This window comes from Sylvia atricapilla, chromosome Z (genome assembly GCF_009819655.1).
Source record: "Sylvia atricapilla isolate bSylAtr1 chromosome Z, bSylAtr1.pri, whole genome shotgun sequence".
NCBI lineage: Eukaryota > Metazoa > Chordata > Aves > Passeriformes > Sylviidae > Sylvia > Sylvia atricapilla.
The window spans coordinates 10685984-10756956 of NC_089174.1; the positions used below are offsets into that span (position 1 = coordinate 10685984).

The following is a 70973-nucleotide window of genomic DNA, read 5'->3' on the forward strand; positions in this document are numbered from 1 at the left end:
TCTGCAGAGGCTGTGTTTTGAATTTTTGTTCCTATCTCGTGTGTGAAAGCTGCACCTTCTCCCCCAAATGCACATGGCAGAACTTGGCTTGTGCAGCGCCCTGCTCAGCCTTTACTGTAAATTAATAGAGCAGCTTTGCCTTGACCCTCAAACTAGCACCAGCTGAAGGATTTGTGGATATAATTAAGTGCCTGTTTTGACGAAGTTATTTGGTTTTAGCCACAATAATGAATTCTTTTCAGCAATATCTCAAGGTTCAGAGACTACACAACAGTAAAACAGAACAGGCACTGTGATAATTTCCCATGGGAAGTTCAGTCCAGAAAGGGAAAATAAAGCTAAATACTAAGTGAACATGTTGCTAGTAATCCAGCACTGATACTTCACACTGAATTAAAACTACTTACTGCTCTGAATAGTAGCAAGCAATCTATTCCATATAATTTCAGATGCAATTTACTTGCACGCTAGCCCTCTCTGCAAAGTCATAGTGACTAAGCTTTGCAAAGAAGCATAGGAGCCTTTGAGCCCTGCAAAGGCCTGGGCAGTGACCCTCTGCATTCCTTAATTGCATAACACATCCAAATGCTGGATCTACTGGAAAGCACTTACTGCACTTCCTTGTTACTGCAAATATCATTAGATGGAACAGAATCTGTAGACTTACTTTTTTGAAAAGACAAAATTTCCTAACAACTTACTCAGGCATTTTAACACACAACTACCTAGTGACATCCCTGTTTTCCTCCAGCTCTAAAATACAGGTGTTGCAAGCGGGCAAAGAACTGATTGTTTGAATGAGTAAGATAAAGAGTTATAGAGAAAATTAGGTTACTTGTGTTCTCTGAATAGTCTCCTTAGGCTGCAAAAGCTGACCAAACTTTTAATCTAACAAATGTAACAATGCTGGAAAAAAAAAAAAGAACTCTTGAAATTCAGCAGACACAAGCAGAAGGGACATTATAAGGATCAAGGAGACAATTCCAAGAGAAAAAGGTACGTGAGAAGGTGTCCAGCCCAGCAACAATGGAACCCAGCAAGAAATCAAAAGCACACCAACCAGAATTTTGTGTTTGACTTGGATTGGGTGATGAGTATCAGGGGTATAACTGAGACGTGTGAAGTGGGGTGGGGGTCCCTCTCCAGAGGCACCAGTTTGAGCTGTAGCCAAAGAATTAACAGAACATTGATTGGGAACATTCACTGGACTTGGCATTCTTAGTGGGGTCCTAGGGTCAGACACAATTACTGTGGCCGGTCTGTGTAAATCTCCAGCAATTGATAAAAATTTAGTATTTGCTGGATGTGAACTACTTTTCCTCAGTTTAAGAGGTTTATTCGCAGTGCTGCTATGTCCTACTGATTTCATAAAATTCACTTTCAAAGTTACTTTTTTTGTTTAATTTATATCCTAATGCTAATTTTGAAAGGTGACCTTGTACCAGGAAACAATTACTTAACCAGGACAAAAATCTGCTCCTTTGTAGGTTAACCAACATCCATTGTTTCTCTTCCCAGTTAACTCCATGTATAAGATATCCTTTGCACAAAGTTCAATGTCTCTCAACTACTCCAGTAAGTTTTGAGGTGGTTCATTGTTTAAAGGCCACAGTATGTCCACAGGCCCTAGCTTCTTTAAGTGGGAACAAAAAAGGCAACTCCTAAAGCTATCCTCTTAAATGTGATTTGTCATCAGTTTTTCTTAATCAGGAGAAAGTACAGTAGCACTTCGCGCAGAAATCAAAGAATTTACTGTGGTGGTTTTTTATGGTTGTTTGTTTTTTTTTGTTTGTTGGGTTTTTTGTTTGTTTTCTGTAAAGAATGTAGGAAATACTCTGTTTAAGAAGTGTTGGTGGAAAAACCATCCCATGCATTTAGATGCCTCCAAACCATCAGACAGGAAAGAAGCACCTGGGCAGGACTGGTGGCAATGCTTCCCAAACCTGTGTAAGCCTACCTGCCCTAAGACCCTTGTGTGGCAGTGCAGGGTCAGCGCCCCTGCAGCCCATGCCAGCCTTCCACAGAACAGCTCACAGGATCAGCATCTGCTCTGCTACAGCTATCCCACTTGCCAGAATTCAAAAAGGAAATTCAAAACACTCGATCTTCCCCCTCCACCAAGTCCTCAGTACTCATGAACTGGGAAGAGCCAAGTTGGACAGTCCTTCTGCTCAGATTTAACCCAGCTGTTCAGGGTGAAGAAGAAAAATCAAGAAGAAAAATGGCCAATCGGCCATTCTCAATAAGAGAAGGAAACTCCCTATACAGCTCTGTCTTCCATACTTCAATAATCTTTCCAGAGTCCTTAACATAATAATAAAATGGGAGACAAAGAATATTCACACAGCAGGAGAGGTGCCTTCTTCAGGAGCAACGAGCCACCACCTCTGGTATTTTTGTGTACTTCTGTCACTTGTACACATTCTAATCCCAATTCAGAGTCTATGAGGATGCTTATTTCCTTCCCCTCCAAGAATTGTAGAAGACTTAGCAAAAAAACCACCAAAATAATAAAAATTCAGGAATAGAAGCCACTTAGAAAACTCAAGGGATTTTAATGACTGAATGAATAAGGAACTACTTATTATATTTAAGTAGCAAACAAGTATTTTGCTATCAAAGCACAAGCTAAAGAATTTAAAGAAGCCATAAACATTAGTAAGCCCAACATACAGAACCTGGAGTAAGAAGGCATTTTACACACAAGAGTTTATCAACACAAAAACTGTTTAATATTTATTAAATGACACAAAATACCTAGATAACAGACTCACTCTCTGAAAGGACATGTATTTACATTATTTACCAACTTAAGAAAGACTCTCTGTACCCATATCAGACTTATGAAACATAAAAAAGGTTTTGCTGCTTTTTGCATCAAAGGATGCAAAGGTGATACATGCCCTGTTTGCAAGTCTGCATAAACTATAAGTTTTTGATGCTGTGAAAAAACACAATTTCATATTCTGGTAGCTGAGGGAAGAGGCTTCTGAAAAGTAACAGGGTTAGTTTTTCCCCCCACTCCAGACACACTCTCAAGACTGTTATACAAAAAGTATATTACATTTTTGAATGCTGCTGTACTCTTACAATTTTAGTGTAATGTTTCAAAGAAAATGTTCTTCTTACTATATGAGAGCACTAAAAAAGGTGGTATTAAAACATTTTTCAGATGCACTTATTTTTTTGTTTTAAAAGAAAGCATTAGGGCAAATGATATGTTTAGGAAAAAATGAAAAGCCGACAAAGAAAAACAAAGAGGAAAAAAAAAAGGCTGAGACCAAAATAGGAAGAATAGCTAAAGCAACTTAACAAATTGTTAGGGTTTGTTTTTTTAATTAACTATTTACTTTGGCACCTTTGTGTAAACTATAGAAGAAAACGTTTACAACACATTTGCAATTACAGCATTTAAACAAAAATGGTCACTTTTGAAACCAGCCAAGACAAAAAAATAGTCCATTTATGGGTATAAAGATTAGAAAACCTAAAATATATATTTCTAAGAATAAACTGCAATTTCTTATGAACAAGGTGCTATAAACTGCATGCAAGAGTCAAGATTAAAAACATGTGGCCAAAAAGACAAGCTGTGTTCTAGCCAGATGAGTTGTGGTACAAGCCCATTTCAGTTTTTTCTTACAGAGATATATATGGCTCAATAAGCAGGCACATGATCCCAGCAAGAATTTGTGGAGTTGTATGACGACAAATCTTGGCTGCAGCTTTGTCATTAACCAGGAATGAGCGAGACCTTAGCAGAAGAGATGAACAACTTCTTGGGGAAAACCCATGAAGCTAGAAGGAGAAGCCTTCTCCCCTCCCCTCACTCACCCTCTCCTGGTCTAGCCAGGGTTCTCAAAGTCTGTTCTTTGGGTTGCTTTAACTGGATTGCGCTTAGGGTCTGCCTCAGATTGTGAATTCTGGTGAGATTTGAGGACGTTTTCTGTATCTGTATTATAATTTTTTCATTAAAATTACTAAAATAGACAGGACAAAAATGAAATAAACCTACAGTCCTTTGCAGTTTGTTTGACTGAATGTGACGCTTGTGTAATGTGTAATGAGGAAGGGTTTTACCACAACAGGTGTTCACACATATAGTGGTGTCAGATTTATATGCTACAACAGTCTGAATGCAACCAGCTCAATACATCAGCTCCTGTCTGCCAGAGAGTTAAGTCTTATGCCTCTTCTCCAATTCTCTTTAAAAGTAATCTTTTATTGACTGAAGATACAAAACACATAGAAGAAAAGGAACACTGAATGCAAAACAAAGAAGGCTTTTTTTATGGTGGGGGGCATTCTATCCTCTCCAGTGGATCTCTGTTTGAACTAATACTTGAAGATTTGCAGGAGTCTTCAAGGTTCTTACCATATAACTCTAGTGTCAGTATTTGTCTCATAGAGGCAGGGGTGGCCCTGGATGTCTACCAGTGGTTAGATACTGCAATAGATCAAGGGGCAAGGTAGATTTTCTGCAGATCACAAAGAGCTGTAAGATGGTTAGTTGAGGGTGACTGCAAATAATCTAGCAGGAAAAAAAAAACAAACATATTTGTTTCATCTGTGAGCTGAGGACTGCATACAAAAGAGCCTGAGAGAAAACATGGCTGGAGAATAAATGGAGTTAAACAGCAGATAAAAAAAACCACTAAGGATGGGATGTGTCAGATAGAAAACACACACATACTCACACATGCGCACCCCTGAATGTGGGATCACAGTGATAGAAGTTATAGGTCATAGAGAGCTAAGTTACACTGCCATTAAACAAAAGTAATATCCTGCTTTCAAGAGATATCTGGTATTCCTCAGGACTGTCAGTGCCTGAAAGAGGATGAGGTTTTTCATTGTGCTCTGCAACACAGCTGATCATAGGTGTAAAGCCTAGCTGGGTAAGGAAAAACTAGTAGGTGGAGGAGTTCCTTTTCTGCTGATGCCTTTTTTTCCCCATATATTCCTGACACATGCTGCTATAAGCAATTAAAAAAATGTATTTTGTTAAAACAAAGCTCTACATTCAAGTGACTTACTCTCCCATGTCTTATAAAGATGCAAAGAATGCTCTCTGGCCATCTAAGAAAATATATTTTAGATGCCTTGTAGCAATACTTAACTTACTATATGAGAGGTAGGCTTCTGGGTTCTAGGAGGCCTGCTAGGCTCTAGGGCTGAGTTCTTAAAGCTTTAAGTTAAAGCAATCCAAAGCAGGGCAGTCATAAATGAGCTGCCCTGTCTAAACCTTGAGGTTAGTTCAAGTTTAGAATGTTGCAAAGCAAAACAAGTATTAAAATCCTTTTGTAATTTTTGTTCTTACAGCTTTACCACAATAACAGTGTGGCTTTTCATCTGTTAAAAGATTCTCTTTATTCTAGAGTATTGCTGCCAAGAGGTGAAGGCCTCCTACCCATAACTTGTAAAAACTGTCACTTCTTCCATTATGGCTGTTTTATGCTTAAAATTCCCAAAGGTGAACACCAATTCTCACAGGCAAGCCATACAAATCTAATCTGAACTTGTTTTGTTGTAGCAGTTATTTAAGAATGGTGTTTGTATGTACAGTATATATGCCCACACTGCAAACTTTATACATTGTTTTATATTGGCACCATTTTGTCTTAATTGCAACCAAGAATATTTTCCATTACATCAGCAATAAGCGTAAGTTGGCTTACTCCCTATTTTACCTCCTTAAAAGAAAAAAAAAAAAAAACCAAGTGTGGGCATCAACCAAACCAATGGTATGTATAACTGAAATGCATTCTGTACAGTAAATTAAAAGTTTGCATGCAGTTTAAGCATTTAAAAGGCTATTTTCTTATATTAATGAACCTTCTGTTTCCATTTAAAGATGTGAAAGATATCTGTCATATATCAAGGGACTTCTCTTCAGACCCAGAGACAAATGGAATCAGAAAGACCAGGTCCTTTCTTTCAGCTTTCTGCACATCTTACTAAATAACATGCAAAGAGTTCAACAGCATTCTTCTTAAAATGTAAATAGTACTCTTTAAATGGGCATGTTAACCACTGAAAGAAGTCCACTCTACTATACTTTTCCATTACACTGCTTTCATTCAATCATCGGTAGTATAAAAAGTCAATTAACAGGATCAACAGGCTAGTTTATCCACTGGCAACTGTGTAGGACACCAAGTGTGCAGTAAAACAAAGGCCAACATATGTTTATGCAATATAGTTGTACTGATTCGGGTTTTCTTTATCTCTTTCCATGTAGTCCCTGTCAATCAAGGATTCTATTCTCTTCTTAAGGTCAGCAGGCTGTAAAATAAAGCACATGTTAGCATTATTATTTTGCAGTCAATGCTTCTTGGTTCTTTCTTTCCACTTGAAAGAATACAAATATCTGTATTGTTCCAGATGGCTGAGGAAGCAGAAATCTCAGTTTAAAAAAATCCTTTAATGTATCAGAACTTCCAAAGTCTGCAATGTATAACTGATAAAAGAAAAAGTTACAAAGTTAGCTCATCACCTGCAGCTAAACAGATTTTTACAGAGAGGAAAGATACTTGCTGCTGTTTGAACTGAACTCTAAAGAAGTGTAGTTTGTACATCATGTACCAAAGCGTTTCTATTTCTGACTTTTGGCCAGTAAAAGACGGTACAAGTCTCATTTCCTCTTGAAGCAAATGAGTTTTGCAATAGTTTGGGTGCCCCATGATTTTGTTGGCTGAGCAACTTTATAAAAATGCCTCATGATAACAAGTGAGGAAGATTATTTAAATAATCTGCTATAATCTTACAAAGCCCAACTGCAGTTTATGCAACGCTTACAGACCTGCAGGCACTCAACATGGTAATATGATGGAATGAAATACCAGGACCTTTTATTTTACATTTCCAATGATAGAAGGCACCATATATTTGAATTACAACAATGCATCACTGTCAGTTTGAAAACCCATTTCCATTTGTACACAGTAAGCCAGTCATTTTATATTGCAACTGTGGGCTTCTGTAGCTTTGAGACATCCACCAGTATTTTATTTTTATTCCTATATATGTGTGTATATATATTAACCAGTATAATCCATCTAGAAAAACGACTGTACTTCAAAAGTATCAACCAAGTTAAGACTGTAATGCAGAATTGGTTTTGAGATCTGAAGTATTTTCTCCTTTCTCCTTGGCCCAAGAATGCCTTGTCAGAACACTGCAAATAGTGGAACAGCAGCATACAAGGAAAGCCAGATGCCTCCTTACTGCTAACAAACTCCAGGGCTGAAATCCTTTGAAAATACATTTTAATAACAACTGACACTTAAAAAATTCCTAAAAGTGAGTATTTGCCCTAATACTACAAAGATGTGTATTTTAGACAGAAGCACTGTTCAACTGAGGGCAGGCCAGTAAAGATGAAAAAGAACTAATAAAGTTTTAGAAGCAGGAAAATGAGTACACCACCTTGACTGGGAATTTCAGCTGGTTGTAGACCTCTGACACAAGCAGGTTATGACTCAGTGTCTTGCGCATCTTCATGATCCGCACAATGGCGGCATCGATCTGGTACTGCCGGTCCTGGAACACTCTCTCTGTAGTGCTTGCCTGTTCCTCCACCTGAAGGACCCAATTAGAAAAGTTTTAATGAGAATACCAGCACTGTCAAAACAATTCTTTGTGTCTCCATGACAATTCTCTGAGTAAGACAGTTGTCAAATACTTGACATAAAACCTTTACAAATACGAAGACTGATTATCTATTGAAAAAAACACTTGTACAAAGAATTAAAACCTTCACACAGATTTTACATTGGATGGCTGTCAGAGAAACAAGTCCACAAGTGAATTTGCCATGTTCACAAACAGTCTATAAAACTCCATGGAATGATAAAGGACAAAAAGAGCATTTAATAATTGGAACGTCTCTTAACCTTACTTAGAGACATCCAGCATCACTGGTGTCTTAGTAGAGAGGCACACATTTAAATCACCACTGTTAGGTATGTGCTGTCATCCAAACTGTATGTGTAACTCTGACAGAGATAGCAGTATGCACGTGACAACCAGGAAGAAAGAAGTTTATAAAAGGTCAGGCAACAAGGTTCTTAACCCAAGCATCTCAACCCCAGAGGATTAAAAAAAAATATACCGTTTCTTTCATCTGAATTTGGTTGATTTTTATCCTGAAGAGCTTATGTCGGAAATCATCATTACATGTGAATTTATCACCATCTTCCACATCTTTGCCTTTGGGGCTTTTAGTCAGTACTCTGGCCTTGCCACAAGCCAGAGATTGAAGTGTTCTTCTCAGCTCTCCATCCTCTAAAGCAGAAACAACGTGTTTAGGTTTTTTAGTAAGAACAGTTGGAAGTACTCAGTGTATTGTTTTTGATACCAACCTATCCCAGTGGCTTGCTTTATCTCCTCTAAACTGAATTCCTCTCCTTCATTGAACATAAGCAGCACCAATGTCTGGAACAAGGAGACCTGAAGTTCTTTTTTGCCCTGGGGAAAAAGGGAAATAAACTGGCATCACCAGGCTTTTTTTTTCTCGGGGGTGGAGGGAAAGCAGTGAGGGTAACATGGGAAACAAGTCATTCTTGCATGTTAGTTATTTCACTAACAGTTATTTTATTCACTTGAGAATATGGAAGAACAGAAGTTACTGGTCACTTGTGTTTGCTATGAAATGCAGCACAAGCTTGAGGCCACAAGGCTGGACTACTCCATTCAGTCACAAAAGTCATCCAAGGTATGCATCACATGATTCCAGAAAAGTCTCAAAACACCGAGTCTTAAAATTACAATTTGGAAGACCTTTAAGTCAAAATCTAACACCAAGATTAGTTTAAGCAACACAGTATAAGGAACCATAAAATCTTTGAAACAATCAAGTTTGATAATACTTGTTTTAACATTAACTTTTTCTGAAAATGGAAGTTGTAAGCATTCCTATTTCATGAGAAAAATCTGTGTCCCTGAAGAAATGCTGAAGGGGAATAATTGGAAACCCTTTTAAAACAGTTATGCTCTTGTACAATCCAGAATTTTTCATTATTTCAGTAGTGAAAAGCTTACTATGAAGATGCTTAATGCTACCAGATGAAGTAATGCCATCAAAGAAACATGGCTCCTTTTTTTTCCCCCCACTATAAAAATGAGGGCCATTTTTAATCTGGAGTTAATGCCACTGGATATTTTCCCCAACAGGCTTTTTTCCCCTACCAATACAGAAATTGGGTGTATGTTCTTAGACATTAACACATCTGTTTCAGAAACCATCAACTCTAGAAAAGATAGCAGGAGGTTAAAAGTAATTGCAAAAACAATGTTAAATTTTCCCTTACAGCACAAAAAAGCTTCCCCATATAACCCTAAGATACAGATTTGTAATCAACAAAACAACAGGAGTAACAGAAACAATAGACTCACCTCTTTAAATTCTGCTTTTAGTACACAGTGTCCTAGTGTTGACTGCCACTGAAGTTTTCTACCACTGTGTTTTCCTAAATAAAATGTCTTGAAAATCTCCTGCAGTTTTACCATCTAAAGAAAGAAAAATCCCAAAACACTAAAACACAGTTTCTATTTAAAAGCATTCTTCCCTCCTCCACAATCAATTATGCCTTAAATCAAGACTTAGAATGATAAAGGGAATTCAACGAAAATAAATTTCATTAAAAAGATAGTTCTGCATTTCCTTCTCCATGCATATTGAAAACCAAGTGTCAGTAGACCCCAAGATGCATTTCTGACAGTCCAATACTTGTATAACCCATGATGTTCATTACCTCTGGGGGCAGGTGGACCTCCATAGGCACGTAGGTTGGCCAATAACCCATAGTCAGAATATTCACTGTTAGTTCAATGTTCCCAGGGACATTCTGATTTTGCATATACTGCAAAGACAAACAATAAAAATTGAAATAGGGCTATGTTTATTATACATGTTTGAGGTAGAACTGAAAAGTTAGAACAGGCATTGTGAGAGCCGAGAAGACAAGTGACCACATGATGTATTTGTTGTATAAACTTACATAACAAGAAAATTAACAACAAGCACTTTTCTGAAGTTCAAAAGGCACTTCCATACAGGAAGAAAACAGCAAATGTAGTGTTTTAGCAGGCTGAAGTGAGGATCTATCTAATTAAATGTGACTGGAGGAAAGAATACTAAAAAATCGTTTGTAATCAAAACAATACAAAATCACCAGAACTAAATGTGCAGAAACTTCGAAGCCAGGCATCAGAATACAGTGGTGTTAGAAATGACTTAGAGCTGATGTTAAAATGTTTCTTAGGTTTACAATTTTCTTATTGTAAACCATGGGTCATGACTTGTTTGTTTGAAGAAGCTTATCTCAGTTTTTTTGCTGTGTTCCTCAAGAAAAAACGTTTAATAAATTCAGTAAAATTTTCAAAAGCACAGACAGGACAGGCAGCAGGCTTTCCTTCAGTACCTGTTTGAATTGTATCATTATATCTTTTGAAAGCTCCATATCTTTAAACATTCCTTCAAGTTTGCTGGTAAAAGCAGCTCCACATTCTATAAAAGAGAAAATTTAAATATTAGAAATATTTATTTTCAACACCTCAGAGGAGTTATTCTAAGCACCAGAATGTACTTCTAAGCAAGACAACTTTTTTCAGCAGATTTTCTTACATAAAGACCTGGATTCTAATTAAGGTACAGAATAATGTTACAAACAAGAAAGAGGAAAACGTTTTAATGTGGTAGCTATCTTGAAACCCAGTTGTTCTTCCACATGGACCTGACTGTTCATCCTTTGACTATGGTGGCCACTGGCCACTCAGATGACAATTCTAATCCCTATCAGCTGCCTTACAAACTGTCTCCTGACGACAGAACAAGATCGAGCTCTAAACATCTTACCCTTACCACCCAAAGGCTCCATCCAATGAAACAATGAAGACCAGACTAGAGAACAGCTAGATGGCAGTGAGTAACAACTGGAAGTAATTTTTAACAATTTAACAACTGGAAGTCATGTGTTCTCTGAACACATCACTGATTTACTCAGCAGAGAACCTCAACTCTATCCCACAGGCCAAGATATACAATGCACTTTGGCTTACCCTGTTATAATTACAAAACTAAAAAATAATGAACCTCCTCAAAACCCACCAGTCCTTCAGAACCTGCACAGAGGCTTTTGCCCTCATGGAAAGGGGAAATACCAATAATGCTTCTGTGAAGGCCCATTAAAAAATACTTTTAAAAGAAAGCTGATGGATAGAAATGATAGGTAGAAATGACGGGTAGACAGATAGATTAGATAAACAGATTAGATATTTACCATGTTTGAGTTTGGAAAGCATAGATTTTTCAGCATCTACTGATGCACTCTTCCCAACTAATAGTCTCTTTGCTAGATCTTTTTTATAAAAGGCCTCAAAGACATCTTTTCCTGTAAAAGATGAGATTTGAAAGTGACCACAAAGCACTGCTGGTTTTAAACGAACATTACCTACAAGAGACCCAATTCAAAGCTCAGAAAAGCAGGTTTCCACAGGTTTTGTTATTTGTAATTTGACAGGTAAAGTAGTTAAACAGCACCACACCAACAAACCACATCCACAGAGAGCAAACACCTGAAAAGTAACCAGAATGCAAAAATAATTTCAAAGTACCTTTATGTTACTGGTTAAACAACTGTATCCCCACAAAAACACCCCAATACTTACCATATATGAATCTAAATATGATCATAATTTTATCCAGCATTTTTTCAAGTTCTTCATCAGTAGCTTCTTTGTTGCCTGCACGAAGCTTTGAATCTACATATTTAGCTATAAGAGTGTCGAAGAACAGAGTTTAGCACATGTTTAGTATCACAGTGAAACAAAACCCTCTAAATCTAATATTATGAAATCTTAAAAATGTAAAGGATCCTGTAATCACTTTCTATCCTTCTCATAACAGCTACCTGGATACATTTTTTTAGAGGCTATAAAGTTATAAAAAGATTATAGTCTAGTGTCTTTTTTCAGATAAGCAATGACTGCATCTTAACTTTATTATCATATACAATGTTAGAAACATTTTGCCTATGAAAAAAAGTCTTGGTTTATGTTGTGATCGCAAAGTAAAGCCATTGCTGTTGCATACTGACATCATTGTAATAGAAGCAAAAAGATCAGAAGAAAAATATGTAAGTCAGTTATTTAAATGTGTTGACTATACTGCTGAATTTCTCTAGCATATCATTATTATGTTTTTATTTCCAGCTTCAATCAAACTAGATTGCTTGCTTTAATTTCAAATGGGCTGGTAAGCACATTACAGTTAGGTAACTAATACAAAAAAAGGAGGGCAGAAAATATCACTCCACAAGCCTAACAGGATAACCAATTGCAAAGCAGGTATTATTCACTGTGTGGGGAAATGATTCAAAAGTGCAGAATATCAGGCATGTAATGCACATGCATGTAAATAATGCTCTTTCAAACCAGAGACTGTCCCCACAGGATGAGAGGTTCAGTGTATTCTTAGCTCTCTTCCCTTTCACATATTAAACCCCTAACAGCTCTGTGCTGGTGGCACAGTTATGTAAGCTTCTGAAAAAATCTAATTATTAGCAGTATTCTCATGTCTGGACACCAGCCAATTGCTGGAATGCCCAAATTCTGATGTTCTGCACTTTTCTACAGCCTAGCCAGTGAAGTGATGAACAGTTTGCTTTTAATGCTTGATGCTACCCTCCCAGACAATTCCCCTGCATCGGGTGGTACAGCAGATCCCCAGTCTGATGTATGTGCATGTATTAACACACGATTCCAGCATATCCTGCCTCTAAGTGCATTATCAACTCAGCACCCAAATTCTCATATGGAAGAAACTGAAGAAAAATACCTATGAGTTCAGCTGGCTTATTTGGTCTTTTGTTAATGAATGTTTCAAAGGCTTCTTTCATGGCATTTACAAACTTCTCATTCTTGAGAAAGCAAACATCAATAATATGGTCAACTTTGTCTTTAAAATCAAGAAGTTCTTGGACCATGGTTTTGTCTTTTTCAGGATTAATTACTATGGTGCTACCAAATGCCTGCAAAATAAAACACATCTTTCAATTAGCCTGAATAATTAACTTAAATGACAAGACTTCCAAAATTTTCAGTTACCTTTATAATGTGCTGTTTCTGGTACTCATATTAGTTCCAGTAACAACAGAAGTATTACTTTACCATCTATTACTGTACTATATTTGAAGTACATTACTGTACTATATATTAAGTATTTACTACATAATCACCCCTATGCATATTGATTCAAAACCAACTAATGAAAAAGTGAGTGGATTCAGAACTTCTGTCTAAAGAAATAAAATTTTGCATAACAAAATTAACACACTCTTTTAAATTATCTATATCCTTAGGTCTTACAAAGGCAATGCTCCCACTAAATTCAGTTTTATTTAATAGTACTTCTATGCCATTCCAAAGCCTTCCTTCACAACAACCATATTTTCTGTGATAGTTTCACTGAGAAATAAAATGAATCATCCTAAGTGATATTCAAGTGGTTTTTGAACTTCAACTTGTTGGTAACTTAAACTACCACTCATTCACACAAGAAATTTTATTAGGGAGAAGACAAACATTCTGCCATTACCAAAGTAAGTGCTGATGAAACACAGTTGTCGCACAAACTAACTATAAGCAAGGTTATAAAATCTAAATTTATTTGGAATTCAGTAATTCAACTGAATGTTCAATGTTTTCTTCAATAGGGATAGAACAGTTACTCTGCCTTTCCTGTGATGTTTCAAAACCTATTAAATACATGTTTATAAGCAAATATCTTCAATTTTTAGAAAAAAATACAATCGTTAACAGGGATGACTCAAGTATTTGTGTATACTAGGAACAGTACCTTTATGTACTCAATCCAGTGCTGCAAGAGAACCTGTACTCCACCTCTCACACGACTGAATAACTGATACAGAAGAGACAGGTCTTGAATTCGGTTTTCATCAAGAAGGTGATTTAGACCTGCAAATGTGAGAATTTCAATAGAAATTAAAACCAGAGTAACTCAAAGAAAGCATAGTTTATTACTACAGTGAGGCCTCTTCAAAACTAGTATTTTTAAAATCAAACCATTAGTGGTGGTGTTTGTTGGGTTTTTATTTTAAAGTATCTAATTTAACAGTGAAACACAGTAGGTGGCTGAACCCTTAAAAATCTTATTGCACATGATTTTATTGCACTTAGGCTACATGTACTTTACACAACAACCTTATCACAACATCTTTGCTTTACTATTCCCTAAAGATTTGAAAGGTTTACACTGTATTGATCCATACGAAAAATTCCTTATGAGTCTCAACTCCAGCTGTAAAATAAATTTTAGAGACGCTTGAAGGCAAGCAGCTTCAAGAAGTACCTTCACCATTCACTTTTTAACTTTTTGGAGAAGGCCTGATGCTCTACAGCAAGGTTCTAAGAAAGTAGATGGGTAAAGATCAATACTCCTCTCAATGAAGAGTTTGTTACAGATGTGCAGGAAGATGCTCATATACCTGTTTCATTAAGAATTTGGCTACTAAGGACTTGATTGTTTTATTATTCATCTCTTGCTGCACCCTGCATTTCCAAATTATCTCTGAGATCAACAAAGGGTCACTTGACTCCACAGAGACTACTGTAGAACCGAGGCAATGTATTCCATAGCTCAAATTATACTACATTTTTCAAACAAGCTGCTTTTTGTCAGCAGCAAGTACTCAGTATCTCCCTTTTCTGTTACATCGACCATAATTCCAAGTGTACTCCTTTCTTTACCTCCAAGTCTTCAACTAAAGAATGATGTAGCTTATCCTCCCTTATCATTATGATTTGGGACGGCTCAGACAATGACACGCAGAACTCCGGCTCTTTGGAGGACACTATAGCCAAGATTTATTGAGAGACAGATTGTTTTTATACACTGTCTAGGTACAATCAGTATGATTGGTCATTTAGAGCAACACTCTCGACTGTCTTCTTACAAGTAAACAAGTGAGAAAAACACCATGTGTCAGGAGGAGGATATCTACAAGGACTGTTTTGGGTTCCTCCTCATGATTTCTCAGGCCAGACAGAGAGTTCTGTGCTTGGCTTTCCCACAGGCTGCAAGCCACTGCCTGAGCCTAAGAATCCATGTTCTGACCACTGTCAGTTCCCCCACTCCCCCAGCACCTGAATCCATCACTTTCTTTCAGCACAGGAACTGAAAGTCCTGAAGCAGTAATTAGAAACATTTCTATCAAGAAGAAATATTACCTTTCTGAAGAATGGCTGTTAAATGTTCACCTAGAAGTTGCTTTTCTACTGTAGCAATTAATGGCTTCCTGCAGAAGAAATGTTTAGAATTATTTTTCCTTTTTCTATTACTGACAGTTTTAAATCCTTCTTTTGAGATTATGTTTATTACACTATCATTGGGAGTGCTCTAATTATCTGTGGCCCAAAATGCGTATACACATATTTATCCTTTTTCTCCCCAGTAAACAATCTTTTTTTTTTCTGTTTGCTGACTGATGATTTTAATTCACACAATAAGCCTGTTGTACATGACCTGTAGGCAGCTGGACAATGATTCCAACAGCGAAGAAGCTGGGGAGAATTCATCAAATAATATGCCTAACCCCATGTTGTGAGAGGACATTCATGTCTTGGGAGACAAACCAAGGAGAAATAAAAACAGACCTCAAGTCAAGAGGCATTGAAACAACACAGGGAATTGGCCACTAATACTGACATGGAAGAAGGAAGCCACTAAACAAGCTAAATGCTTTTAATGCTGAAAGAAAAAGAAAATCAAAACATATGACAGTAGCAATAAAACACCTCTCTCTCAGAAAGGTCCTAATATCAGTGACCTACATTTTCTCTCAAATGCAACAGCTGTAGCTTTATGTTAGAAGACCTCCACCTGACTGTCTTGGAGTAGAATCCTGCCTTGAAGTAGAAAAGACTGAAGGATGACATTATTCAGTAATTTTCCAGACTCCATATGCAAGTATTTTTTTTGCAAATATTCAGAGGCTTTAGCTTCAGAATTTTCTATGCTGAGTCGTATCTTTTTCGGGTAGGACAACAGTTGATTAACTACATTTCAGCAGGAAAGAGACATCTGGTATGGGAGTGGCAGCCTATTTTTCTTCGAGCAAATACTTAACAACATCTATGCCAAAGTAACAGTGACTTAGGAGAAAAGGCTATTAGCTGTGTGAGCCAAGACAGTGCTTCATTGTAAACATGGAACTGTGGGAAGTGAAAAGCATTTGATGGTCAGTCAATAATAGAAATAAATTGCAGCTACTTAAATGGCCCTCAACAGAAGAGGAGCCAAACAGAGTTTTCCACAGGCAAAGGGAGATTGCACTTACTGTGTGCTCTGATCTAAATAAGTGATTATTCTGTCTGCTTCTTCTTCCAAGCGCTTGTTGACATGGTGAAGGTATTCTGGAACCTGAAAATGCCAGAGTAGTTTTGTATGTTAAGAAAACAAACCACAAGAAGGGAAAAAGAGACAGTACTGGTCTGACAGAAGTAGCAGCTCCAGTTTTAAGCAGAAATCATTAGTGCTGTGACTGAAGGCAACTGCATGTGCATTTCCTTTTTCAGAATACTATAAAACAAAGGTCACATCACCACCTTGTACACTATCTAACACAGCAGAATATTTCTACTCCCTGACACATGCTTTGACATTAGACACAACAAACATTGTTAAACACCCAAAATACCTCTCGTTCCTGCATAAGCCTCTGTCCCTCTGCTGCATACAGACGATTAGTCTCTTCCAAGAATCTATGTTCAAAAGAGTCCTGATAAATCTGGGGAAACAACATGACAGCAATCCAAGTAAAGCTTACTGAGCACTAAGAAAGAATTTGAGCTATTTAGTGGTTTAAAGGTGAAACAAGTTTACTCACCTGCAGGTCAGAAAGCATGCTCAGAAGGCTTCGCAGCAAACTCCGGTCAATAGCCTCACCATTTCTTTCCCTCTCGATCAGCAGAAGAATGCCATCAATTGTTTTGTTCTGAACCTTCTGATCACTGATTATATGAGTTCTGAACAATTCTAGCCCCATATCCCTAAAAAGAAAGCAAAGACTGCTCAACAGATTGTTTAAGAAAAAATCCCAGGTATCTCTTACTAAAATATGATCTAGATCTGATGAAGAGGCCAATATCAGCATTCTTCCATTCCTCTGCCTCCAAATCATTCAAGATGAACAAATACATGAACACTAAAATAAAGTATGACACTACACTGACATGAAGCTACATATTTTAAACACCAATGCAGGTATTTTTTCCTAAACAACCATGTAACTTTTGCAACATTTTTATTTTTCAGTTGGTTGACATGATGTTGGAACACCAACCTTCATGAGAAAAGAAAAATATCATCCTGGGTTCCAATTCCATGGTTATGGTGTTGGACAATATTCCTTTTTTGTCCATCACTTACTAATCTTAAATTCTTAGGCACGGCTTAGAAGAACTCACTGAAGTGCCAGACAAGGATCTCTGCAATGACCATCCCAATTAAAACCTTCCACAAATTTGAAACTATGGGTATAGTCACTCTTGGGGAAACGTCAGGACCCTCCATCAATCTCTTGCAAAGTAATTCAGGTACCAAAGAAGAGTAGGGCATATACTATTAATAATACAAGGAACAGAAGCTGAAGTCCAAAACAATGTATCTTGCTTTTATTTTAAATGACTTCCTGCTTCAAGTTTGAAATACTGTGCCTGCTAAGGCAGTTACTGGGCACCCCACACTCTTGCACTTTAGTTGTTGACCAGACTCCTTCCTTTAACTGTGCAAACTGGAGGCTGGTATCTACTTCACTGAAATTTGGGATCACAGCTATTCCAGAACAATCCTATTATTTATGGTAAATAAATTAAAAGTCTTCCTTTGCAACAAGCACTTGTGCATTCACCATGTAATTTACAGGTCACTGCAAGGTTTATATTAAGAAAATCCATCTGAAAACCAGCAAGATATAAGCAATAGTTGAAACACACCCCCAAATAATTTTACTTCTGCACCCCCAAAAATTTAATTCTTTGTGCCCTTACCAAATAGATGGCAACATTGAATTCTGAAGTACATAAGTTCGATCCAAGAAGAGAAAGATACTTCTAATCATAATCTGTCACGAGAAGGAAAAAAACAGCCACAATCACAAAAACAATTTTACTCTTAAAACTGAAGAGCAACACCAATTATGCTCAACAACAACAAGAAATCCCACCAGTTGGTTTCAGGCAGCACTTTCTTGGACACTGCTGATTTATTTAATCTTCCCTCAATCCTTGCAAGGTGATCAATATTTCACTTTGCATATTTGCATTGTATAACAGAACAACTCCTTCAAAAATAGGTATAAAGGAGAAAGGTTTGTGTAAAACTGACAATACGGAAGGAGTTGGGGGGTGTGTATGTCCAAGATCAGACCCATATGCCAAGAAACACACTACAGGAAAGTATTTTCAAGGCCTGATTTCTAACAAACTAGATACAGCTGTATATCACAAAGAAACCCTACATAAACTTAAGGCATTTCAGAAGTTTGAAAAGGAACACAGTTAAGCAAAACAGGCTGACAAAGCAACTGGCTTTCCTTAAAAAGATAAACTTACCATTTGTCTGCAGTGATCTTGCCAACATTTGTCTATTTTCTTTAGAAAAAGGACACTATCCAATGAATCCATGAAGAAATCCATTAAGAAAATAATGATTAATAGATGGTGTAAACAATGGAATGAACCAACTTTTTTATTTTTTAAAGACACTTAACAGAGAGCACAACAAACTCACCTACTCTCAGAAAGAACCACTTAATTTCTTGCAACACATTTAATTTTTTATGAGGGTCTTTGTGTTAATAATGAGAAACAAAATTATCTGAACAAATTTTTAAAAATTTTCTAATTAGTTTCAAATATTTTGTTTAATCCCCCATCCCTGGGGAATGGAACATACATACATATCCCCATACCTCAAAAGCCAACAATATCCAATACATGTAAGAACTCACCACTACACTGTAATTTCAGCTCATGTTAAGAGTTAACCTTAGGAAAGAAATTCTGTCCTTCAAATTTATCTTTTATTCAGCTCACTGCATAGTTCTGGTACTAATTAACATCGACTTAACAGGATGTCAACATCATGCAACTTCAAACTTCTGAAAATAAAACATTTTGATCCTCAGAACCTGACATGTTGCACTACTACTTTTCACAAAAAATCCCAACAGCTACTTGTTGGAAGACTTTTCACTTTATTTAAGGTTGGCAAGTTTAATATAAAAAAGCCTGACATGACACAGCCAATAAAGACTTTTAAAGCCTTGCTGCAAATCCAACACAAGCTTCTGTAAGATGTCAAAGTGTTTCACAAATACCAGTGAAACTTTCTCAGAAACAAGTAGTCTTCTCCTAGGTCCCACAAAGAGATAAAAGCAAAACTATTTACACAAAAACTAGTAATTCAGATTAGCACAGCCTAGTATCATGAACTAGTCAAAGAAATCCATCATTATAAACAGGTAAAACAATTTTGTCTTGTCAACAGCTAAGAAAAGGATATTCTCTGAATTGGTGAATTTGTGCTTTAATGTGGTCTTCACAGATCTGCCTCAACTGTTTGTACAAATTTGCAGAGATCTTGTAGGAGCAGAGATTTTCAACGGCCTTAAGAGAAAAAGAAACAGGAACAACAACAAAAAAATTGCTATATGTTTACATGTGGTTTTACAAGAAAGGAGGACATCCCCTCCCAGACAAGAATTCTTCTTCTCACAGTTCTTAACACAGTTAACTGCAGCATGCAAAACACCAGAGATAGGCATGGCACTGCAATGGTAACAGGAGATAAAGGCAGGCTGTGCCCTCAACAGCTTACAGACTATCAATTTAGCTGGAGTGTCAATTCTCTCACATGGAACTGCAGGACTGGCATCTCTAAAATAAAGAATAGTACTTTAATATCTTCCAGTAGCTTGCTGGGCTTCATACCTCAAAGCAGCCACTTAAAGTATTAATTTTATTAACTGCTGTGCTCTGCAAGTCACACTGATATTAGTGGAAAAGCACTGCCAGATTAATTTCCTTTTGTAGCCCTTTCCTTGATTAAGCTTCCCTCATCCCCAAAAGTACCTATTTCTACATATGTTATCTATCTTATCTATCCATCCACCAACTCTATCCCTGTATAACTCTAATTATAATACTGAATATTAGTAGCATGACTGCATTTACAGTGACAATCCCAGATTTCTAGATCTCATCAAGTTTTAGAAGAATTATCACTGTGCACACAGTATGAAGTGGAAAGAAGTTTAATGGGGCCATGTCTTGGACACTGATCAAGCAAACAGTCTTAAGTCCATTAGTGTATCTCAAGACTTCTAAAATTCATACCCATAGTCAAAAATTTGAAAGCAACTAAACAACTTTAACTCTTTGCAGGCTGAAAGACACAGTAAGCGATTATTCCGTAAAACACTTGTAGAAGCTAGAGAAGAAGCATATTTGATTTTCAATTAATGCTTTGTGCTATTATTTACTTATTGGAAAAGACTTCAGTTGCTAGTATGACCAACTCTTCAGAAAAAAAAAAGACTGGATGGTAAAGTTTGTTCCCCAGCATCTGCAGGCAACCATGGAAGGACTGCATAGCTCAGAAGTGCACAGAGCAGATCTATGCCATTACACTGAAATTCCCCCAGAATAGTTCCCAACAGTCCAAATGGAAGCAGACAGTGAGCAGTCCCCACTAAAAGCACAGCAACAATCCAAATAGCTAAACAAGAGCTATTTGGTTCATCCCAGGATATCAACAGGAATCATTCTGAGTGCAAGTGCACAACATCTAATACTGGCTTCAGCACACAGAAGAGTTAAAGAAACCCTAACCAAACACAACCCAAACCTCCATGAAAACCAAAACCCCACAACAAAACCATCCCACACAACAATAACTGCAAAACCCCCAAACCTGCACGAGATTAAGTATCAGAAGTAAACGGGTATAGCAAGAGAGTGGATGTGTCAATTAACCAAAACAGGTCTGAACCAAAACTGTAAGGAAAGCCAAAACTATCACCTAAGTATACATATCTTAATATTTGGGAATAGCAAGAGGTTTAACTCTTCAGCCACAACACTTAAGAAACAACAAACAAATAGAACAAAGTGACGAAAATGCGTTCTATAGTCCACTGCTCAGAGCAGGTTATGCTCAGCTCTGTTCTGCTATTCTACAAACAGGTTCAGGCAGCAAACCAGGACATAGCCTGATATTTGATTCAGTAGAAGAAGGGGATGGAAAAGACTGAGCTTGAACAGCCTGATTAAAACTTCAGCAAGTTTCCTAGGTTTCTTAATTTCTTCCACTTTGGAGGAGCCAACTGAGAGGTGGGAAGGTGAATGTTTTGGATGGAACTTCTCTGTGACTTGCAGAACCAGTGTTACTCTGGCTTTAAACCGCCAACTCAGGACACCAGCAGCCTCTTTCCTGGACTTCTGGTCACCTCATCCCAACACAGTTAAAATTGCTGCCTATCAAACAAGTACTCTTTAACCATGCTGCTCTAAATCCATAAAAGAATTAGCTCCTGCACTGAATATGGACAAATGCATACAATTAACTTTTAGTAAAATAAACGCATATTAATACACACCTACTTTTATGGAGTGTTTGTGTAAAGCTGAGCTTTTACATCTATCAGAAATTCCAAAGTGTTAGACATGTCTGCTAGGATTGTTTGAACATAGAAGTACAAAACTTCTGCATCTTGGTAGATGACATGCACAGAAATGCTTTAATTTTTAAGATTAACCCCCTACTGCAGTATTATGCTTTTCTTAATTACTAGCGCTGGACAATACTGATTGTATTTAAAAATGTATCAACATTGATACACACAAAAACTTCATGGTCTCTAGGTCACAAAATTATCTTGTTCTGAATTAGTGGAAAAGATGCTTCTCATCAGGGAATCTGTGCCCTAATGATGGTCAGAAAATCTGAAGAAGAACCCTACTTCCTTTGTGTAACATGTATGCAGTTGGATGTGGTTTTCTGTTTGGCTTGGTGGGGGTTTTTTTTGTGGTTCTTTTATTTCTTCTAACTGCTGCATCCACACCTGGGTTTGTGTGGTAAGAAAAAAGAACTGAACAAAACTATAAAGAGAGAAAATCAGATCTTTCCTGAAGTATTTAACTCTGACTGATTTAAAAAAACAATACCTATGTATCAGGTACCAAAGATCTAGATCTTTACTTTCAGGTACTAATAGAAGGAAAATTATTCTATAAAAGAAGTGTTCAATTCTGTAGCACTTCAGCTACTCATGGAAAGGAATAGTTTTGTTTGCTGAGGAAGAACAAAGCAAATATGAAGCTTGGGTCCTGCAAAGAAATAAAGCTTCAAAATGTTTGCTCAGTGGGATTTTTCCAGCCCAGACTACAGTTAAACTAAATGGAAGAAGTTTAACTCCATTGAAAAAAAAAACCTCTTCTTTTGAGGTGTGCAGCAGAACTTTTGCAGACTCTTTTGTAATTCCCCACTATGTTGGATAATGGTATTTGCCAGGGCATATTTGAGATCAGATCCTTTTACCAAGCAGCTGTTCAGAAATGACATTAGTTTAGTTAGCATCTAAAAACACTAGTGATTCCTACTACTATTTTTAAATCAAGACATTTATTTTTAGATTTACATAAAAAAGTCATACTTGATTGCACTCTATTGCACTGAGAGGTATCTAAGTAATAACTATGTTGAATCACTGAGATTAAAACAAAAAAAGCTTATTTTCGGTTTTCTGACCACAAGCAACATTAAATTAAGCTTGTGGTAAGACAGAGCAGAAATTTAAGCAACACTCTTAAACAGAAGCAAGTATTTCAACAGAATTCTATTTTTTAACAATTTTGGATAGCCTTCAAGCACCTAATTAACAGCTATTGCACTGTTATTCAGTCTAGAGTAAGTAATTTACAATACCCAGTACAATCGGTTGTAATTTGCTATTACTTCCACCAGTTGTGCAAAAATAACAATACTATCTATTATATTGACAAACTGTTAAAAAAGCAGTATTTTCAGTTAATTAGTTGAACATTACAAAAGTCTATCGTGATTTTAAGAATGCCATGGACTGAGGAACAGCAATGAATTCTTCCTTAAATCTGTCACCAAGTCTTGTACAAACAGGATTTTTCCCCCCTATTTACATGCAGCTTTTGTTGAAAAAGGGAGGGGAAGAAGAGACCCTAAAAAGAGATGGTGAGAAAGCTATTTACACACACAGAGGAACAAATTAAATAACTAACCAGGTAATAAAGACTTTAAAAGCAGAATAAAAAGTTCAAGGGCTTCTTAATACTCAGCTAAAGCAGCACCGTTGCTATGCTGCTAAAACCACAAGTGACATTAGTAGGGAAAAGGTAAGCAGCGGGAAATCTCCCCACACATTCAGCTAAAAAAAGCAGAAGTGGAGCTTATAAAAAAAGCATTAGGAAATGCAGTTCAATCTGATCACTTCCTAAAGTATTTAAGAAAACACAATCAGAGCTGTTGCTGGCAATAAAGTTTGATTCTCAGTTGTTAAAATAAAAGAATGCCGCAATGCCCAAAAATCATAATCAAACCAAAATAAACTAACTCATAAAGGAAACTGGTGTTCAATTTACCTACTAGAAGTCAATAGAAAGTTGCAGTTTTTAAGTGATTTGTGATACTTGATCGTGGACAGATACTTTCTTCAGAAAATAAATAATATTTTAATATAAATCACTTTATTCCTAAAATCCAATATTTGAGGATTTCACATTTCTCCTTTAGCAGATAAACACCACAGCTCCCTAAACAGAAAAGGGAATATAGATCCTCACCTTAGTTAATTCTCTCAACTGCCACAAGGGAAACCATACCTTGGGTTTTGTTGTGGCAAGTAAAAAAAAACCAAAACAAAACACAAGTTTGATGCTAGGCCTTGTGAAATTTTTAAAATGAAGAAACTATTTGGTAACAAGTTTTTCAATGACAAAAGCAGCTATAAAGCAAAATGCCATATTCTTACCACCATATCAAGTGTTTTAAGCAAAGAAATCTGAAAACAAAACAAAAAAGCCCTAACCCATTGCTTTTACTTAATGCACTTACCTGATAGAGCTCTTCTAAATTGTACTTAATTGAAGTACTGTTCTGGATAGCTTCTACAGCCTCTTTCAGTTTTTGCCAGGTTTCATCTGTGTAGTTTTCAGGCAATTTAGGTTTATCTTTGAAAGAAATTATATAAAGTTTGAGAATGTATTTAGACAAATCAGAACATTCTACAGAAATGAAAAGTATGTAGCTTTGAGGGGAAAGATAGTCCAGCTTTTAATTTATACTTACATGAAAATAAAGTATTTGTTTAAAACCAGTATCTTATTCACATTTGAAAGAGTAACATAGTGAAGAAATTCAGCATTGCTCTTCATATACACACCATAGCACCTGTAGCCCAAACAGTACCTGTGGTTTACAAAAAAATCTCAATCCTGTGCCTGGGCAGCTCAAGAAGGGCTAAAACCAGCAAGAATGATCTAGACCTTCATTACACTCTCATTACCAGGCCAGCAGAGCCAAAAGAAAGGAACATAAAAGATAAAAATGATGCATTAAAAGATACACAGTTGTGTGTATCTTAGTTTTTAATTTACTGCTCATTAATTCTACTCTGTATTAACAGTTGGAAATAACTCTTCAAGAAACACTCATGGAAACACTCTAATTATTGTACAGGCTTTGTGGTCCCAAGGAAAACCTTCCAGTTTGAAAGGAATCCATTTATGTCCCTCTTGGGTATGGCCAGTGGATATTTTTTAATTACGCCTCTTTTAAAAATGTTTGAACAGCTCCAGATCTGACACTCTCCATTATTTTTTCTGCCTCTTTTGATTTTTCTTTCCCCCTGCTCTGCAGCACCTTCAGCAAGACTAAAGCATTTTCAACATGCTAAGGTATTCCCCAAGTCACAGCCTCAGAATGTAAGAACTATTTTAAAATTTTATATTCTCATAAAAGCGACCATTTTTGTTCTAATAAGCACATTCCCAAATAGAGAAGCCAGAATAAAAAAAAATCTGAGGAGAAAGATGACACATGCACATTCATGCTACCAACAGATGAAACTGGCCCAGAGTTTATACACTATTAAAATTGACTTTTGCACATCTAAAAGTAAAAAATAAATTTTAAAGCTTTATGATTTCCTTAGACATAACTATCAGAGAGAAGAAATTATTTTGTTCTTCCAAGCATTTCCCTACAATTTTGGCAATATCCCAACATTAGCTGCATCATCTGGATCTAGAGACAACTGACTATGGACTTGCCTTTTTTCACTAGCAATACCTGAGTATGCTGCTCAGCAGTCAACTGATTTTAGGAAGTCATTTAAGTTGTAAAGGATGTTATTGCTATCACACTAAGACAAAGACAAAAATCTTAATATTATTATTCAGTTTAGCATCTAAGAGTAAATAAAAAGCAAGCCTGTCAGAATACCGAGACATCCATTTTAAGCAAGTGGTTCAAATACCAATTCATAAGCAGCGACAATCACAGCACCATGCAATCCATGACATTTAACCGGTATTTTAAGAGTGAGAAGTTAACTTCCCTTAAAGATAGCACACAACTGAAGAGCAGCCTATAATGCATTGTAGGTTTGTATTTTAAAATAATCAAATTAAATGATGATGCTGATAGACGGAGAACATTTTTGAGAATTGGAACCTTAAAGCAAAGAGTTACAGTGCGATCATGAATTCCTGCAAAACACTACAGCGGGTCAAATAATCCTAATCCTTACCTAATGCAATATGTCTACAGAACACTTGTGTCAATTGTGTATTTAGAAATTAATTTTAATGCCGGTAATATCTTTTACCCCTCCACAAACCCAAACACATGAGGAGAAAGAAACAACCCAAGAAAGCAATGTAGTGGGCTATTCTGGAAGACAGCAAGAGGCAGGAAATAAAAAAAAAAAAAGCACGTGATATCCTCATCTTTACAGGGAAAAAATGGCAACATTTTACTTAAGCTTTCTGCCTACCAATTTGTGGTTTTGTTTACTAGAAAATGAAGCAGCATCACCTCAGAAAAGCTTAATTTCTCTACTTCACCTTGGTCTCTAGTAACACTGCTCAAGAATCTGAAACACATCTTTGGAGAGAATTTATAAAATAACGTAAACTTGTAAGAGTAAGTCAAGATACAGAAAATATGCAATTAAAAATTACAGCAAGAACATTACGAGGAAAAATATAATCTGCAAAAATCTGAACTATCTACTTGAAAGGCAACTGGGAAAACCAGAAAGGAAATCCACCATAACAACCCGATAATCACCTTAGCTTCAACGTTTAAAACTGAGCACAGGCAGATTATCCTATAAACAGACAACACAGGCAGAGACAAGACGTGCAGACTCAAGGCCAACTTAAAAAAAGTCCCACTCTATGAAAAGACTTATCATAAACTGGGCTAAAATATACACTGAGCTCTGGATCAGGATTACTAGAAAAGAGGTATCAAATGTTAAAAGTTTAAACAAAGGCGATTTACACACTTAGCAGTAAAACCTAAGTGTGTAAACACCTAATGTACAAATTAAGGCTTTCTCAGGAGACAGAGGGAAGGGAGTCTGAGAAATAATTCCAGGCAGCAAAGTGTAGCTCAGGATGTGTACATGACCAGGCAAGCACACATCAGAAATCATTATTCCCCTTTACATAAGTACAGAAATGTTCGCCACAGAAAAGCAATTCCCACAAAACCTGGAGCTATTTGAAAGGAACCAGTTTTCAGGCTGAAAACAAAACATAAAGTCGAGTGTCAGCTCCCCACAGGTTGTGACAAATTATCGCCTGTTACCTTTAAAGTTCTTGATCACTAATTTCTTGGCAGAGCCAGGCTTACTGTTGGCGAAACTGGAAACAGTAGAGGAGGCAGCTTTGGTCAGGCCATTTGCATGGTGCCCCACAGCCACTGACGAAATTAAAAGGCTTTTATTTTTAAGCTGTTGCTGGTGCTGCTGCTGAGAAGAGGCAGCAGGAGAGGAGGAGGAAGAAGACTCTTCAGCCATCTTCACATCGAGTCCAATAAAATCCACGGAGTCCTCAAAGCGCAGCTTCTTCTGGAGGTGATGGTTGGAGGAAGCAAGCCCTGAGGAGGAGCACGAGGAAGTGGTGATGACAGAGGAAGATGATGAGGAGGTGTTTTTGGAAGGAGAGGAGGTGCAGGAGGAAATGGAATCAAATTCTTCTTTTTCGGAATTACTGTTGCTGCTATTATTTAACTTTCTCTTCTTGCAGGAGGAGCTGCTGCTAGTGTTACCATCAGTGGCAGGTCTGACCTCCTGGGCTGCAGCTGGGGGGTTGGGGGAAGAGAAACCTGTGGGAAACATGAACACACAGAAGTGAACAGGCTGAGGGGCATCAAATCCTTGTGGTGTGACAAAGAGAGAGGGAGAGTTTTAGAGTCAGTCTCTGTTCGCTGCCTCTCGGGGGGGGGTCTTTCAACTCCTCCTTCTCATCAGCAGAGTCCTTGTATTCCTCCTTTCCTCCTCCTTCGCGTTCTTCTTTATCTGTGGAATCCCTTTATCTCCTCCTCCCCCTTTCTTTATTACTTTGGTTCTCGTAGTTCGTCTCTGCCTTTCTGCTTTTACTCCTTTCCCAGCAGAGTGTTTCCGTTCCGGCCTCTCGCCGGGCACCGGCTCCTTTCAATTCTCCTCTCCAGCAGCAGAATTCCCCACGGCTTCTCCGGCTTCTCCTCTGCGCTCCCCTCCTGCTCCGGCCGCTTCGTCTCCGCCGAGCAGCAGCGGGGAGGGCTGAGCGCGGCTCTCTCTCACCTCGGCTCCAGCCCCCGGCCCCGCACGCCTCCCGCTCTGCCCCGCGGCCGCTCCGCTCGGGCCCCGCTCCCCCCTCTCCGCCTGTGCCCGCGCTCCCTGAGGGGGGACGGCCCGGCCGGGTTGTTATTGTCACTGCACGGCAGCGGGAGCGCAAAAATGGCGGCGCATCCGCCCGCCGTGCATGACGGGGCGCGGCGCACGGAAGCGCGGCCGGGAAGCGGCGGGACCGCCCCGGGACCCGCCCTCGGCGCCAGCGGAACTGATCGTGGCTCGCCGCTCCCCCCGCCGGCCTGGGCTGGCAGTGCGGCACCCGGCAGTCCCGGGGTCTCGCCCTGCCTCACCCGGCGCGTCCCGTCCCCGCCTCAGGCGCGCCGCCGTCAGCGCGGTGCACGGCGGCGTTCGCGCAGCTCGGCCTCCCTGAGCCTGCGGCTTAGGCCGAGGCCTGTGCGCTTGGTTTGGAAATGATTTCGCTTGCACTTATTTATAAACAATCATTTAGCGTCACCTCTTTTATCTTAATACATACGGACTTGCACTGAGCTACAGTCCACGGTTTACTTTTGTTCTGTTTTATTTGTTTCATAATTTTTGGAAGCAAGGACAGAAGTCGTAGGCCTTTACAGTCTCTTTTGATGTTGGTGGGTCTGTTACCAAAGGGACCGTAAACTCCCCAGGAATGTTGTTAGGATTCAAATACTGTTGAGAAAGGGCTGTGGAAAAAGTAACAAACCAAGTGAGGAGGTTTTGCTCTGGAATATTCTCCACGGACTTCAGCTGAGAGCGCACACCTGACAGTGAAGCTCCTCAGGGGAGGTCTTGTAAGTTGGATAGGAAAAGATGGGCTAACCTGTGACAAAAACGGGTACACAGAAGTAGGAATCTAACGTTACTGAGGCTCTTCTGGAGAATGTCTTATGACTGAGTCACTGTCAGACAACTCCTGAGGCCTGGAACATCATGCTTGTGATGTGTAGAAAAGTACTTGGTCCAGTTAAAAAAACCCAGCAAAACAAAGCTTCAGTCTGGTTTCAACCTGCTTTAGCACAGGTCATGTGGTTCCCAAGGCTACTAAATTACATTCCAAGTCAGATATAATAGGAATAAAGAGTTTTGCTAAGTAAATAAAAGTCAGGTGAGTATGCTGTAAAGTTTTCCTCTGTTTCCCAGTAACTGTAATGTTCACTTAAGCCAAATTAGGTAAGAGATGGAGAGATGTAAGAGATGCCAAATTTCTACACATTCATGGTTCACTGAAAATATTTGATTTATAAAAAAGACATGAGACAGAGTCTCCTTTCTGTCTATGCAATCATTGAGGGGTGGAACAGTCAATGACTTTGTCCCATCAGTTAGAATATTCAGCTTTTGGATATTAGAAAGCAGATGGAGACAAGTTAAAGTTCTGGGGATCCAGGAAGAAGTCAGGTGTGATGAATTTTCCCCTTTTTCTGCCAAAACTTACATGGGTATGAAATCCTAAGTCCTTTCTATTTAGCATGTGATCCTGAGGGGTGGTTTCTGTCAGGGCAGTTGCTGGATGTTCCCCTTGCTTTGCCACTCTTGTCCAGGTACTATGCTTTTAAAATGTTGGTACTTAAAAGTGACCCTGCAACCAGAGCAAATGTCTCCAGCTTTTTGGTGTTAAGGCTGAACAGTAACACTGAGAGCCGTCTTAATGAAGTCCAGCCTAGGTCCTTGGAGCCTTCTTCAAAAATCCTCTGTACAAGCGCCTTTAGATTGGCTGAGCAGTTACCTGGGCCTGAAGTCTGCAGCTACCCCAGCAAAAAAAAAACATTTGGAAGAGAAGATGGAGAAATTGAGACCAGACTTAAGGTTAGCTCAGCCCTGAAGGGAACCTGAAGGAAGCAGTGGTCTAACTGTTTTAAGGTAGTAGAAGTATAGAGGCAACACCTTCCTCTTGACAAAGGCAATGTTTGAAAATTTGGGCCTAATCTTGCTGTTTTAGGCAGGCATGAAAACAGTGGCTTAGGTGACTTCAGTGAGATGTGCTGTCTTTCTCAAGAAGCGTAGAAGTTCACCTTGTGTTTCTATCATTTGAGGTAGAATATGATGAATTTTTCATTACAGTTTTTAAAAATGTGGTTGTTTTCATGGCAAAGTATTATTTGATAAAATGATTATTTTTTGAGGATCACTAGAACATATGGAATAGTTTGTCAGTGTGATAAACTCTCATTCTCACTTTCTAATCCTGGGGATGAGCAGAGTCACAGTGTTTCAGTTAAAATTGAATTCTTGATTATAACTCAGTATTTTTAGTGATGCTGCGAAGTAGATGATGGTGGCATTCATGAGTGAAATGCTTGAGTATTTACGTAATGCCATAGTTCATTCCTATCCTTTTAAAAAATTATTAGTGTGTTTGTTTGGAGGCTGTGCTGCACTATTTGAATGATACCATGTGTAAAGCTTGATTTTACTTTGGCTAATGTAACTTTTAAGTGTTAGATGTTAATTACTTGTTGTACTATCAGAGGTGATTAAATTGTTTTGTATGGGAAAATGAACTTGGTTGTTAGCATAATGGTAACCTGGTCTTGTATGTCTTCTCCTCCCTTTCCTTTATGCTAGTGGTACCACTTCTATGACGCTAAAAAGAAACAGAACAAACACTGCTTCTCAAAGGGTGAAAAAGCAGTGTGGTAAATTCTATCTGCCTACAGTTTTCTATTCACAATTGCTGCAACCATAACCAAGTAAAACGTAATTTGATTCTAATAAACATTATGGATGGTCCTCTACACCAGAATCCATCTCTCTGCCTAGCAGCCGGGATCTTCTCGGCAAGCCAGGCTTCTGCTCCCTCCCCACCTTAAGGTGTGGCACTGTCACCTGGGACTGATTCCCTGGACGGCTTCAGTATCTGCTGTTTGACCATAACTCATTTGCCCTCCCCTAGAATGCTGTTGACAGGATCTTATGTCCTGCTCTAAAGCTGGAGGATAGCTTCTGCTCTGCTAGTTACGAAGATGGCCGAGTTTTTTTCCAGTGACACGTATTTTGTGTTTAAATTACGGCAGTAGCCATTAGCACTTTGCTCTTATTTTACCGAAAAGCGATACACTACCTGGGAGAACAGCGCCGTGCCTGTACCTACCAAGCACCTGTTTGTTATTAAAGCGCACTGCGGCCGCTGTCGTGCAGGCGGCAGGCAGGAGATGACGGCGGGGACCGCGGCACAGGCGCCGCGCTGCCGGCTGGCCCCGCCCGTTCCGCGGCGATGGAGCGGCGCTTCCGGCGGGCGCGCAGGGAGGGACGGCCCGGCCGAGCCGCGTGTGAGCCGCGCCGAGGCTGTGCGTGCCCGCCGGCCCCGGCCTGCCCGCCCGGCGCCCCCCGCCCGCAGGATGTTCAAGAAGTGAGTGTCGCCGTGGGAGGCGCGGGGGAGGGAAGGGGCCCCGCGCCCCCTCAGCCCCGGGCTCGGCGCTGCGGCGGCGGGAGCGGCCCCGCGGCCTCCTCGGGCAGCGCCACCCGCAGCCCTCGGCTTTGCCTCGGGCACCCGCTCGTTAAAGGGAGCCGAGTCATTAACTTGTCACAACTTCGGCTGGTAGAAAGCGCCGTTCGTATTTCTGTGGTGGACGTGGAGGATTCGCATCGGGACGGGGCTGTGGGTGTTTGTGCTACCAGCAAAGTACTCTTGGAGTTGAATAAAATAGCATTGCGTGCCAGGGGTTATCTAGGAGATTAAACACGTGTTTTGTGGCCGTACAGATGCTACTGAGGGGGGACCCCCTGCCCTTCCCCAGCCCAGATCAGGAGACAAATTTAAGCCTCATGAAATTTTGCATTTGAAAGCCGGACAGTCAGTCTATTAGACTTTTACAGTAAATTTATAAACATTTCTAAAGACAGATTCTGAAAAACGCAACTTTTGTGCAGCAAATTGTGCATGTCTAAAATACTTTCACTCACTTGACAGATTTGATGAAAAGGAGAATGTATCAAACTGTATCCAGCTAAAGACTTCAGTTATTAAAGGCATCAAGAATCAACTGATAGATCAATTTCCTGTTATTGAACCATGGTTAAACCAAATCATGCCAAAGAAAGATCCTGTCAAAATAGTAAGATGGTAAGTATCTTTTCACTTAAACATTGCTTTTAAGATGCTAGGATTGCTTCCTTTATATATTTACTTGGTACAGTCGATAAACCTAGCATTTTTGATAGGCATCCATCATGTCTTAATAGCTAGTAGTCTGTGTTGTGGCCAAACTAGAAAGTTGGCATGTGCTTATTGCACTTTGAAGGCAGATGCTAGTGGGATGCTTGAGGAACTTAAAAATGCTGCCAGTAGTTAATATGCAGTGTATCTACAGTCTCCAAGGATCAGCCTGTTGTTGAAGGGAAGCATTCAGCTTTATGGACATGGAAGCTCAAAATTGTTTGGATTCCTGTCAGGAACATTTTGTACTATATTTGGTCTTCCATATATTATCTTGGTTATTATCCATTTTTCTGAATAGAGGGTAGTACATTTTTGCTGAGTTCTTCTCCTTACTGACTCTTTGTATTGCCCTCAAAAAGCAATGCCCAAAGAAATACAGTTTGTGTATTTTGTCAGTAGGTTTCTTTTTCTCAAAGGGTGAAGAAGTGAACAGGAGACCATTGCTGAAGAAAAAGTCATATGAAAGGATAATATTTTTAGTTTTAAATGTTGCGAATTGACTGTTTTTGTTGTCAGGTGTTAAGATATACCAGACTCCATATAATAAAATACTGTATTTAAACTATAGAAGGGTTAAGTAGTTCTTGGATTTTTTTTTTTTTAATCTTGCAGTCATGAACATATAGAAATTCTCACTGTGAATGGAGAGTTGCTGTTCTTCAGGCAAAGAGAGGGGATTTTTTACCCAACGCTAAGGTTGCTTCACAAATGTAAGTTTCTTGAGGGTGGTTGTGCTGGGAAGAGAAAGGTGAGTGTGATTCCACAGGACATCTGTGGAATCAAATTAAAAAGAGCTTCCATTCCATATATTCCATGCATATTCCAGAATAGATCTTAAAGATACATTATCCTTTCTTAACTGAAATTTATTAATTTTCTGTTTCAAACGTCTATGTGAATTGCTTCTAAGCTATATGTTAAGCAATCTGAACTTTGGTAAGTAAGAATTTAATTGTACAAAGCTCTGTAAAAAAATCTTGAGAGGCTCCCCTAGGATAGGGATATAAATTTGCTATTGTTGGTCCCTATATTTTTTCTTTCAAATTTTGTTATACAAATACTTGTAAGTTCTTACTAGAAAAATATTCTGTCTTCCTGAGTTTAATGATGTAATGTATATCCGTCTCCTGTAGGAACTTATACTGCATGCTTTTTACTTTTCACAATTTACTCTTGCAGTGTTTTTCTTGCTGTTCTGCTTGATTGTGTTACTCTGTTTTGGATCCCAAAAAACATTATTCATATCTCAGTGCTGGAAATACTTCAAGAGGATGCCTGCACTTGCAGGATGGCTTGAAGAGCTGACAGCTTTCACGAATTTTGTCCATGTTTGCCTTTTTTGTTCCGTTAACATTAAGTTGTTTTTCTTTCATGTTGGAGTAACTTGCAAGAGTACATGGAGTTTGCAGGATTTGAGTCTCCTTGGTTTTAAGATCTCGTAGGATGGGCACCTGGGTGGTTGTTTTCCCTAGAGGAAAGTTGTCACTCAGTCTCTATGGGTCTGCGAATGTGCAGTGCCTGAAGTGCTGGATTACGTTTGGTTCTTAGATAAAAGATGTGGTCTGGGAGGACACTACCTGTGTCCTTTTGGGTCAGTATTTGTGTCCTTCTGGATGGTGCTGCCCAGCAGGAGCTCTGGTAATTGTTTCTCAAACTTCCTACCCTTGCATAGGACACTCTATGTCTAATTGTCCCACTTAAACTGACTTGATAATGAGCTATTCATGTTGTCATGGTGCTGTATTAATTTTTGTGCTGTATCTTTCCCCTCCTAGACCCATTTATTCTCCCGCATCAGCAGGTTGATAAAGGTGCCATTAAATTTGTCCTGAGTGGAGCCAATATAATGTGCCCTGGCCTGACGTCTCCTGGAGCAAAGCTTTACCCTGCTGCTGTTGACACTGTCGTTGTATCCTTCTTAACTGTGAATTACTGCTCACTGTGAGATGAGTTAATTTTCTATTCTTGTGTTCTCAGTTGATCATTATTTGTATTGCTTTGGATTTTAATTGGATTTCAATAAATAACTAGTAATCAGAAAGGAGCTGCAGAGATTTAGATACTGCTTGGCAAATTTAAAATTGTTCATATTCTTTCATTTACTGTATGTTCCAAACCACATAACTATTTCTGCTGTACCATTGGGTGGGCCGCTGTTCCATTAATCTCACTAGTAAGTGCAGCTCCTTAGTGATTTTATGGTGAACGGTTAAAGTAGATTAGGTGCAGTGTAATTTGTCTCCTATCTCCTTAGTCAATCTTGTATTCCCTTCAGAAGAATTGTCTCCTGTTCTAAGGGAATTAGGAAAGATGTTTAGGGTCAGCTTCACTGCAGTCAGGACTTGCTCTAAGTGTCTGATGAAGGTAGCATATGTAAAATGAGGAAAATGTGCTAATTCACTCATTATATTACTCAGAAAAGAATTCTGAACAAGTAGAGCATTTATAACTCCAATCCGTGCTGCTTTTGTTGTTAGTTAGATGCTATAGGAAAAGATCAGCAGTTAACATCACGTGTTGCTGAACTCTGAAAAGGACACGTGATTTCAGTACTTGTGTTTTTTAAATTGGTGTCTCAGTTCTTCTGTGCCTTGGAATCTATAATGGCCCCACAAACATGTGCTTGTTTTGTTCCAGTAGGGCAGAGACTGTCATCTCAGTGTTGGGCACAAAGGAGGAAATGCAGCACTGGGAGATTTTTTCTGTAATTGCTGTTCCACGGTCATAAATACATGCTTTGTTCTACACACTGATTCAGTTGTTAAATTCAGTGCATTGTTTTGCTTATCCTTAAGAGCTGGAGCTCTAGAATTACTAAAAGGTTAAAAGTTCAACACTGGCTTTTGAAAGTGTTTTTGGAAGTAATTTCTTCATATTGCTTTTACTTTTCTGAAATAATTTAAAAAGAATGCTGTTTTCCTTAGCAATAATTTGTAGGCAATAATGGCAGAGGGAAAACAACACGCATTATGTGTGGGAGTAATGAAGATGTCAGCTGAGGACATGTAAGTGTTTTATAACATGTAAGCTGAAATATAACCTGTCCTTTGTTGTTACCATGTTAGTTTGGACCCCATAGGCACCACTGTCAAAGTTACTATATTGCTGTTGCAGCGTGTCTTGTTCAGGTACAGAGTTTGTAAGATTTCATTTTGTTGAGTGGTATTCAGGGAAAGAAAATGAGGCAGGGAATGTCTTCTCTCCTTATTGGGAATCAAAATGGGTCTTTTCATCTGAGTATGGATTTTAAGACACAAAACTTTAGTACTGCTACTGAATGTTAGTGTTTCTAGTGCTCTGATCATACTTTCTCAAAGATCTTGTTGAACAAAAAACATACTTTTTGCTAAGTATTTAATACCTGGGCTAGGCAAGAGATGTAATTTGGATTTGAGAAGATTGAAAACATTGAAGAGATTGTTGTCCTGCAGGGACAGCAGAGACTCAAGTCCTCCTGGAGTTTGGTTGCCTGTCTAGGCTTGTTTTTCTCTGTGGCCTGCTCTTTTTCTTTAGGGTATACCCACATGTAGCATTCTTGCTTGCTCTGCTAACTTAGCTGAGCCTCTTGTGAAATTTGGAGGTCTGCTTGGGGGATAAGCTGAAAACCATTTGAGAAAGAAAAGAGATAGAAAATGGAAATGCATGTTAGTTGTTCTTGGCTTTCAGGTAGTGCTAAATTATAAGTAGCTAAATCACTTTGTCATTTTAAGTTCTATTAACGTCTTGCAGGATGTGAGGTGCACCCAGCAGGTTTGGGCTGTATTGGTTTCCAGACCCATCTGTCATTTGTGGCAGTGAGGAAGCTTTTTTGGTGAAAACAAGTCACTTTTCTTGTGTGGGTAATTCTCAGCAGAAGCCTGTCCTAGGTGGTAATAGTAGCACGAGGCAGAGAGTTGGGAATGTCTTAGAGAACAGGGATAGAGTGGGACTGCAGAAACCTGGATTTGGACTTGCTGTAGCTGTTGAGGAATTACATTCTTCAGGATTCTTTGTGGTGCTTCAAAAGACTCCAAGAGTAAGTGGAAAGAAAAGCTACTTGTGTCCCAGTCCTAAGAGTGCAGTGATTCACTGAGATAATTGGAAACCAAGGTCCTTTGTGTACCTAACTTCAAATCCACCAGCCTTGCAGCTGAATATCCTGTTCCTGTGAGAAGCAACATGAACAGAAGAGGAAGATGAAATGATACTCCTCTCTGCAGCGTCTTAGCTTTTTTCTGTGACACTGTTCCACAATTTCCTGGTTTATGCAGTGGCATTTCAATCTCTTGGTGTGATTACTACATGTAATGTGTTAATACTGTGTTAGCAGCATTTTCCTTCCTGATTACTTTTGGACAGGTTGTGTCAGTAATAGAACACTTGGTGTAAATAGAATTAATTATATTCCCCATGGAAATGAAACTTGTTCTCACTCCCAGAAAGAGATTTTTCTTGTTTAGTGTGGCAAAACTAGTTCTTTTTTTTTTTTTTTTTTTTTTTTTTTTTTAACTGGAAAAATATTACACATTCAATGCAGACACAAACCAGCAATTTTTAAAAGATGACATGACTCAAAAGATAAAATACTATAGAGGATAGCATGTCTGAAGCAAACTAGAAGTCCTTGGCACATAAATTTAGCATTTTTAATTCTTTATTAAGTGAGTAGGTAACCTGCAGCTAGAAGTAAGGCAGCTCACCTGCATTTGGTTGTGTCAATGGCACACTTGGAATCAGAACTTGTTAGATTCCACACTCCAGTTGTCTGGTACTACACATCCTTTGCTGGGAGGGGAGGGCTCACAACTGCTGTGCTACTTTGATAGAGAAATGGTAAAATTAAAAAAAGTAGCAGAAGTCTTGTCTGAAGAACTGTGTCCCACAAGGAAATAGTAAAAATACTGTGGAAAGCTGTTGAAAAAATGTGGAAGGTAAATATTGTCCTCTTATCAGTCAGCAGTGTGGACACATGTAATAACAAATATTATTTCTTATCCACCTGCTGTGGAAGATAATGACTTTGTGGTTGATAGCTTTCTCTTTGACAAATGCTGCCATTTTTACTTGAAATAATATATTTTGTAGTGCCCAGTACCCTCTAATTTAAGCTAGCTAATACTTCTGTACGTTTTTCCTTCTACAGTGAGAAGGTCAACAAAGGGATTGGTATTGAAAATATCCACTATTTAAATGATGGCCTTTGGCATATGAAGACATACAAATGAAACAACAGGAACTGTTACTCCAAAGGAATGCACTTAGATTAAATGTGGACTGCTTTGTAATTCCTTGTTTTTAATGTGACTGAATGTACAAATTATTTTGTTCTGTGGCTATGCTAAATAAATCAATTGAATGCAAAAGTACTGTTAGGCTACGATAGTTTTCTAGATTTCTTTTTATTACAGTTATTTGTCTTAAACCTAAGTCTTCAGTGACTGAAGATATCTGATGAAAGATTCTGCATGGACTGTGAGTAGACTGTTTCAAATGGAAAGGAGGAAAAAGCCAAGAAATGTTTACATTTTTGTGCCCTTCTAAAAGAGTTATATTAAGTATGTGTGAAATATAAACATGGTTTATAAAACCTCTGAAGCATTTCAGATTTTTTCTTCTGATTGACATCTGGTTAGTCTACCTAGTTTATTGAACGTGGAGAAATCAGGTTTTCTGACATTTTTTAACTTATTAAGAGCATTAACTTCATTTTACTTAAGGGTTTTCTCTTTTTAATATGCATTTATCTGTATAGGATTTATGAACTGGGACCTGATATGTGGATTATAAATTCTTTTGTGGTGGCTCATATCTGAAGACCGTATGTTCGTTCAGATTTCTACCTGCCAGTCCTTTGATACTGCTCTCCTAGTGGAGTTTGTAGTAATGGTGGCGACACTCCCAGTGAAGTGTGTGCCACACTGGTGCCTGACACTCTCTACTCCCTGTGTGCCGCCTTATTTTAGGAGCAGAAACAAAACCACTGTTAAATAAATGCATGACAGCAAAACACGTTTTTCAGTGCAGCCAGGAGCAACTTTTTCAGGCAGAACACGAAGAGCTCTCAGCTTGTGCACACTGCCACGTGTCCCCAATACAGCTACAGAATGGTTCAGAAGCACTGTGTGTCTGTCTGCATAACCCAATCCTTTGTTCAGCATACCCAAAGCTATGCCTATGGAAAAATGGAATACTGTAATAAATTTAGGAAACTTAAGGTCTACCACTCATAACTGTCTCTGGAAGCATTCATTAATATTTTAAGTCTAACACATGAATCTTACAACAGCAGAATGTAACTTTGTGTGCCAGTGCCTTGTCTTGGTGCTGTTCTGCAGGCTTGAGTTTCCCCACCTAGGGGCCTTTACAGATGATAGTAGCCAAGGTGTTCTCCACCTGATTCTAAAGCCAAGTTAAGACATGGCAAAAGGAATGTATTGTCTAATAGATGCTGCTTTTAAAATTCTGTAAAATTATTTACAAGGCTGTACTTCTGAAAACGACAGAGTAAATCTGAAACTATTTGTCAGTGTAGGAAGACAAAATTTAAGCAGTGTTGCAGACAAAGTTCTGATCAAACCTCACACCTTGAGAATGCTGGTGAACATTTATGTGCATCTTAAAGATTTCATTGTAAATGTACTGATTTCTGGTTAGTACTATGGGAAATCAGTTTATGCTTCAGGTGGGGGTTTTTTTGTTTTGTGTTTTTGTTTTTTTTTTTTTTTTTGGTGTAAAATGAGCTAATCTTGCCTTTTGTACTTTGTTTTTTTACCTTTCCATCTTATCTCTTCCTGTTGTCCTACAGCACCTCAAATCATTGACAAATGAGATTTTTTCTTGTTGGAATTGTTCACTGTCATTCTCTTATGACTGCTGTTGCTGCAGGGGGCTCAGAACTGTTTTTAATCATTAGAAACACTGAAATGAAAGGTTTTATTTCTTTATCTGGTTGTGTCAAAGTTCTTGCAGCTGTATTATTCTGTAAGAAGATACAAATCAAATCAGGCTTAATTTATACACCAGTTTAGCAAAACATGAAAGGTACAAGTTCCATCTAGGTTTTGGCAGCAATTGTGTGTTTGTGTTGCTGTCAACTAAGCTCTGACTGACAGTGAGGATGAGAAGATGCATCTTGTCTCACCTTTCAAAAAGCAGCTGAGCTGTGGGAGCTTGTATGGGGGTCTGAGTAGTTGTCTTACCTTTCTTGTCAAAACCCTGATGCTTAAAAGAGAAAAAAACCAAGCTATGGATAGTCTCATCAGCTCTGAAGCAACTGTTTCACTTCCCCACCTGCAGCTCAGGGTAGGGTGTTACAACTGGTTGGTTAAAGGTGAGATAACACAGTCTGCTCCCATGTTTTATGCCTATTGTAGTCAACCAACAAAGTCTGTTATAATCCTGGATGTAACAGACGGATGTAGTACCTTCCTCAATTCTTGAAACACTCATGTCAGGTCAGTGAATTCTACACGGAACAAGTACTGAATTGCTGTTTGCACATGCCGTGAGTGAACAGGAGTGTGACCAAGGAACTTAACATAAAACTGAGTGCACTCTATCCTTAAAAAAAAAAACCAAACACCACCCCCCTCCCCCCCAACAAAACAAAAAAAACCCACCATCAAAAAACCCCAAACCAAACACCAGATTGTACTGATAATTAACTGACTTCTTCCTTGTAAACTATTTACTATTAGCACCCACTAACAGGAGTAAAAATAATACTGAACCTTTATTCTAACATACTTATAGATGGAGTGAAACTTGGTACATGTGCAATTAATCTTGTGCCAACAGACTCCCTGACCACGTTAATACCTATTCAAATACGGTTTATCTTTTTCTTTTGTCTGCTTAGAAACAGTAGTCCAAAGGGCACTTGATAATACTCTGCTGCAAGATTTCTTGTCACCCTACTTCCTGTTGTTAGAAGGCTGTACATGAGGTGGCAGGTGCTGTATAAGCTCAAGCTAATGTGTAGTTCAGTGTAAAAGAAATAGCCTAAAGTTACAGTCTTTGAGACTGAATCTGTAGTCAGGTTTATTGGTACGTCTTAGAAAGATATAAAGACATTCTAGAAATGCCTGGAAGAACTGAAACACTCAAATTCTTGCAAAAATATATTTGTAAGAGTAGACTAAAGTTCATTTGAGTTTTCATTAATAAATATTTACATGTACAAACCCCCCCCTATAAACTTAATTTCCTTTCATAATAAACATTTACAGCTTATTTTAATCATTTCATTCCAGCACTGCCAAAAGCCAGAAGCATTGCTCTACAAAAGATTTAGAAAAAAAAATCCCCTTACACTTTTAAAATTAAGAGCTTCACCAACCCTCAGTGTGCAAAAAAACACCTGTACACCAGTACCAGAATGTGTCAGTACAACCGTGTGTTGTGAGAAGAGCTGACTCCTCAGTTCCTCAGGCCTTCCCTGAGGACACATCAGTCATTGTCTGAGCCTGGCGGGGGAAGGAAGACCAGGGCATCCCTGTACGAGTGGCCATAGGGCCTGAGCCTGTACACCCCGTACATCATCACGTGCATGTGGTTGGGGGCCAGCCCGCTGAAGGTGATGGCCATGTCGGAGCAGCAGCCGTCCACCACCTGCTGCGGGTGTGTGGACATGGCCTCCTTGATGAGGGCCCCGACGGATTTGGTGTTAAAGACGTCTTTCCCTTCCGAATCTTCGGCGTTTTCAGCAAACACGCCGGTGTACTTCAGGCAGATTGCCAGCTGTTTGTCCTCTGCGAGTTTCCAAATCACACCTCCCTGCTCTGGACACTTGTCAGGGTCTCCAAGAACGAGGGAGAGTCGTCTCAGTGACTCAATGCTTAAGACAATTCCTCCCTCGCCATCTACATACTCGAGGTCACCAGATTTCACAGTGTGGCCTATGTAAAAAGGCTGTGAGGGGTCTTTTTTCAGCAAGAAATACTTGAGATTTTCAATTATAGCAAATGTTGTTGGATATGCGAGGAAGAACCAGCTGAATTCATCCTTATAGCGTTCATATGTTATCTTGTAAGCCTTCCGCATCATCACCCACATATCATTTGCATTGACAGCTACAGAATCGAACACTTTGACATTTTCTGAGCTGTAGAATTCTGCCTTGTCACAGTGCTTGCTCCAGGTCTCCCTTGCTGCAGCCCAATGCCCCAGATCTTTTGGTTTGACAAGGATGATACAGTAAACACGGATGCTTTTGCTAAGCTCCACGCGTTCACCTTCTGAAAGGTTTAAGACATCTTCCTTGTTGGGAGCCTGGATGTGATGATGCTCGTGGTGATGTGCTTTGGTCCCATGGCCCACCTTAATGTGTCCGAGGAGTGTAACCAACATACAGAAGGCTCCTCCGAGCACCACACCCTTGATGAAGGAGCTGCTTTCAGAAATCATTTTTCCTAGAAAAGAGACACGCTGTAAGAACTAAAAGCAGTAAGTGCACCAGCGCGGGTTCCATGTGGTTCTAACGCAGTCCCCAATTTCTAAGCCCAGCTGCAGTTCCCGTATCACCCGCACCAGGTCAAGCCTGGTGAAAGCGGTGGCGGTATGCAGGCTCCCGGTGGCGGCTCTCGGTAACGGTACAACACGAGCCGCGGGCACCGGCCCCTCTCCGCTGCCGTGACCGCACGGCTCCGGGCCCCCCGCCTCCTCGCCCGCAGCACCGAGAGGCCGCGGGACGGGCTCGGGCGCTGACGCGGACACATCGCGACCCGCGCGCGGCGGCGTTTCCCGGGGAGCCTTCCCGGAGCCCGGCCTCCCCCTGCCCCGCTCCACGGCATTCGGCGCCGGAGCCGCCGCTGCTCCCCGACCCGCTGCCCCGGCGGTATCGCAGCTCCCCGAGCTCTGCACCCGCCGCCCTGCGGTACCGCCGCTCCCGTGGCAGCGCCCCGAGCCGCGGCCCGGCAGCCCCGCCGCTCACCGCAGCCGCGCGCCGCCGGAAGCGCCCTTCCTGCGCCGCCGGAAGCGCCGCGGGCTCGCGGGGGCGGGGGCGCCGCCTGGCGGAGCGCGCGCCGCCCTGCCTACGTGACGGCGCCGCCCCGCCCGCGCGCTCCGCTGAGGGGCCGCCCGCAGAGCGCTGCCCGGCCGCCCGCAGAGCGCTGCGGGGACAGCCGCGGCCCCTGCCGTGCCAGCGCAGCTGGTGAAGAGCCTTCCCAGTCTGGCCGTTCACGACACCCTTGGCAGTCAGGCTCCCAGCGCCAGAGACAGTCGCCGCTGCGACAGAAGCCTCGTCATGGCGGCGCCAGTGGCACGGCGGCTCCCCCGCCTGGCTCCCCACACACCCCGCTCGCACAGTCAGACCAGGTTTCCCATAGCTGACTCTCAGGTGCCTCGTCCCATAAAGGGATTTGTTCCCGGCGCAGCAACGCGTAAAGAGCTCTAGCTAGTGTCTCCAAGGAGAATCCCAAATAAGCAACGCCTGGGCTCTTATCCAGTCACAGTGTCTCCTCTCACAAGTCTCACTCTCCCTCCTCAGGCCTGTGCTCCTGCCCCCGTCCCTCTGTCCATCCACCTCACTGACACCCGTCCTCGTCTCCTTTGTTACCCAAAAAGATCGGCAGTTCCCAGCGCGTGCTATGTCACTGTTTCCATTCTCCTGGATGGCATCACCCATCTTTTATGCCCTTTGTTGTCCCAAAGGTTGGCAGTTCAGAACTCGCCTTGGGCTCCCACCCAGAGCTCAACTTGCATCTCAAGAAAAGTTCTTGCAAGAAAAGCTGAACTTTTCAGCACAAACTCTGCTTTTAAATGAGAAGGTATACGAAGGAGGACAGAATAGTAAAGGGAAGGCACAACTGGCCTTAAACTGTATCAAGGATAAAATCAAATCTATCCAAGTATATTGGATATAGGATCAAATATATAACAAGTATATCAGTATTTCAGGTATATCCAGGGTCAAATCCTGGAGATACTGCTATAAATATCCTAACCAATACAATAAACAGTGCGTAAAGCATGGTACATTTCACTTGTTTTTCTGCCTCCCCAGCAGAGAGCACAATACACACAAAGTTAGTTAATACTTAGAATAAACCAAAAATCTTATTTTCAACTAATATGACTTTTTCTTTTCTTCAGTGATAATTGTCCTGATCTCTAGATTGTCAGAATCTCTTTCTACACATGAACTCCCAAAAACTTGGAGTTGACACCTTATTTGAATGAGCATGACAGAACAATTGTTTGCTCCCTTTTTCCACCTGCACCTTGGGGAAAAAAAAAAAAAAAAAAAAAAAAAAGAAAAGAGGTTTTACATGAAAGAGGTTTTGTCTCTTTGTTAGCTGCTCAAACTGTACCCTTAGGCCAACACAGTGATTAGGATAAAGTTCTGTATAGGTTTCCCCTGTATTATAAAGTGTGTCCTGGTTGGATGAATTTAGCAGGTTTTATATTAGTCAATTTACAACTGAGGTGCTCTGAATTTTATGGCATCTGTCTGGGTGCCTCAGATGCCTCAGTATTTGGTCAGGGGTTTTTTTAGGCTTCTGGCTGTACTGTAGAATTCAACATTCATCAATGTTATATTTGGCATAAAGTCCTGTAAGACAATTGCTTAGCTCTTCTGGGCCTGGGGAACAATTGGTTGAGGTTCAAGTAAAAACATTACAAAATAATTCCTTTGGTTGGGTCAGTGCATGTCCAAAATGGCTCAGTTTAGTGGAACTAAATGCCAGTTACAGACAGTGTCAGGAGAGTACTGTCCGCTTGTACAGGTAGTTCTGTTGCTGCACTATGGGAATGTCACGCCTCCTGTATTTTCCCATCTGACTGTTTTAAAGGAATAAATATGTGGACAGCCAGGTTTTAATCACATACCAGAGACTGGAGATGAGTTCAAAGCTTCTTTTGGTATCTCCTGTTTGCAGAACCAATTGTGGCTTTCAGGGCTTCAGCAGTTGCTTGATCATGTACTTAAGAGAGATTTGAATGAGTTGGAACTCACTCCTTCAGCAGATGCTTCAACAAATTATTTTCCTGTTTCACTTCAGTGAGGCTCTTTCTAGGTCTTTCTAGGAAAGAATCACTAATGTAGCTACAGATCTTGACTGTTGCTTTAATGTCTTTTCAACATTGCTTTTATCCAGCAGTGTATCAGTGAAGAGGAAGTCTAAGCAGCATGGCAAGCATACTATCAACCCAGAGAGACTCTCTAGCTTCAGAAATTGTTGCTTGGTGTTAAAAAGACTAAAATGGCATAGTAATGTATAAGGTTTCACAACAGTGATTGTTAAGTATTTTGGAGCTCATTTAGACACACATGTACTCCTGTTAAATATCCATCTCAAATTGCTACAAGAAATTTTTCTTAAGTATTAGTATTTGAAGTCACTCTGCTTTTGGCTGGGAACCAACCAAATCTTGTAACGGAGAAAGGTTGCAAACTCACTTTGAGTAGCTGAACACCCACTGGAGCCAACAGAGATGGTGCAGGAAGATGGTTTTTAAGAAGGGGGCAGCTATGTTCTGTTTCTGTAATAAATGATCAACCAATTTTATCAATAAAGAAATTTATTGAAAAGTTGCTAAATTCAAGCTTGAGAAAGCCACAAGCAAAGAACTGAGCCTGGGGTCGGTATTGGCTGAACCTCAGATCCAGCATCTATCACACCCAATTCCCCCATTCACAGTGTGTGTTTGCAGGGTTGGTTTTTATACAGTTTTTCGACTGAATAGTGAGTTGCTTCTTCCTTTTGTCCTTCTTGTCTTCTTTGCATATTCATATTTCTTTTTCTCCTTGCTGCTGGTCCAATGAATAGTTTTCTGGGCAGGGATGGACATTTGATTACATTTAGAGGAACCAGGCATTGGGATGCACACCCAGGCCGACGTAGGTAAGATGTCCATCAGGTGTTGATCACTAGGTCATTGGCAATCCCATCTTTGGAGGAGACCCTCTTCTTTTGGTGCCACCCTTCTTTCTATTGCAAATGGGCTGCTTTCCCTGTTCCTGGCAGAGGCAGCACAATTCCCTAACACTTTTATTTCACATGAATAATTTTATACCACATTTTACAATAAAACACAAATTAATTCCACAAAATATACCACACTTACAGTACAGTCCTTCCTATAGTTTCATGCAGCCCATAAAGCATATAATTGAACAAACATATCTGCTGAGATCTTCAGTCCAGTTGATGAAAAGTTTGGGAATCCCTGCTTTTAAGTCATAAAATAGTGAGGCAGAGATTCTACTTTGAAGGAAAACAGAGCCAATTCTTCCTTCAGTTCACAGGCACCTGCTCAGCTCAGCATTTTTTTTTGGAGGCAGATGGATTCCTGAGCCAAACTTTAGCCACCTCTTCTGAAAATTTTGTCCTGCATTCTCTTCTTCACTTTAGTTTTACATTCAAGAATCTGGAATCTGAAACGACACAAACTCTTTGTTGGTCATGTGCATCTTGAGTCACATATAACACCAAAACCTTATCATAAGGGTAGGCACTGGACAAGAGAAGAAAGTTTTAAAGCCATCAAGTGTTATATTTTTAATACTTATTTCAGAACTCAGACTTAAGTATTTACCTTTGAAAAAGTCTTCTCTCTGTGGTAAATGTAATGTATAAATTCATGTATATAATATTGTATCAAACGTTTGGTCTATTAAAAGCTACTCGAGGGCGTCTCCAAGATTCCAAGGCCTATTGTTCAAGCTGTGAAACCACAACATTTGCAGCAGAAATTACATGGCCAGACTGGAGATGGTCCATTCATCAAGGATGGGCCTCCCCTTCATGGCTGCTCAACATCTGATATCAATCTTGGTGGGGATTCGGAGGATGATCAAATCAACACCGCAAAGAAGAAATCCAGGAAGACTATCAAATTGTCTTTTCATAATTACGGGAAGCCCTTTCTAAACTTCGCTTGGAAATAAAGGAATACATGAATATTTGGACTTTCAATGGACTTAGCCTCAGGGTAAATAAACTGTATAAAACCCATAAGCTGAGACCCAGTGTGTGTGGTCAAGGTTGGATGGTACCTTTGTTACTGTCACTCTGCCCACCCAGCATTAGATCAATGTTGTCCGATTTTATTATGGCCTTTCAATTTGATTTTGGAAAAATTGCTAAATAAATTCTTCTATTTTGAATTGACTTCTAATAATTTATAACATATCCAATTGTTGGACAAAATGCAGAAATTATAGTTGAAAATCTCCTATATTTATAGAAGGTAATGCATAATATGGTCTTTTAGTCCTGAAATCTGTTAAATTGATGAACTATGTTAAACAATAGTTTTATATCACTTTTCTCTCATCTTTCTTCCATGAAAATTGTCAAGAAAGGGCTTGGCATTGAAATGGCTGTTATTTAGGTGGTGCTGTCAAGCACAGGAAGGTATGTGAGAAGGAAAAGATATGTGACTCCAAAAGAACTTTGGACTGTTTTGTAATTTCTTCAGCTTTTCATGTGTGTCACTGAATACAAAACCCATCTTATTCTCTGAGTATGCTAAATCAATCAAATGAATGCTAATGTCCTGCTGGCTTCAGCAATTCAGCTGGAATTGAACTATCAGGGACAATACCTAGAGCTGAGCTGACATCATTGTGAATGGCTCCAGTGCACAAATTCAGCTGAAAGAGAATAGAAACTACTTTCAACATTTTAATGTTAACTCTCTTGGAAGCACAGGAAAAAATAAATCATTATTGATTGTCTCTGATTAATAGGAGACTGGACAGAGTAAATGACATGTCTCAACCAATGTGGCTACCATGTCGTTCTCCCATTTATTGTTTCTGGACAGTGACTTACATAGATTCACAAAATAGTTTACAATTACAGGGCATACAAAGAATGCAAGCAAGCCTTATTTATCTCAGTCTCAAGGTGGCTAAAGTGTCAGTACTACACTTCTCCATTTAGAAACCCATTATTCCTCGGGACACCTTAGGGTGAAATGTGAATTTCTAGTGAATTTCTGACTGCGTCCATGTGGCCTGGAGGCTCTGCAGGCCAAAGGGCCCAGTCTGGAATTGCTCAACCTTCACTCCAAGTATAAATCATGCCTTTGATCTCCACGACAGTTGATCAAATAGAAGCAGACACAAAAACCAAAACCAAAAAACCAACCAACCAAAAAAACCAACCCAAAACCCAACCAACCAAAACCAAAAAAACCCCCAAACAAACACAACAACAACAACAACAACAACAAACCCACAACCCCCAGGGAAATCTTATTTTCAAGGTTGCAAAGGAAAAGAAAAGCTGAGATGAAAATAGTGTTCTACTAGAAAGAATGGGCTCTTAATAGATCTTTAAAATAAAATGCATAAAACAATGATGAAGTGATTTTGCAGCCATCTTTAATTAGTTTTGTCAGTCTGGGATTGTTTGAAAAAGGCCCTCTGCAGAAAATTATGGTCCTAAATTTTGCAGGCTCACATTGTGTAGGTAAGAAGCACCATTGTGAGCAGCAGTGACGTAGACTTAGAAGCCAGAAGGGCAACCTTGCTCTTTTGGAGCTGCTTTGATGTAATTTGTAGACAGCTTATGGAACCTGAGCACAGGAGCAGGCTTGTGTTTTGGTTAACATGGATTCTGTTCCAGTGTCTGAGAAAATATATTTTAGACGTTGCCTTGGTTTGGCTACCTGCAGTCTGGAGAGACACAAAAGCTTCTGGCATGGCATTTTTTTGTAAAAGGGCTTATGGTGAGTAAGTGGCTATTGTCACTAGATGGAAAGACCTGTGAATTTGTGTTGACATTAACCCACTAAGGGAAGAGAAGAAAGAGGAAGAATGGAAATAGGGCATAAGACAGACCTGAATGACAGTAGCTTCCACAAGATGTTTTCTTGTACCCAATGTTGACATCTCTTCATTTTTCTAAGGAAATCCAGGCTCTGAAGTATCAGATTCTACAAGAAGACATATGCTTTCTTACAGCAGTGTTGAAATAGGAGACTCCTGAGCTCTATGTGTAGAGGAAGAAATGTCTGCTAGATATGTGTTTGCAACAAACAAACTAATCTTATTTATACTAAAGTTATACATACTAATGATGTTAGAGCAGAACTCAGAACCCTGTATTGCAACTTTAGATTTGTGATGCAGAGGAGATAGACCATGGACATTAAATGCCTGGTCCTGGGGTGTGGGACGAACTGTTTCATCTTTCCCTGCCAGCTGAGGACCTGTGAAGAGAGAGCTTGTTCTGTGTAGGAGGGGATGCTGTCACTTCAGCACTTGATCAGGTGTAGAGAGCTGTTTAGTTTCTGGGGAAGCAGTGATGTAAGCAGTGCCAATGGCAGCCCATGGGAGCAGGCAGTGGCATAGACTGTGGGCAAGAGAGAAGAGTGGACAGGGTCTGAGTTTGCTGCTTCTGAGGACAGTGATGTGTTAGATTTCAGCCTATTTATCTTTAAAACAGATGTTGACAGTGCTGTGTTGCCTCACAAAGACTCGGCCTGGCAGTCGAAGCCTGCTGCCTGGTTTCTTTCTGTTGTGTTTGGAAATAGTGGGCTGTTTAAACTTGGGTATAAGTTAATGGGTATTTAATAGTGGGTATTTAAACTTGTCACTTGCACAGCTGCTGTGCTGCAGCTTTTTGCAAAAGGTAGGTGTACTGTTTACAAGTAAAGCACAGCACTCCTGTGCTCTACCTTTTACTGGCCTTTATGGAGTCCTTTAACAAATATATAAAAATGCAAAGGTCCCACTGCTCCCTAGCTCAATGGTAGTATCTACAGTGTGACAGAGGGGCAGTTGTATGCAAGGGAGCACCAAGGGAAAGGCCCCTGGAGATCCCTGAGCCTACAATAGTCATTACTACTCCTGACTCCCTGCAGGGCTGACACTGAGGATGGCAGTGACAGGAAGTGAATTTTGGTTTGTTTGCACCAGCAATATGTCCCAGCAGTCTTGCAGGGAGCAGGCCATTGCCACTGCTGTAGGTACTGTGATGGGGCTGTAGGCACAAACATGTCACACGTCTTAAGTCCCAAGAAAAGGAGGTCCCTTTAAAATAGATAGATGGTTTTTCTGAGAGGCAAGAGAAGGATATTATGTGCTGCATAGTCTTCTCTCCTAATTTCTACTGAGCTTCCATATACTTTATACTATGTGGGACAGTTGTTTTCAATATGTGCAATATCAAACATACTCATAATTTGGAGAGTATGCTCATGGTTTAAGATGATGATATGCTGGTACATGAGTATTTGTGCCCTAGTTCCTGCTCATATCTAAACATCTATTTTAAGCTGATTGCTACAGCTCTGGGTTTAAATTTGCCATCTCATTAATCTGAGTAATATTTCTTGAGGAAAAAATTATACATGCTTGGATCAGTTATATCAGTACAAGAGGAGGTGAAGCTGCTATGACAGAATAGAAAAATCTCTTTAGGAATGTGAATTGTCAGTGATGTACAGTATCTATTCACATGCTAAAAGATTGAATTAAAAGTGATAATTATGTGCTGGTTTTGCTGCTTAAGTAGGTTAATGCCATTATGACTGTGCTACTTAATGGAAAAGCTTAGAATCAGACTAGCATGGGAATACTAAAAATTTTAATGGATTTCTGCTCAAGTCATTCTTTCTATTGTGAAAAAAACACACCAAATATAAATAACTAAGTCTTTGGATTCACTTATTAATCCTGTCTTCTAATTTGAAGAGCAAAAATATCACTTAACAGCAGTTCTCTGAAATAGAATTTTAATGATTTTAGTAATCTCATAATTGAACATGTTTTTTTCCTGATCAGGACAAAGTTAGAAGATTCTCAGTGCTGAATCAGTTTTAGTTATTAATCTCAACCAGACAAAAAAATACAGTGTCTGTTGGAGTCCAGGACATCCCCTTGGATGGCCTGGGACCTGAGGAAAGGAGTTTGAGCCCTGGACAGGGGGGTGTGGAGATGGTCGAGGGGGCTCGGAGACCTTGGCACAGAGCCCAGGAAGACACCGGGTTTGATTTTGATCCATGGGAAAAGCTTTCAACATTGCAGAAGTAATTACAAACTTCCAGGATGTGAAAATTGTAGTCTAGCACAGTAGATGATGTAGAATTTAATAGTTTTAGAATTTTTAGAATAGAAGTAAATGGGGACAAGATGGTGGAATTTGGGTGGTACCTTATGAACTTCTCCTTCTTCCTCGTCCTCCATTTTTTGGGGCGGTGATGGCACAAAGTAGTTAAGAGTGGATTGGACCGAAGTAGAATGTCACTTCTGGTGTGGGCACTGGGCATTGGCACAAAATAGTAAATAACTAATACGTAATAATCTGTATAAATGTTAGGGGACATCCCATCTGTGGGGTAGTCGCCTCGTGTCCCAGCTGCTCTCTGGACCTCGGCTGGGAGCGGAGAAAATTTTGAGATACCAAATAATAAACAACATGAGAAACCTGGAAACAAACCTTGAGGACTCTGCTTTTTCACACTGACGCGACTCGGGGCTTTTTAGAGGGCCAAGGACTTTAAACCACTTAAAGCTCGGGTGAGGAAACCCCCCCGACAAGTGTCAACAGCATGTCTTGAGCATCTGTCAAAGAAGCTGTCAGAAATGCTCTCCGTGGGTTGTCATGTGTTACCTGGCTGCTCTGCATGAGGAAAAGGCTTTGGCACATGGTATTGGAATGAGACTGTAATTATATCTACAGTCTCATAGGAAAAGAAATATGCCATATGCCTGGACGGAATCTTTTGGTGTGATCCCAGCATTTCATAGTTCTAAAACAAATTTGATGGGCTTCATCATAATGTGATCCTGTCTCCCCAAAGGAAATTTGCAGTAGTTTATGTGAAATGCTTGTTTTATCTTGGAAGGAAGAAAAGGAAGCAAGTAGAAGACTGAACAGTTGTGCATCATTCTTTTACAGGTTGGTGCTAAAGCAAATAGATTGAGGTATTGTGATGGTGTAAGTCGTGCTCCTTGAATGTGTATTCCTGGTTTATAGAGAGGTGCTATTGGAGACAACTGCTGTTGCAAATCCAAAATCAGAAATAATCTCTTGCTGAAGGTCTGCAAAACCTTTCTAGGAGGAATACAGATAAAGGTAGAAAGACCAACTTCAAAAAATCCTCCTACTTTGCCTTTTCATTGTATTTGTATTTTGGTTTTGCTCATTCCATACTTTATGGGCAAAAAAAGGTGTAATAGGTTCAATTTGTATGTTTCCAAGGTCTTTTTGATGGAAGTGTTGGGGCTTCTTTACAGTTGTACTCAATTTGGTGACTTACATCAGGAAAACAGAGCAGTCCTACAGCAATGAACAAATATTGTGAGGTTAAATTTATTTCATTGTCTGTCTGCAGCAGCTAGGCTAATTATTGGGAGTTTTCTTTTCTGGGATTTTTCTGGATGCATGTCCGTCAGAAATGACACCATGATCAACATTTATATAGATCTTACTACCATTCTCTCTCCACAGCTTGAAGTGAAAGGCAAATGGGAGTGTAGGATCAAGCCTCTAATTTGTTACTTACACTTAATTTGAGGCTTATTGTCCAAGGTCAAGCTAAAAGGGTAACAGAATAACTCAGGCCTGTGAACAACTCATCATTCTAGACAGAAAGCAACTGGGTTCAAAGTGCAGCATGTTGGAACTTTGCCACTTTCTTTTTCTTTCAGCACTGTCCTGTCTTCTCAGTCCTGTAAACATCTTCATCCTCTTCATCCCTGTGCGCAACTGGGCTTCCTTCCTGAAACCTTCCCAAATTCAAACTACATTTGGCAATAATGGATTTGGGCTTGATACAAAAGTTTTCAAAGGAGCTTCACAGACACTAATCAGGGTAAAAATGCAAATCTAAAATGTGTCTTATTCTAGAGTTTCCTTTGGAAACCATTTAATTTCTTACAAGCACACTTTGGCAAATGATGTGGCCCTTATAGCAATAAATCACAGGAACATGAGACACTTCACTGCAGCTGTGACATCGCTAGTTAGGATCCTATTCAAGAAAAAGACTTAGGCAATGCATTTTCTTTCCCATGCTTTGCTGTACCACTTCTCCCCCATATAGTTCAAGTGAAAAGACTCTCAGAATGCTCTTATAATTGTCTCCTTAGAGTTATAATCTACAAATGCTTTTTTCTAAAAGATAAAAATATTCGAATCTTAATGGACCCTTTTTAAATGACACATCATCAGTAACTCACCAACCTCCTTCATGGTTTCATATAACTCTTTAATAAGCGTGAGAAACAGCTTACAGAGGTCTCTCCGATTAAAGGTGTGACCTGGAATTAGTTTGAATTTGTATTATGGCATTAGCAGGTTTACTGTGGTAAGTCTCAACAGAGAATCGTTTGAAATGCTTTGCAGGTAGAGCTGTAAAGACAGTAAGTATTCTATAAAACTTGCTAAAACCACGAAAGAACCAATTAAGCATCAGGGCACTATGTTGGAAAGCCATATCTGCAGAGCACAGGGAAAAGGATGCCTTGCTAGTACAAAACCTAAGTTGGCAAGTCTTGTGACTGGGATTACATGGCAGTATTTCAAGAAAAGGAGGCTGGATTCAGTCATCCATGAGGTCCCTTCTACCCTATGGCCAGGGTTCCTGAAGGATTATAATCACTAAAAGAATAACAGTTGTAAGTAATTACTCAAATCAATAAGAAATATAAGCCAGGACAGTGAGTTTAATGGCAATTAATATGCTCAGTGCTTCATCTCCATGCATGACTTGGCTCAAAGGAAGCAATCAAAGACACAAATGCTTTTGAGGGCTTTAACCCCACTAAATTTGAGTTTTATATCTGTAAGTTTCTTAGAAGGTGATGTTCTCCTGAAGGTCACCCAAGTTTGCTAAGATTTGTTTTATTTGTTTGTGGTGGTCCTGTAATTCTGCTGAATGGAAATGCTTCTCTAGAGGATGGGTGGCCTCTAAGGCTTGGGCAAAACTTTTAGTATGGAGCAGTTTTATTGTGCAATATTTAATGGTTGATTTCAGGTGTATTTAGGAGCAGAGCCATCCAACATCTATAGTATTTGTCAGTCTCAGGTCAGATTTTCATTGCCAATGTCCTTTTTCTTTAAATTTTTGCTTTTGTGGTTGGACTTTTTGGCATGAATATACTGAGAGCATTCCTTAACTGCCAGCTAAGGACAGGAAATTGCAGCTTACAGAATTCAGCTTGCAATGTGGGTGGTGTTTGCTTTGGAGAGTCTGTTTGCTATGTGTGTATGTCAAATATCAGCAAAAAGGCAGCACCATCTCACTAACAGTGATGATATTTTTCATCCTTTTAGAAAGGGTGTCATGACCTTACCTCCTTGCTACAACCCAGCTCCTGCTGCTCTGCTTTTTGTAAGGTGTCAGGATGTGCCCTTGGAGACGTGCCTTCTACTGAAGGCAGGCATGTGAAGCAGCCTGAGGGAGCCTGGTTCTCCTTCTGTCTCTCTCACCTACCCAAGGCCCAGGATGTGCCACCCAAAGCAGCTCTTCCCCAACACACAGGGTCGCTCCACACCGGCAGTTTTCTGGGCAGAGAGGGAAGCACTTCTGATGGGGAATGAGATGAGATGGAGATGGAGATGGAGATGGAGATGGAGAGGGAGAGGGAGAGGGAGAGGGAGAGGGAGAGGGAGAGGGAGAGGGAGAGGGAGAGGGAGAGGGAGAGGAGAGGAGAGGAGAGGAGAGGAGAGGAGAGGAGAGGAGAGGAGAGGAGAGGAGAGTATGTTTTTCCTGTCCCAACTGCTTGAACAGAAAGGCTGTTCAAAGGGGACACAGATGTGGAGAAGGGAATCAGGGAGAACCCTCAGATGGAGTGGGCAGAACACAAATGGTGGAAAACAGGATATAAAAGTGGCACAGCAGAAAGCTCTTTTAACTTTAAAGGAAAGTGAAAAGGTTTGCAGCTCATGAAGGAAAGCCTTTTCAGGGACTGTGGGTAGGGCTTTTTTGCCAGTTTTCATGCAATGTTAAAATCCCACCTTCTCTCTCTTTTTTTTTTTTTTTTTTCAATGACAGCATTGAAGACATTGTAAGTGAATTATTAGGCTCTTCTGTTCTTGTGTACAACACATGCACATTCTACCTTGGAAGTTGGCTGAACATAGACAGAATTTTCTGCAAGATGATCAATGATTTTAATCCAGTTTATCAGAAGCCCCTAGCATTCTCTTTGAATAAACCCCATTACTACAGACTCAGGGGAAACAGAATGCTGATCTGTTTAGTCTGAGTAGGTGGTAGCAAGGCTGAAATACTGTTGAGGAAGATATTGCTGTTGCAGAGTTGCTCGAACAAGAAAAGTATCTAGGCTGATCCCAGAAGTCACTGGTGTTGACAGTACAGCTCAGGCGAGTACAAACAACATGTCTGATGGGACAGCGTTGAGGGTAGACAAAAAGCACTAACTATGCTGCATTGAGGAAGCAGTACCAGATGAACTGTAGGCTTCCTGAATGTCTTAGAACCTTCTGGATATTTAAGTTTTCTTACTGTTCTTTTTGAAGAAAAATTGTAAATATAAATTCCTTAAAGAGCAGTAGTACAGCACCTGCGGCCAAATAGGACAGTTCAACAGTGAGATGAACAAATTAAAGCATTTCACTAATTTTGCTGTTTTGGGATGCATTTCCTTTATGATTCCCCAACAATCTGCATACATCCTCCTGGAGAGGGAGAGGTGATCATTCCTGCCTGTGACAGGCTTTTTTGGAAATTATACTGAAGTATTTAAGTTTACTCAAATGCTGGATGACAGGAGCCAGGACAAAACCTCAGTCTCTGTTCAGTACTGATATAATTGGTGGGCTGGTCTGATGGTAATGACATGAAAGGGCTCCAGGTCACTGTTGCTCTTTGTGTCAGTAGAGAATACTGTCCTTCATCCTGGGTTTGTTCCAGCTCAAATTAATATGATGCAAAAACATCTAAAACTTTTCTATTATATTAATTTCAAAACAGTAGCAGATTATGAGGCAAGTCCAGCTCCCTTTCAGGTGAATGGGGTTAACCAACCCTTCCCTGTTTTAGACTTGTGATAAAGTCCCATACATTAAATTACAGTGGAAAAACTAGCAGCATGATACAGAATAAACTGCAGTGTTGTATGCATAAGACTTTTGGCACAGTATTAGTCTTGGTCTGCGAGGAGGATTCTCAAAAAGTAAATCTAAAATATTGCATAACATTCCTATATTCAAGGCATTTATCCTATCTCTGTCAGCTGTGGAGTGCCTTCTACAAGACTTCAAACCAGATCTGCACAAAAACACAGATCTGTACAGTGACACATGTGAACAAAAGCAACTTGGGTGAGACCTCTGGTTAATGATCAATCTGGCTGTTGCTTTAAAGTCTTTGCTTTAGAGCTTGACTGCAGAATAGATAAAATATATGGCAGTAACAGGGGAATCGATGTTTTTCCATTTTTCTGCTTTTTTTCTGTATGGTCAGAGGAGATAAAAGTGTGTGCAGGAAGGGATGAATTCCTCCTCCTCTGAAGGACTGGCACTACTCCTCCCATTTCCTAGTCATGCAATCAGAAAGATCTAGTATTTGATTACAGTGCCTGAGCCTGGCTTCTTCTACATCTTAAAATAATGTCTTGAAAGTAGAAAGGACCAGGGCGGACTTTCTTGCTGTAAAACATTTCTCTGACCTTGAGAGGCTGAGTTGCAAGTTGCATGGATAGAGGGGCTGTGAATGACAAAGGGTGACTGTGGTGATGGGGCTGTACAGGAATTTGGTAGGCAGCTCCTACAGCAATTAACTGAAGGCTCTGCTGGTTCCACCTGGTCTGATTTGCTCTGGGTGGGTAGCGGCAATTACCTCCACTTGCAATACAGAGTGGAAGACAGTAGCCTATTTAAAGAACAAGAGTCAAAAATTTACAATTTTTGTAAATCAACTAATAGACTCAATGTTGGATGTAGAGGCCACACGAGTCACTCAGTGAAGTTGAAATAGCACCATAAACCTTAAACCCTGACAGCTTTCCACTTCAGTAGTGACCTTAGAAATTAAAATCTGTCTTTCTCAGTTCTAGTGAGTGCTAGACTGCAACCTGACTCTCCTCTTTGACCATGAGATGAGATGTTGGGCAGTGAAAAGAATGGGTAGGAAAGCTCTCTTGGCCCTTGCTTCCTTTTTTCTTGCTGGAGCAAACAAGTGACTCTGAGGCTTGGGAACAATGTAAAATAGGTGCATATGGCTCAAGCCTAACTGTTCTAGATAGAGTAGGGAGTAGGAGTAACATGTTTGACTCAGTTTTTGTCTTTTTTGTTCTTCCTACAGATGGGTTATTTTGTTTCTATTTTAGTTATATTCACATCTGTTTCTCAACAGAGATGTTTGTTTTTATACCTGGGAGCTGAGGCGTTTTGGAGAATATGAATGGATGGATGGAGAGCAGCTTGGAATGAAACCTACACCTTCCAGTGAGAGTGACATTGTATTTCTCAAATACAATGAGAAATACTGTATTGCTGTACAGGCTGTATTGATTAATTCATGCTGCCTTGATATGCTATTGTGCTACTTTCCTTAGCAAGTGGTGTTTTTATAATGAAGTGGAATGAGTTTGAAATAATGAGGCACAAAAATGATCACTCTGCTGGAGCAATAGAAAACTCTGTCTCCTTATGTACAAAATCACCAGCACAATGGCAGACTAGCACATCACTGCTCTGCTTTCTTCCATCTGAGATGATGGGGAAAGCAACATCTGAAATGAAAATGAGAACACAATAAAGGTACTTAAAGCATTCCAGACTCCTTGGTCATTGTGATAAATAAACTTAGACAAGCAATATATCAGAAAACCGTATCGATTATGCTCTATTTGAAGAGAAGTGAGAAGGGAGCTCTTCTTCATTCCTCCCAAACCCATCAAAACCAAGCCCCTAGACAGGCTCTTTCTTGACTATTTTGAAAGCAAACAGTCTGTTATGCATCTAGCTCTAATCAGCTGGTTTTTGAGAGTAAGGACCCCAAATTTCTTAATATTAGCGGAATAGTGCCATGAGTATCTATCTTATTCATTGGCATATTCATTGTAGGAAGAAACTGGAGGCAGAGAGGAGAAAGAGAAAGGAGACTTGTCAATATTCTGATTGTCTATATAAAATAATTTGAAAATATTTATTTGAACTGAGGGGATCACACCCTTTGAGTAAAGGGGTGAAGAAAGGGTGTATAGGTACAAAGATTTCATTGCCTTTGAAACAGTATTTTCTAGCAGCAGAAATTGTCAGCTGCTAGTCAGAATTCTTAATTGTTTTTATGTAAAACAGACAAAACATCTAAAACCAAAACCCACTTTCATGGTTCTCAACTTGTATATATCATTCTCTATTTCACACCAACAAAGTAATTCTACAAGCTTCAAGTGACTTCAGCTGGCAAACAACCAAAAAGTAGTCATTAATTTTTGCCCCTTACAAATGGGAGGGTCTCAAGCTCAGTTAATTTTGAATTATAATCATCAGAGCCGTTGCCTTCTTACATTCCAGCTGAAGACAAGGGTAGGTGGAAAAGCTTCTCTAAGACAGGATCCAAGTGGGTTAGGTTGGGCATGGTGCTGTGCTGACACAGGTAACCCAGCTGAGAGCACGAATAGGAGACTCTGCCTCTGTCTGTAGCTATGTTTCCCAGAAAGCTCTAAATTACTTGTCAGGAATAGAAACGAGGTCTGTGCTGTGGTAATAATGTTTCTCTTCACTGCTTGTATTTTTGAGATGAACACATGTTAAAATTTAACAAGTAGCCATAAAAATCAGTAAAAATTACTTTTTTGAAATAAAAATGTCAGTCCCATTTGTGATTCTTTAAACAGAAATAGTCACCATGGGCTGGGTTAGTGATGAGGCCTGTGCAGCAGAGATTTTTAGGAGATTCTCTATTCTCAGGTTAGCACTGATTGCTACTATGGAGCACAATGATTTTAAATAAGTTTCACTTCATTAAACTCTAAGCTTCTCACATACAAAGTACAGCCTAGAGATAAGGTTTTTTTAGCATACTCTTAAGAAGTCAACAGTCCATTGCTTACTTGTGTATATCCTTGAATACGGAGACAATTGGTGCTGTAACTACTCTGAGTCCCATCCTTGCTCAAAGAGGAAAAGGATCTGTCTAATTAAAAAAAAAAAAAAAAAAAAAAAAAAAAAAAGGTGATTATTTGTCTAAATTTTTCTGTGTAACCTGAGTTCGCAAACTGGATTTTGGTCCCAATGTAATATGGATGAAATTGCAAAAATCAATGCATAAAACAGAGCCCGGGAGAGAACTGTGTTTAACAGGAGACAGAAAATCAAAACAGATTCCAGACAAATCAGAAATCAGGACTGCAGCACCCTGAGCTGAGTTTGCCTTATTAGGGAAAGCTTATTAATGTAACTAAGGGGATTTTTTTTTTTGCCAGAACTCCCCATCAGTACTGTTTGCCCAGGTCACATGTCTGTTCTGTGACTTAGTACAGGGACACATGTAGCAGATCTACAATGGTAAAATGACAAGAAGATAAATCAGCTTCACAACATGCTGGAACTTTAAAGATATTGGAAGGTGCTAATACAAATTCCGAGCACGTGAGCTGTACCAAAATCACCCAACAGAAGCAATACAGCTTTTAGTCTAGAGAAATATCCTTTATTTCCCAGATCTAATAAGGTATATTGGATCTTTCATCTGTTTTAGAAAGTGATCTAAGTGCTTTGTATTTGTTTAACCTAATGCAATTTTAACCACTGCTAAAAATTGTCTTACGTGTCGCACAGAGAAAGGTCTACTAAATATGTCACTTTGGGAAAAAAATGGTCACCTATGGTTGCAATACACTGGAGTTTGGAAGTAAAAAACAACAGACTGACTTTCTCTATTTCTCAATGTCAACACAGTTGAAAATAATGAGAGTTAAAATGGTGATTTGTGATGCTTAAAAATGATAATTGGAAAGATAAACCTGTTCTGATTAAAAAAAATAAAATAAATACAAAAATTAATTCAGCATATAGCAGCGCATTATGAAATTATTTGGGTGTCCGTGCTATGGTAAGAGTAGGAATATCTTCAATGTCACAGACTGAGAGTGGACTATATTTGACTTTTAAATGGATTCCAGCATAGATTCAGATGTTTTCCCAGTCCTTTCCTTCAGTTAACCTATGTTGTAATGGCAAATGTTTTATTTACATTACATGCTCTGTTTCTATGCCCAGTTCTGCTGCTTGCCTTCCTGATCCCATACCATTGCTTGATGCAAGCATTGATTACTCCTGTGTTTTTTGTCTTTAATGACAGATTTTTTTTCTGTCTGAAGCAGGTGAAGGAGCTCGCACAAGATCAGCTAGTTGTTTACAGCTATCCAACAGTCCATTAAATGTCTGCTTTGGGTACATAAGATCTGTGTGTCTATTTTGATGGACAGCTTAGAAAGTATTTAGTGCATTTAGCTCCTTTTCTCCCTTGAGTTACTGCCGCATTTTCCCTTTTTTCTTAAATTATTTTGAAAAAGAAAATGTTTAATGAACTCCACTTTTGATTTTCCAACTGTTTGTCTGGCTGAAAACTGTCATTTCCAAAAGGATGTATTAATGGTTGTCTCTTAATCAGGTCAATGTTAATGCATGTAGGTGCTGTTTCTGCCTCATTTCCACGTAATTACAAGGCTGCATTTGGCAAATGAGGATATGTTTGCTTTCTTGATTAAGAAGGTTCTAAGAAATTTTTGTATGCTTGGTAAAACATAACTTATGAAAAGAGCTAGTTTAGAAGAGAAGCCCAGCAGTAGAGATTTTTAACATTTCCCTAATACTTTCTTCTGCTGGGCAGAAAGCAGTTCATGAATGCTAAAGAAATCACCTTTGCATTACCCCTGTGCATCAGCTGTGCATTATTCCTATGAGAGGATGGAGGCACAGCACGATTAAGTTACTTGTCTTGATTCATATGGCTGCTGGGATTGCAGCATTTGCTCAGGTGTTGACTTTCAGCACTAGGAACAAGAACCAATCTGGGACACAGGCTGGATAAAGTTTTTTTTTTTTCTTTCTTCTGGAAGCTACTATTTTGTGTCCTAAAAGCTATGCTCTTGTTTAAATTTAAACGTCTCTTTGTGGCTTCGAAGTTAATGTCTAAATCATGATGTGCATGTAATAAATGCCTTATTCCTGACGTAAGTATTAGAGAGGATTGGACTGAAGGTATTTCTCCCATGATGCCTTACTTCAAAATATTGTCATGAAGACTTGGATAGTGCCCAGGAAATGTTTCTCCTCCAGTCAAATGAGGCAATAAAAGAGCAGGGTGGGCATATAATTGTACTAGAAGAGACTGTACTTATCACATCTCCCATGTCAGAGGGAATGGATATTGGTTATATGTGAATTTCCCTTTCTTTCCCTTTCCTGGGTCACAGAGGGAAGAGCTGTCTCTTGCAGCTGATCTGTGGTGCCCCGTCATTCAATCACCTGGTGGAGGTGACATCTTTTTTTCAGATGAGCCTCCCAATGTCCTCTGACAGCTCTGCTTTGTCAGGATTTCATGTTTCAGACTGGCTTCTTCTACTATAGCATTTGAAAGGAGCAGTCTTACTACATTCTCTCTTATCATATACTGCTGATTGTGTCTTAGTAAGTTTGTTTGAGTAGCTTATTGTAGTTTTGCTTTGGTAATATAATAATATTTGTCTGTATGGTCTTCAGAATTTTCAGAATTCTCTTGAGGATCTGGGAAAGTTGAAAAGAGTTGGCTACAGAGGGCCTAAGCTCTTTCTTGGCGTAATTATGCCCTACAATATTTAAACTGAAATAAAGTCAGTGAATCTGGTCAGGCAGATCTGTTGACACATAGGGATGGGAATATGTACTGAGATCTGTCAGACAGGTCCATGTTCAGTTCAGGAAAGCTGCTGAGATCATCCACTGAATGACACAGAGCCACTCTCTTGGAATCAGTGGTGCTGCAGGTCCTTTAGCAGTGCTTCAGAGCTCATACTCCTTTATATGCTACCCTGCAGAGAACAGCATAAATTAGGGCCTGTGCAAGGAGACCATAAACAGTTTAATTTAGTGGATGCTAAGTCCTGCTGATTTCACTGATCCTTCCTTGATCTAATTCTCTAAGCACCTGTGTCAGTGAAGTTACTCTTAACCCTCTGTTTATTGGCAGTGTTGCTGTACAAAGAGATACTTGTAATCTCAGGTATTTTTGGGGTGGACAGCAGCAATCAGGTGAATGAGAGGCTGGATTATAATGCAAAATGGTCTGTTGTGTGCTAAGCCTGGTGTGAGAAATGAAAGCATACTTAAAAGAAGCAGAATGCCAGCAAGCAGCAATAGGAATGTGTCCAGTGCTGGATGGCCAATTGTGGGAGAAGGAAACACCAGAGATCATCTCTTTCATCTGAAACTGTTGTTCCCTGTATGACAGCAGGGTCCCTGCTGATTATTTCTGGTCCTTTGGGAAAGATTTCTGTTTACCCAGACAAAAGGCAAGTGAGCAAGTTTTGTCAGAGTTAATAAAGGAGCTATCTGAGATTGTGGAACAGCAGCTGACAGGGTTGTCTGCAGAGTCATCTGGAGTTCCCTCCCTCTGGGTGGGAGTGCAGGCTGCCATCAGACCCTGTGACCCAGTGGCTGGCATGCCAGCTTCATCCCTCCTGGATCTTGGCTGCACACTATTTCACTGTCCTTCCACCTCACTAAATCCAGTACCTTTTGCATGAGATTGCATTAATCTAAAACTGGTATTAGCAGGAAAGCCTGTGTTTGTGCACACGTACGTGCTGGGAACTGGAGAGCAGAGTCCATCATCAGCTTTATATTTAGGCTTTGTGGACATACAAGCCTCCACAAAATGTGCTTTTCGTGGCAGATAAGCAGTGAGATGCAGTGGAGGCAGAAATGGGCAGTGATGAGGGTGGTGATCTTATGAATTGAAAATTGAAGGGGATGGGAGATGACACACAGTATAAAAAGGTTAATTTTGGAATATTTTATTTGTACAGGGGACAGGAGATCAAGTCCTGCTCCGTACCCTGCAGGATGTATCCCATGGTATATAAATTTGCTCATGCATTATTTTTAGAATCAATATATTATTTACTATTAACAAATTACTGTAACTCTCAAGATGTTTAAATTAAAATTGCTGCTATATTTAATTTTGTTTGGAGGTTGTTTTTTTTTTTTTTCTTGATTGAAAATTAAGCAGCACAGACATTTATAACAGATCTATTAACCCTAGAGGAGCTCATGTCCTCAGGTGTATCTGGGTTTTGTTACTGAAGTGCTACATGTGCCCTAAACTCTGCTGTTTGTCTCAGGGAGAGATCAATCCACCTGTGCTGGGTGGCTTTATTTGGGCCACTGAGCTAATAGGCATTTGTTAGGGCCTGGGTAGAGGGGTTCTCTGCTGCCCTGTAGAAAGAGAAAGTAGTATCAAGGGAGGATTAATATTAATGAATAGAACCAACTTGTGGGTGAGTGTTCTGAGTGCTGAACCATATTCCTTTTGGAGAAGGGAATAGATGGTTCCCAGGCAGGAGCTGCTGAGATAAGTCAGAGTGAGTACCAATGTTTACTTTGGGATTTGGGCACATTAGGATAGGGAGAAACTGGAAACCTTAAGCTTATAGAATAGAAATGAATTAAGGGAATGACAGAGGAAGGAAAGGACTGCAATCTAAGTTTGTTTCCTCTGCGAGTGTACTGTGCTTCTCTCTGTTCAGTGACTTCTCAGCATGGAATAGATCTGTCTCAGTAAGAGAGCAAGCAATGCTTTTAAGCAGCCTGTTGCTTAAACATCACCCTTGAAAGAGTGTGCTTGAGTTTTCTCTGGCAAAGAGCTGTTGTGTTTTGTAATAATGGAATGTTCCTTTCTCCCCTTGTTTCTGGAAAAGCGTTACGTCCCAAGTTTATCCCTGCCCTTCTTTACTGTCAATCCTTCTATATCCTTCCCAGGCTCCTCCTCTGAGTCCCGTCTCTCACTTGATTGCTCCCCCTGGAAGTCGGGAAGGGCATTGAGTGACAGGACAGGAATAGAGGAAGTTCATCCCTTGGCGTTCTCACTGGTTTCTCTGACAGTCCCTCTAACCCTATTTCCCTCCCACTCTGCTGCCTATTGGATAATAGTTTGATCCTCCTGCTGTACCTCCCCTGTGTATAACTTGCTGTGTCCGCTGCTTCAGTGCTCAGTCGGAGCAGCTGCTGTGAGGCTCATAGCTGTTGTGGGACTGAATAAAGGTCTTGGACTGTTGCCCTCCAGCTGAGTCGGACTCTTTCCCCCGCCCTCTGGTTCACAAGATCGGGAGAAGTGTCAGGCTGTTCCGACGGGACGGAGACATCGCTCCGTCAGGGACACCCTGACAGAGAGGTCATACGTGACACAGAGAACGTACGACTTTCTGTGTACTTGATCACAGGGTTAGTTGAGCTTCTTAATACCAGAGCTTAAAGTTTCCAGTGACTCTGTAATTGGTCTTTTCTGGCCAGGTCAACAGCTGTTTTTGTGTTAGTAGAAACAATTGCAGGTTGCAACAACAGCTGGGGAAAAGGCGTTCAAAGAACAACCAAGAAGGAAGGAGTAGTGCTTCAAAAAAGGCTTCTTTTCGTCTAAGAAGTTAGTGACACCTTTTGGCTTATGTAGAGATGTCCATGTCGTCACCTGAAAAAGAAAGCTGTTTGGAGAAATGGGCTTTCTGTGCCCTTCCCACCGCTTGCCTTAGGAGATCTGTTGTGCTCTTGGGAGTTCCCAACACTTACCACAGGAATCAGATTTGTAAAGATTGAGAACCCTGAAATCACAAATACCACCACCACCACCACGCCCGCCCAGGTTCCTCCTGCCCTAGTTTTGAGTTGTTTTGCTCCTGGGCTCTAGTGAGTGGTGGCCCTGGTCCTACCACATGTTACAACAACTGGGCCATGCTTCAGCTGAACCTCACCAAGGGCTCTGTGTTCAGTGAGTGGGCTCTTGTGGTTCCCCTTGTGCAGCACACCAAGGTCTGTGTGCTGTGTTAGGGACCCTGGGAGTGTTGTTCAGATGCCACATGCTCCCTCACAAGGCAAAACAACACCAAAATGAGGGAACCATGAAATTCTGTGGTGATGTTTTGTGGCTGCAGCTTTCATTTGTTTTGAATTGGTGCATTTTAATGTGTTGAAAGAACACAGCATTGTAATTAGTTGGGCCTTACTGATAACTGCTTAAGCCTTAATATTGGGCAAAGCATGGTATTTTTCTATCAAAAGGGAAGGTTTATGGTCCGTATTTCCACAGAACCTCATCCTTAAGGAGAAACAGTCCATTACATAGAATAAATTTCCTGAATATTTCTCAACACTACTTGCATAATAGAATCATTGGTACCACAATTATAAAGGAAAATGCCAAACACAGAGAAAAAAATGCTCTGTGGGTCTCAGGCTGCAATATGTATAATGTTGCTATGTACTTATAAGCAAGGAGATCCCTCTGTATTTATTTTGAAAACTGGGTAACATGTTAATAAGCTGAAGGCTTCCTTAAAGCAAGGCTTTAGGACAGTCAGACCCTACTGAACTTGTAATTGCTATTTGCTGGCAAGGTCAACAACTTTCAAGTCTCAGTAGAATACTGAATGGTTGCAAACTGTGCTATCCAAATACAGCTGCAAATATATCACCCTCTATCTCTGCTCCACCCACACATCACAAATAGCTACAAGTGGAAAACATCTGCCACTGAGCAAGAAGGTTCCTAAATTGTAGACATCAATAATTTAATCAATTGTAATTTATTCTGTCATTACTCACTGCACTATGGCTAAAATGAATGTTTTTGTGATTTGCTCTTTTCTAGCAGTACTACTGTAAGTAGAGGTTATATTTTTTTCTTTTAAAATCCTGCAGATTTAGTGCTTCTATAGGTATCAATTTATCACAGCAGCGTGAACCAGCGTAGACAAAGAATTTCAGGCTGAGAATTGCTCTGCTCACAAAACCTGTGGGCACGCAATCTTTGGAGCACTCAGGACCTGGGGAAGAGGGAGAAATATGTGCTTTTGGTTAGATAAGTAGTTACTTACATTGGCTGTCAGGAATTTTATTGTGCATTATTTTTCTTTTTAATCTGTAAAGTAGCTGACCTAAGGTTTGGACTTCATTCTGAGGAGAACCTGTGTAGTGTGCATAACTTGGTCTGAAAGTGGCTGCTGAACAGAGAACGTGCCCTTGTAACAACTGCTACAAGGAGAGGCAGCGTGGTTGAGGGTGTCTGTACCCACTAGACAGTCGGTTCACTGCAGCTTAGTGTTGAGTAAAATCTAATTTACTTAGTGTCAGAAGCCAGATACTTCAACCAAAAGGAAGCCTGAAGATGGGATGTTGCTCTGGATGTCCACGCTTCCATAGCTCATTGTAGTAATATTGCATACAGAGGGCAATGTATGGCAATGCAAAAGCACAGGGCCTGTCCACTTCAGTTTTAGCTGTCACCAAGGATAAAGTTTCCTTGCCTGCTCTGTCCCCTGTTCTGGTGTTTGATCACGTGCATGGTGAAAAAAAATAAAAGAAACAAATGTGCACATATCTGATGAGAATTTCAAGCACTGGCCAATTTGGTGTTGTCTGCAAACTTGTGGGGAGTGTTTAGATAATTTTAAAAAAAGGACTTTAAATAGCACTGACTCCAATAAATGTCTCAAAATATTAGTAGTGGCACCAGTTGGATGTGGTGCTCTTGATCACAAGGTTGGGGCTTTTCAATTAAGCCAGTTTGATAGGAATAAGGCAGTGATGATTATAGGAATAGTAGATGATGACTTGCATGTTGTGTTCACCCTGTTGTGTGAACCATACCCGAATATATTTCCTGCTCTTCTTGACTGACATCCACTGTACCTTCCCCTCTGGAAAACAAAGCAAGTGAGCCATGTGGTCAGTATGTCACCTTGTGAGCCACACAGTCATAACTGACACTGAAATAGATCTTGGTGAGAGGCCTCTGGAGTTTAGCACTACTGGCCTGAGGGTCCCTTTTCCTTTTTTTTTTTGCCTCCTCTCCCTGGTTCCTTTGCAGAGCACCCATGAGAACAGGCCATTCTGTGTGTTGTATAGCTTGTGGTTCGGGAGCAACAGATCTTCAGAAACTCCAGCTTTAATGGGTTTGGGAGCAAAGTGTCACTAGGTCAGTGCATTGTGGTATGTAGAGGACCAGTGGGTCAGGGTGAGGGTTGGATGGGTGTGAGGAAGGTAACATGCCCAGAATATCAGCAATAATATCCATCATAGCTCTCTTTGTTTCGACTCATTGCTTTGACTTCCTCCTGCCTCTGTTCAATTACTGATGATGGCCCGAGGGTCAGGGTTGGGTATAGAGCAAGGCTTGGGAATGGTTTGCTTTAGCAGTAATGTAGTTTAGTACAAACAAGTGCAGGTTACTTAGTTCCAGTTAATTGCTTTGGATACCAGGTGCTCTACCCCAGTAGTGGATAAACAAGTGAGATACCAGGGAGCAGTGAGGTCAGACTGCTCTGCAAGGGTAGGTGAGCTAGGAAGACAAGGGTGATGCTGAGCCTGGAAGAGCAGTGACCTCCCAAACCAAGGGTGAGTGAGACCTCTCCTTTATCTTTTCCCTGTGTGGCTTTACCCTGAGATCTGGCTGCTGGGATCACTGTGCCAGGTCACAGCAGGCCTTGAGTTGCCAAACCCTGCCTGGGAGAGATTGCAGAGCATTTTGATACTTTACTGCAGGAGGTGTGAATCTCTCTAACACCTGAAACTTTGTAGGTGTTACTGAAGATTAACTGCAAGACTTGTTATTTTATCATATGGATCGTTTTCTTATGGTTGATGAGAATTAGGAATTGGGACTTGAAATTTAGTGTGTTTTATCTAGCAGCTTAATCAGCTATGAGACTGGCTGGTTTTTTTGCCAGACTGAGATCTGGCAAAACAGATCATAGGCTGTTAATGAAGATTACTCTGATATGTGTAAGAGGTATGTTGATAGCAGACGGAAATTAAAGGAAAATTTGTGTGTTTCCGCTACAGGCTTGACAGAAGGTGAATTTGAGAGCAGTACAGCCATCTTGAGCATGATGTCTAGACTGTATTACATGGGAACTTTATTTCCAGGTTAATATAATGCAAAAGAAAGGGGATAGGGTTTACACATCAAAAGGCCAAGTCCATAACCTGGTCTCTCTGAGTACAGGACTGTTTGTTTCTTGCCTCGTGTTGGCAAGTGTCAGCTTTTGTTCCATTTCATCTTCCTTGCTGCTCAGGGAAAACTGCTTGCTAATTAACAGGAAAAATCTCCCAACAAATAATAAACATAGGGACCTTTACAACTTTTCAGCTTTCCTGAGACATGTCTAGTCTTCAGCTATTTCCAAAGGATGGTACATCTCATAACTAGCTGTCATGTCTAATGTGATCTGATCTGCGCTGCTCAGGAAAATGGCAGCATATTTGAAAAACAGATGGCCTTAGTCATGGTTCTGCTACTCTGCTGGCCAAATGACGAGGCGTGTCTTGCTTTTACTGCTTTTGTGCTGTTTTTCTTGCTGTAATTTTTTCATGCTTGTTAAAATAGTATGGTTTTGTTGCACTGTAAGTAGTTGTGTGATAACACTTCGAGTTCAGACTGGCTTCTGTTTGTTCTATGCAGTTAATATTCAGAAATTTAATATGCTACTTGTTTGTCTTTCCAGATGCTTCAGTGGAAATGTTACATAAAACGGAGTCTAATGTTAATCTTTGTGGAAGTGCACTTAAATGCCATTCTTGCTCAAAACAGTGCTGCCCAATGTTGCTCTCTGTTTAAGATTTCCAGTTAACTTTCCAGCTGTCTGATAATGCTTCTGTCCAAACCAGTTTGATTCAAGCAGTTTGTGAGGCATTGTAGTGGATGTTTGATGAAAGTCGAGATACTGCAACTCCTGCATTGCCTTCAGCTACTGTTGATTTTGTTTTTTGTTGTTTTATCACTAAAAGCATTCAATCTTCCTTGTCCAAATTTGTTTTATTGGCCACTGTGCCATTGCAAGCAACAATGAGTGTGGGAACTTCTTCCTGGATTGAAGCAGGAAAGTTTTGGTGACATTTACCAGGGCTGCTGTCATTTCTGCCTGCACAGACAGATGATGGAAATTGAAAAGACCCACTGATGACAGTGACTAAGGCACAGGATGCAGCAGTGTTGAAAAATGTAGTCAAGGGAATTTTTACTTCCTGGTTGGAATACAGTATGTCAGAATTATAACAAACATTAGCAAATACGAATTCTATAGTGCTCCTGCTTCTGGCCAGCACAGTAACCTCCTACAGTCAGCTCTGTACAGCAACAGCTGGCTGCCACTGCCTTGTAGTTTTCTATCTTCCCAAGGAGCCTGCCAGCCTCCTGTCAAAGGAACTTGTAGCTCTAAAAGTGCCCCTCAGACCTGCTTTATGTTCTTTATGTCTGCATGCTTCAGTTTAGCACGAGGGAATCGGACAAAATGGGTTTATAGTTAGAAAAGGACTCAGTTAGAAGGAGTCTTCATGTATGGAAATACCACAAGAGGAAAACTTTCCAAGGTTATCTGTACCTTCTGAACTGAGAAGGAGTGAGAGGGAATGGGGTTGAGTCCAGCAGCCTTCTGCCGTGCAGCTGGAGTGTGCAGGGTACAGCTAGTGTCCAGTTGGCATAGTGTTTCAGTGTGATCTCTGCTTTTTTGGCAGAAATCCTGTGCTGACCAGGCTTTCCTTAATGCCTCTTGCATTTGGAAATTTGTGTAAAAGGAGTTGCTGTTGCAGCTGTCCAATATGCAGCCTTGCAGGAGAAACTCCTTGCATGTGTCTGAAAGGTTTCTTGCTGGGACACAGAGCAAGTTGCTTTTAGTGGTGTCATGTCCTGATGTTGTGAGGAGTCGCAGCACTGCTGGGGTGGTGTGTTGAAAGAGTATGTATCTATTTTTTTCCCCAGTGCCTCCTGACAGACAAGAATTCCTGCCTGTGTCTTGAGTTTGTGCTACACAATGCTTGCAGCTGGCAATTTGCACAGGACCTGTATCACATGCAGAATTAGTGACTGTAGTTGGGGAGAGTCTTGATTTCACGTATTGTACATGAAATATGTGTCATCTCTTGCGGGGGGGGGTGTGTCAGGATCACTGTAACTGTTTTGAGCATGTCATTTCTCCCCCCTGTGCCTTAACTGGCTAAACAACCCAATACACAGATTTTTCTGGAAAACTGGGAAGGATACTGGAAAAAGTATTCAATGAGTAACATTTCAAATTAATGAAATGGGTAAGGTTCCCCTGAGCAAACAAGATTTATAGCAATTCCAGTATGTGTGTGTGTGTGGAAAAATACCAACAAGTGTAATAAAAAATATTGGTGTTTTTTTCAAGCAATCAGTGTGTAAAATATTGTCCTTGGGACAGAAAATTTACCTTGATGCTGAAATAATGCATCTGGCCTCTTCCTGTCAGCATTATATCAAAATCTCAGTATGTTTTTCATTCTCCCAGGCATTATTTTCCAGCTATTGTCCTCAGTACCCAACTCCATTCATAACTTATATTTATATCTGGAGATTTTTCATAATATATAAAAACGAGGAAGCTGCCACAAAATGGCTTTTGGTTTCCTCTGAGACTTGCAAAGTAGATGTTAAAAGGAAGTGATTTAAACCAGCAATTTTATTAAAAATGTATTATTATTGCCATTTGTAGTTTTCACAGTTATTCTCCAGAACTGTCTCAGGCTTCCAAGAATGAAGTATGAAGCTTTGACTCTGCAGCTTTGTTTATAGTTTATTTTAAACTTTGAGACAACAAATCTGCTGGACCAAGTTTATGCCAGATAAGTGTGTATCAGACTTATGCCAGCAGAGCTTCTGATTCAGTTTGTGTGTCACATTTTGGTGGGAAACAGTCAAGAGGGGAAAAGAAGGGCTAGCTCTTTTCACATACTTAGTTATGCAGATCAAGACCTATGTGGATTTTCAAATGTCTAAAGAGCTTTTCTTTCCTTGCCATGGGCATTGTGAGTGAGTGACCTGCCTGAAAGCTGCCATAGGTACCAAATACCATTTGGGAAAATCATCTGTGGGCCAGATGCATTTTTCTAAATTACACAGAAGCTGGAATGGAGCAGGAATTTCCACCTAGATTTCTGTGTTCTAGCTGGTGACTTCCTCCATTTGGAGGCCAGGCTGTGCCAGCTCTGGCTCACTGATTTGGGGTGACAATTTGCAGATTGATCAAGGTCTCTTCTAGCCTTTTATTTGCTTCCAAATGATTAGCATGTGCCCGGCTGTATTTCACTGGTCAGTCTGTTAAAGTGGTAGAAGTGAAGGTGTTCAATGAAGACTGATTACATAGGCCAAGTAATGCTGTTGGTGAGTATGATACATAATTCAATATGAAGATCACAAATATCTCAAAGAAGGAGAAATCCACTCATTGTTATTGGCTAGAGGAGTGGTCAGTACTGAACTGATAAGCTTCTAAAGTGGCAAGACAAGACTGACTCTCAGGACAATACATACCCATTTGTGTTGTAAGATACCTGGCAAATGGGCTATATGAATAATAGTTTTGAAAATTTAAAGGTATCAGTGCTTTCTATGTACTTGTTCTGCTCCATGTGCACATGTGAATTACTTCATGCAGACACCTTGTGAGCCAGAGATGAAACAGAGCTTTTTGGTAGAGGAAGGGTTTCCTTAGTGCAAGACATAACACTGTGTCCTGCTTTTTCTGGATGCACCTGGGATATGGGTGAAAGTGTTGCTGGCCTGCACGCCTCTCCTTTGCACAACAGTGTGAAGAGAACTTGGAGAGAATTTAATCTTTGAAGGTTCTAGCAGGTGGGTTTTTTTCCCCTCCCCTTACCTTGCTAAAATTTGGCTTTATGTTGGTGTACATAGCTCATATGTTTTCTTGCTCTTCAATTGTTGGGCAGGAAGGAAAAGTAAGTGTTAGCAGACTT

At 40.0% G+C, this 70973-nt stretch overlaps 3 protein-coding genes across 6 annotated transcripts; 1 reads left to right on the plus strand and 2 right to left on the minus strand.

The window, feature by feature from the left end:
* Positions 1 to 2535: 2535 nt before the first annotated feature.
* Positions 2536 to 28144, minus strand: CUL4B (cullin 4B). Of its 2 annotated transcripts, XM_066338447.1 has the most exons (20): positions 26933 to 28138; positions 24170 to 24285; positions 19586 to 19689; positions 18634 to 18703; positions 18070 to 18143; positions 16908 to 17070; positions 16719 to 16808; positions 16359 to 16441; positions 15250 to 15317; positions 13859 to 13977; positions 12839 to 13031; positions 11671 to 11775; positions 11283 to 11393; positions 10425 to 10510; positions 9756 to 9863; positions 9397 to 9510; positions 8364 to 8469; positions 8114 to 8286; positions 7429 to 7581; positions 2536 to 6285 (listed from the first exon to the last, which is right to left on the minus strand). In XM_066338447.1, the coding sequence occupies exons 1-20, from the start codon at positions 27462 to 27464 to the stop codon at positions 6190 to 6192; spliced, it is 2664 nt and encodes an 887-aa protein (XP_066194544.1). In that variant the 5' UTR covers positions 27465 to 28138; the 3' UTR covers positions 2536 to 6189. The 2 variants fall into 2 exon arrangements, with proteins under 2 accessions (XP_066194544.1, XP_066194545.1); XM_066338448.1 differs by lacking the exons at positions 2536 to 6285; positions 7429 to 7581 and having other exon boundaries at positions 8150 to 8286; positions 8364 to 8459; positions 9386 to 9510; positions 26933 to 28144.
* Positions 28145 to 31154: 3010 nt separating this feature from the next.
* On the plus strand, positions 31155 to 37439 carry MCTS1 (MCTS1 re-initiation and release factor). Its single transcript, XM_066339295.1, has 6 exons — positions 31155 to 31284; positions 31846 to 31998; positions 32707 to 32804; positions 33870 to 34003; positions 35032 to 35099; positions 37217 to 37439. The coding sequence occupies exons 1-6, from the start codon at positions 31274 to 31276 to the stop codon at positions 37296 to 37298; spliced, it is 546 nt and encodes a 181-aa protein (XP_066195392.1). The 5' UTR covers positions 31155 to 31273; the 3' UTR covers positions 37299 to 37439.
* Positions 37440 to 40088: 2649 nt separating this feature from the next.
* Positions 40089 to 42023, minus strand: LOC136373580 (C1GALT1-specific chaperone 1-like). 3 transcript variants are annotated; one of them, XM_066338496.1, is made up of 2 exons: positions 42005 to 42023; positions 40089 to 41483 (listed from the first exon to the last, which is right to left on the minus strand). In XM_066338496.1, exon 2 carries the CDS (start codon positions 41476 to 41478, stop codon positions 40522 to 40524), a length of 957 nt encoding a protein of 318 aa, XP_066194593.1. In that variant the 5' UTR covers positions 41479 to 41483; positions 42005 to 42023; the 3' UTR covers positions 40089 to 40521. The 3 variants fall into 3 exon arrangements, with proteins under 3 accessions (XP_066194593.1, XP_066194591.1, XP_066194594.1); XM_066338494.1 differs by lacking the exon at positions 42005 to 42023 and adding an exon at positions 41952 to 41992; XM_066338497.1 differs by lacking the exon at positions 42005 to 42023 and adding an exon at positions 41895 to 41913.
* Between the last annotated feature and the right edge of the window lie 28950 nt (positions 42024 to 70973).

Excerpts from the sequence above, each read along its gene's own strand:
- CUL4B (XM_066338447.1), bottom strand. The coding sequence starts at position 27,464 with ATGTTTCCCACAGGTTTCTCTTCCCCCAACCCCCCAGCTGCAGCCCAG. Across the intron at positions 24,286-26,932 it reads AGTGATCAAGAACTTTAAAG|ATAAACCTAAATTGCCTGAA; the intron begins GTAACAGGCGAT and ends TTTCTTTCAAAG. Across the intron at positions 10,511-11,282 it reads GCTTTCCAAACTCAAACATG|AATGTGGAGCTGCTTTTACC; the intron begins GTAAATATCTAA and ends TCTCTTTTATAG.
- MCTS1 (XM_066339295.1), top strand. Across the intron at positions 31,999-32,706 it reads CCTGTCAAAATAGTAAGATG|TCATGAACATATAGAAATTC; the intron begins GTAAGTATCTTT and ends TTAATCTTGCAG. Across the intron at positions 35,100-37,216 it reads AAGATGTCAGCTGAGGACAT|TGAGAAGGTCAACAAAGGGA; the intron begins GTAAGTGTTTTA and ends TTCCTTCTACAG.
- LOC136373580 (XM_066338496.1), bottom strand. The coding sequence starts at position 41,478 with ATGATTTCTGAAAGCAGCTCCTTCATCAAGGGTGTGGTGCTCGGAGGA.